At 44.0% G+C, this 71,644-nt stretch overlaps 3 protein-coding genes, 2 long non-coding RNA genes and 1 other non-coding gene across 10 annotated transcripts in view; 4 read left to right on the plus strand and 2 right to left on the minus strand.

Annotated features, from left to right (window-relative positions):
• The first annotated feature begins 26,649 nt into the window (after window positions 1-26,649).
• On the plus strand, window positions 26,650-28,965 carry c21h11orf65 (chromosome 21 C11orf65 homolog). Of its 2 annotated transcripts, XM_035619283.2 has the most exons (9): window positions 26,650-26,698; window positions 26,925-27,015; window positions 27,110-27,202; window positions 27,283-27,336; window positions 27,413-27,622; window positions 27,854-27,984; window positions 28,073-28,237; window positions 28,321-28,376; window positions 28,565-28,965. In XM_035619283.2, exons 1-9 carry the CDS (start codon window positions 26,694-26,696, stop codon window positions 28,675-28,677), a joined length of 918 nt encoding a protein of 305 aa, XP_035475176.2. In that variant the 5' UTR covers window positions 26,650-26,693; the 3' UTR covers window positions 28,678-28,965. The 2 variants fall into 2 exon arrangements, with proteins under 2 accessions (XP_035475176.2, XP_035475177.2); XM_035619284.2 differs by lacking the exon at window positions 28,321-28,376 and having other exon boundaries at window positions 28,565-28,719.
• A 239-nt stretch (window positions 28,966-29,204) lies between these two features.
• Window positions 29,205-29,276, minus strand: trnac-gca. Its single transcript has one exon. It is a non-coding gene; the product is annotated as a tRNA-Cys (tRNA).
• A 139-nt stretch (window positions 29,277-29,415) lies between these two features.
• Window positions 29,416-31,991, plus strand: LOC118291268 (proteasome maturation protein). The gene is made up of 6 exons (XM_035619392.2): window positions 29,416-29,545; window positions 29,850-29,947; window positions 30,504-30,564; window positions 30,989-31,090; window positions 31,184-31,277; window positions 31,373-31,991. The coding sequence occupies exons 1-6, from the start codon at window positions 29,477-29,479 to the stop codon at window positions 31,438-31,440; spliced, it is 492 nt and encodes a 163-aa protein (XP_035475285.1). The 5' UTR covers window positions 29,416-29,476; the 3' UTR covers window positions 31,441-31,991.
• A 154-nt stretch (window positions 31,992-32,145) lies between these two features.
• Window positions 32,146-33,214, minus strand: LOC118291270. The gene is made up of 3 exons (XR_004786591.2): window positions 32,974-33,214; window positions 32,846-32,897; window positions 32,146-32,709 (listed from the first exon to the last, which is right to left on the minus strand). It is a non-coding gene; the product is annotated as an uncharacterized LOC118291270 (long non-coding RNA).
• Window positions 33,215-33,307: 93 nt separating this feature from the next.
• On the plus strand, window positions 33,308-58,828 carry LOC118291269. Its single transcript, XR_004786590.2, has 6 exons — window positions 33,308-33,463; window positions 35,775-35,999; window positions 56,111-56,354; window positions 56,442-56,617; window positions 56,927-56,984; window positions 57,722-58,828. It is a non-coding gene; the product is annotated as an uncharacterized LOC118291269 (long non-coding RNA).
• Window positions 58,829-70,493: 11,665 nt separating this feature from the next.
• The window catches only part of LOC118291229 (matrix metalloproteinase-16-like), a 53,467-nt gene continuing 52,316 nt past the window's right edge, over window positions 70,494-71,644 (plus strand). For 2 of the 4 annotated variants that reach the window (XM_035619294.2, XM_035619295.2), the window contains exon 1: window positions 70,495-70,981. In XM_035619294.2, the coding sequence (XP_035475187.1) occupies window positions 70,868-70,981 (114 nt within the window). In that variant the 5' untranslated portion in view covers window positions 70,495-70,867. Of the gene's footprint in view, window positions 70,982-71,084; window positions 71,444-71,644 lie in introns of those variants that run through there. The other 2 variants (XM_047329867.1, XM_035619296.2) reach the window with 2 other exon arrangements.

Genomic DNA, 71,644 nt, shown 5'->3' on the forward strand with positions numbered 1-71,644 from the left:
CTGCTGCTTCTCAACAATCTCAGCCGGGGGTTTTGTCAGGCGTGTGTCATGGCAGCGCTGCGCGTCTCCATGTTTCCCCTTTCTGATGCCGCAAAGCCTTCCTTCACCCTGGTTCACTTTGCTAGCGCGCAGCAGCTTTTAGCCTCCTTTTAAGATTTCAATTTTGAAGATGCGCATTGACAATGACGAGCGCAGCAGCAGAGTCACCACACACACAGCCTCACATCACAAGAACACACTCACACCCTCATTGGCAACAGTACAGTACAATGCTCCTTGCGCAAATTATGGATTTACTCATTTGCAGCTGCAATGACAGCTGCTCTGTGCTGAGATGTTTTATATATAATTTACATTACACAATTGTATTGGCTGAATGCGACATCTTCGACGACCTCAGTCACTGCAGACATGATGATCAGCATGACATTCTCTTTATCTCGTTGTTGGGAACAGGAAGTAAGAGTGGAAAAATACAGCTGTGGTAAGATAAACAAAGCCATGTGGACCGGCTTCCTCCGTCCTACTGAGCAACGACGTACGAGGGCATGACGCAGATCCCTAAAACTGTCACTGACCTCGTGACGGTGACACAGTCGTGTTTATGTTTCATCTTCGTTTTAATGCTCATTTGTCATTTTTAAAAACTCCACAAGCCGGGCCTGGTAAACACTCTGGGTTCACACTACTGACGTGGAGAATAGTTTGTCTTCGCCGGCGGCATAAAATGTAGTGAATACGTCTCACGCTCCTATATAAAACACAATCTAACTGACTGAAGCAAGGCTGCCAGAGCAGTTAGTTTAATTAAGTTGGGTATTTCATCACGTATTTCATGGGTATTTTCATCATTTCAAGGCAGTTTTAGTATTTCATATGAATTCTGACAAAATCCAAAACCCCTTCCAAGTAAGCCAGTGATTCCAGTCCAGGATGTTCATTTGGGAGGGATCTGGATTTAGGATTTGCTCACTTCAAATTCCATTTAACTAGGACAAAAAGCTTAATCTCAGTAATGAATAAAATCTAAAGTTAATAAATATTCAGAGAAAACAGGATTTTTCTAGGTTCCTTCATCTAGGCTTCTCACGTCACTATTGGCTCTCAACCCTTCGGAGGTTTCCCTCCTTTAAAACTCAAAGGAAGAAAGAAACACTCTCTCTTTGTGCGTCTCCGGTGAGGGAGCTTCACCGACTGCCTACCCAGTTTACTAAGCAGGCTGGACTGGAGGCCGTGTGAGGGTTGAGCTGCTGAGCAAACGTTGCTAGTTGGCTAACAGCATCCTTGAAGAAACGGGTAATGATGCATCTTCCCGATCACTGTCGCCTGACCTAATTCAGGGGCCACATCCTTTGGGGCCTCGAGGCTGCCTTTGAAGACTTTTTGTGAAAGATTGGTGCGACTATAGGCTGTTCCATTTCGAAGACCTCTCCAACAAATGTGTCCTTCCATCCCCTAGCAATGAAGGATCCAACTGGTGGATCCCCAGGATTCATTGCACACCGGCGGCCTAATGACACCAGACCATCTCATTACGGTTATAGCCATTGTGGTTGACATTGTGGACTTGTGTGGAGGATGCGAGCCCTGAATTGGGACACAGCATATGTCAAACTATGTGAAAGCAGCTTTCAACAGGAAACATGTCACTGGTGTCTCCACATCTAAAACACAGGTGTCCTCCTCGCCTGTTGTAGCCTACGACAGATTCACCCTCGCACATCTCACACGCAACACTTTCATCCTTGTGTCGCTGCTCACATCCACACCCACACACACACACACACACACACACACACACACATCTCTCTCTGTGCGACAGTTCCTGCGGAGGATGTTTTCTTCATCTTGTGTTTGGGATAAAGGTCCTGTGGCGATCTGTTGTGTATACACACTGATAGTGCTGTTTGCTTTGACCACTGGCCTGCATCCTGCCTGTCGCTGACCAAGCTACAGGAGGACAATGGACCCCCATGGATGGTCCTCGTGGATTTCTCATGGAGCTGGTTGACTTGGAAAAATGAGGCCGGATCACACTTTTAATTAAAATTCCCATCAAAACTTTCGCTCATTCATACATTAATTAATTCAGTGACAATCTTTTCTTTTAAACAAGAAATATGTTACATCTCATTCTCTCTCAACATATGAAATGACCTTTGAAATTGCTAAAAGGATGTTATTACATTTTATATGGACACCTTTCATTTGGACTTGTCTTCTTTATGTGGATAAGAGGAACATTTCTCTCCCGTAGTGTGCCAAGAGTTTTGGTGTGATGTGTGGGCACAAACTCCATCAATATAATTTTGGCCTGTGTTTCTTTTTGGAACATTTACTTGCCGCTCCAGTGCAGTGTGAGGTCCAGCTTTTTTTCAGCACGCCTCATCAATTGTGTTTTACAGGCATCATGAACCAAACGTGTTTTCACATTTTCCACCGCACACCAAGAGTTGTTTTTTTTCGACTCCTTTCTCTCCAGTATTTTGATTCCTTCTTCCTGTGCTTGCCACATGCTTTGTCTATTAACCTTGCTGGAACAAGGTTCGAACGGGGGCTCAGTGGTGTGTGTGTGTGTGCGTGTGCGTGTGCGTGTGTGATTAATGAGACCTGTGTGTGCAGACGAGTTCTGCATGTATACAAACCACAGAGGGGATCACCAGGCGGAAATTGGTTTTGTGTTCGGTCACAAATGGAAACTTTAAAGAGCAACAAGCCACAATGAAAGTCACTCAGATTTGGGAGATCACAGTGAGAACTACTAAGTTGATTTGTAATGAGTGATTCAACAGCCATCATAGCTTCCTGCCATGGGAGACGTTTGGCTCTTGAATAGAAGGTAGAAATCCTTCGCTGATAGTTTGTACTCTTTGAGGAAATATTTTGTCATCAATATTCTCAGCTGCTGGAGGTCAGGGTCTGAAACTGCGATGGTGGTCTCATGCTAGAACCTTGGATCCTGGTATGTACACTAGGTGGTCCTCTTTTATTCTTGTCTAGTCTTGTGTTGGAGTAAGTGTGGGGCACTTGCTCGGTGTTCCACACTCACAATTTGGGCTGCTCCTCTTAACTCACCTTGCAGCCTCAGTTTAATGGCAAAACCTCCACCTCTCACCAATAAATCAACACCTTGTGCCAAAATGAATATGCTTTATTCGACAAAAAACCTGCAACATACTGTAAGCATAGTGCTCTCATGCTGCTGCAAATATGTTAATTTTCTTTTCCACACAGTGACATTATACTGTATAATTCAACACACGCTACATCCTCAATGCACAATAGAGGGTGGGTGACACATTCAGGGCGAGGACACGATTCAGCCTTAATAATAACCTCCATTTTCGAGGAAAAAAAAGACACCGCAGCGAAAAATACCGCAGTGGTTATCCTTTGTTTTGTCGGAGGGAAATATTATTGACTTAAAATCCCTGTGGCTTCCTATTGTACGGAAATATATTAAGTAACATGCCAGGGAACATACAAAAAAAGATGTTCCCCCAAAGATAAATAAATAACTAAACAGAGCGCACTCCCAGTGTGTCTTCAATCATTACACCATGTTTGTATGTCTACATGGTTCCCAGAGCTTTTAAAAAAAGCGTTCTTGGAAAGGTTGCCAGAGATGGAGCACTTATGTGGAGGAGACGGAGGCCTGAGGACACCCAAGGGACACGACGACAAGCGGCAGGCTGATGAAATGTTCAGAGAAGACATCAAACGCATTCAGAAGGACCTTCATTCTAGTGGTCGCAGGACATCAACAGAACAGAACCAACTGGCGTTTGTCTGTAGGGTGAGACTACAGTACAGTTACAGTAATTCTGCAGACACAAATACACACACACAGCAAAGCCCAAAATCCTGGATATTCCCCGTGTTTACGCAAGGACGAGCACCACTTAACCTTAAAAAACCACTTAACCTTATTCCATTTTCGGTCCACAGATGCCTCAGGCCTTCTTTATTTTTTGATGGCGCTGTGTTTGTGCGTGTGTGTTTATGTTCTCTTCATCTAAGCATCCATTTTCTGTATCCGCTTATGCTGCTCAGGGTCACGGGAAGCTGGATCCAATCCCAGCATGCAATGGGCCAGAGAGAGATTTACAGCCTGGGCGGGTCACCAGTCTATAACAGGGGTCTCTTCATCTCTCTGTGTTTGTGTGTTGTCATTGCTCAGTGTAGAGTAGTGATCCATGACTCATTCTGTATCATAAATGCGACCAGTTTACAGTAAATTACTGGCACAAGCTGCATTACGTAAATTATTGTAAAAAGAAATGTGACTCATTTTTCCCTGTGTAAAGTGTGTAATGTGTGAATTTCGCATTTAAAATGAAGAAGAGCGTATAAGAGCACTGAACCATGAGAAAAGATATTTGAATATGTACGTTTCTAGTGGTTTCTGTGTGGCTAGAAAGCACAGAGACTTTATTATGGGAGGGTTAAATGAGATTTTGTAATGTACACTTGACTGAAGAACTCCTGTGAACACTTAATCCAACGACACAGGAGGACCGTCGAGATTCTGAAGGTGTGCATTAGTTGTAGGTGCTCGATATTTAAAACGTTTAAGAGGTGGTGTCTCTTCCAAAACCTTAAAAAAAAATCCAACTTAAGGTGGAATCATCAGCATTTATTACTGCCTATAGTTGCTACTTGTGATGGGATGTTCAGGTATTACTCCTAGTTTCCCATAGTTTATCAGAGGCAACTCTGCATTCAGCAAACTCAGAGGGGGGTAAGCTGTAGTCGTTGTTGGACAAGAAGGATAAGGCTATTTCCTGAAGTCAAAACGCACCAGTGTGAACTCGTTTCACATCAAACTCACTCTTACATATCGGTGCAGAGGATAAGTTTGTTCAGTCCCGATACAGGTTGTAAAACAAGTCAGCTGGAAACATGAAAAAGTCGATTCTTGTCTCAACCTGCTGAATGTTAGTGTGGTTAGTTACTGTAGCTCCAGCTGTTCAAATTATGAGCTGCATTTGTCTATAGGAGCCATTGTTGTGGAAATGATGAAGAATGTGGAGGGGGTGAGCAGGCTCCTGTTATCACTGAGGACTGCATGTTGGGTGGGGGGTTGTTGATAAAGAGAGGGTGAAGGTTCAGAGCAGTGGGGGCGACTCTGGCCATGTTTGGTTTGAAGAGTAGCCGTTTGGTTGAAGTGGCTGTCACTGCCAGGTGTTCCTGACGCATCGGTGACGGGGGGAGATGCTCGATAACCCCCACATACGACCTCACGTGTCCTCTACTGTCAGTCGGAGCGTCCTTCATCATGGCGGTGATGGTACTGGGAACACACAAAAGCGACGGCTGACGGATGGTGAGCGAAATATTCGGCCCTTTAACTCTGGCAAATGTCCAGAAAATTGGGGCCGGATATTTTCACGAATTTGCTTTTCACATATGATGAACACAGCAGGAGATTTTCCAAGTCAGACGAAGTAACACTAACAGCAAAATATCCAGAACATTCGGTGGCGCACAGGCTGTGGTCTGATTTTTGTCGGCCCGTCACAGTTACTTACTACATTATGTGTGAGAAATAATAACTAGCACAATGAAACAATAATATTTTCTTATTTCCACTTCTGTGTGTGTGTGTGTGTGTTTGTGTGTGAGAGAATGAGCCCAGGTTGATAATTACACCAGCCTCACTCTCTTAGCTTCCAGAAACTTCCCTGCAGTGTCATCATTTTCTCTTGCCACATTAAATACAAACAACAAGAAAACAATGTTGGTGTCCAAGAAGCTGCTCTCTCTGTTTAGTTTCATTCCTCATTTGAATCTGTCCCTGAGGCTACTTATAAATACCCCCTCTCTGAATGCTTATTGTACTGCGGCCTGGCCTGCAGAGCTCCGAGTGGAAAACAAAAAACATTTTCACACATTGCTCAGGATGTTGGCGTCGCATTTTGGTTGATTTCCACCTTACGATATCAGAAATGCATTGAAAAGAACCCAGCGTCCCGTGGGTTCTGTTCATTCGCAGGATTTTCCTTACGCTCAGAAGGAAATAACTGTGGGGGACTGAAAGGAGGTGATAAGGCATTTCATACGCTGCTTTGAATTAAGGAAAACAAAAGCAAAAATGTTATCTTTCAGCTCAAAAGCCAGGCAGGGCCCAGGCATGCTCCTCTCCCTGCAGCTGCAGGCTGCACATGCTTGAATGACTGTATGCAGCATAATCGGGGCTAAAGTTACTAATGGTGCACTCTCCTTGTCTCGAGGCTGAAAAGAAGGGCTGACCTTTAAAGGGCTCAGCAGCTGCAGAAATCGGGGACAGACACTTTGAACGTGTGTCTGTAGCTCAGACCAGGTAAAGGGGGGGTGGGTGGGGGGATACAGCAGTGAAGCTCCAGAGTTAATCAGCAGCGGAAAGTCATGATCGCAGCCGAGTGCACATTCCGCGAGGAAAACGGCACAACGATTCAGACACCCGTCGTCGTGCCTGGTTACAAATCTGTGAGCAACACGTTTCACACTGTGATCTGCAACGGTTTGGGAGCGTTCCCAGTTTAAACTCTGTCTCCTGACGTTGTGCCTCTCCCCGCGCGAGGACGCGTTACCTGCAGGGAACAGACAACAGATGAAACACTCAGAAGTTAATTTAAATGAAGTGTGTAGCAGAAGTTCAGCCCAGCTCACCTTCACCTGGAGTTAGTTCAGTTTTAGTTTTTTGGATATAAATCACTGAGCCGCAGTGTTGGGTCGCGTCTCCACGAACTCTCTGCTGATGTATTCTACCGGTCTTAGTGATCTACTAACTCCGGGCTCTGAGACATTCTGCTGGTTGTAGAACACATTTTCTGGATGAGACTGTGTTCACCCTTGTGTGTTCTTGAACTAGTTTAATTTCCTGTGTGAATCCCTGCTGCTAGGTATGATGTGTGAAGGTTGTATAAAGGTTGGTGAATCCCGGTTGTTTTATCTTTACCGGCTGCGAGGAAGAGAAGTTGATTTTACAGGCCCATCCCCTCACTCAGTTTGACCTTTTTAACTGTTTCCACTATATGTATTAGCTTTGACACAGTTATTAGTGTGCATATGCGGCCTATGGGGGTTGTTCATGAAACTGAAGTATACACCTACATGCTGCTCCTGGGACAGCCCAAATTCATACCTGTCCTTGAAGCTGTTTGGACTTGTACTCCTTATTAAGACTTAACCTTATGTGTTGCATTTGTGTGTACACTTTTTTTAAAGCGTAGTAGTAGTAGTAGTTATAGTTTTGTTTGTTTTCTTATTATTGTGGTTGGAGACACTCTGGAGTTTGACCTACAGCTTGTTACGTGTTATTTCAACTTTAATATCGAGCTCTCATCTCTCTGTTTCATTCTGGTTACTCAACTTTTTGGCTGCTGTCAATCATAACATGTTTTCTGATCCTCAACGTCATCATTATTACTCGTCACACACAGTGCTGAGCAGCATCTCACACTGCTCACACCCAACGGATACACCTGTAACCACCACTCCTCTGTTCTCTGCGATCTTTGCGATAGATAAATATATAGACATAAAGTTATGAGAGAACCGCCTGAGGAGCAGAGAACCTCTGTGCTGTTTGTTCAGCTTGTTGTGGCTGAAGCTCTGCAGATGTTCCTGCTCCGAACAACACAGCCGGATCTCCATCTCAGCGGGAAAGACGGAAAACTGACTTCAGTGTGTGTCCGTGTGCTCGTGAATATGTTTCCACACTGACCTGACACTCTGAACTGTTTATTGATGTAGATGTCACATACACAATGTCCGTCAGAGGCACTGGTCTGAAATCTGGATTCACAAACAACATTCTAGAAAACAAGACGGACTTGAGCAAAGCTGTCAGCTCCAGTCTGGTGAATTCTTCCTCTGACTGGTTTCACCTCCTGGCAACCTGCTCTCTCCTCCAAACTTCTGCAGAGAAGCACAAACCCGGTGTAAAAGAAACAAAATCAAAACTCCATGCACCATCCGCCAGAGTGCAAAATGATCTTCAGCTTACCAAAAACAACACAACAATGAATATGGTGGGAAAACAACAACAGTGGCACCTCACACATCCGTGGTTGTTATTTAATTTGAGCTTTGATTGAGGACAAGCATGTTTTGGACAAACTTTGTGCCTGAGGAGTCCTATCAAATTAAAACTGTCGGTGAAAGCTGCTGTCTGTGGTGACCGCAGCATAACCCCGCGGAGACAAAGGGACCCCAGATCATCGTGTGGAATTATAGGGTGGCCTTTGTTCCGGCGAGTGGGAGACTACACTGAACCACTGTGGGATGTGAGGGGGACCCTTTCACCGGGGCCGATCTGTTGCCGTGCACTCCTTGTCGTTTTGATCGCAGAACCTTCTCACCCCTCCGGCGTGTGGCCATCAATGGGTGAGTATCTAAGAAAACATTTGCAGTCATTGTGGATGCAATTAACGACGGGGTCAGATGCAGGCCATGTGGACTCTCAAGAAATATCACATTACAGCACTGTGGCATCCTCCGTCGCGCGTGTTTATTCATGAGCAATTTGCCGTCATTCTTGTGGTTCAGCTCTTTAGTGCGAGTCACTGACAATGTCTCCGCCATCAGTCCGAGTGGTTCGAATTCAAACGGACAGAGGAATAAATCATTTAGTCAATGGATGTGTCGGACATGTTTTCATATGAAGTTATTCATGATCGTTCGTCCAGTGGGTGGCATGACGTGGACGTTCACAGACATGGGCAACACCCGCCATCCCTCCTTCAGTACGAGCTGTCGGAGCAAGACACACAGACTGAAAGAGACACGACATGAAAAGCCAATGTGTAGTGTGTGAATATATATTATTTCTTCAAGGACGTTTTCCATCTCTTTGAAGACGGGCTGTGTCTCTGTCTGATTGTCTTTCTGGTGCCTTCGCGTTTCCCCGTGATTGTTCTGTCTCTCTTTTTAATTAATTTGTATCTCTTTGTTGTAATTTTGTCTCTTTTTGGTGCTTTTGTGTTAATCTTTCAGCTTTCATTAAAATATGATGTGACAATCATTTGGTTGGTCGTTCATCATAACACTTTTGCTACAAACGACTTTTTCAGCATTTGGGTAAAAGTTGAACTAGCTTCAGTCTCACTGTGCCGACACAGCGGTCTAAGTGAAGTCAAAGAAAAGGGGCAGTATCTCTGACTGCAGCGCTAGTCAGTCCCCACCGCCCTGAGATTAATGAGAGATAAACATGACCAATGGGCCTGAGTTTACAGTATAGGGAGGTGTATGTGCAGTGGACTCTGATATGACAGGCAGCAGCTTGTCGTGTGATAATCTCATCAGGATTTTGCCACAATATTAAAGTGATGGTGACAAATACTAACACTAGTACAATGGTTATCTGTATGTTGTGTTCATGGACGCAGGGAGCTGCAGACTATATGAACTCATTACTATACCTCATTAATGAATGAGGATGATTTGTATGGGGAGTCAGTGGCTGCCACAGTTGACACATACATCATTTGAAGGCCATCGGAGAGCGCTGCCCTCTCTGTTCCCCCCTGAATTCTTTCTGCCTCAAATGCAAATAAGTATCCAAAATGATCTGAGGTGAATTTTTGGGACGAGGTTTAAAAAAAACTGAAGCTGATGATCTATGAGCAGCAGTAGAAGGATGATGTTTTCACAGTTCCTCCCCATAAGCCCCTTGACATTTACAATCCATGTACTGTCAGCTCCCTCTGCGCCGCCTGCTTGTTGTCCCAAGAAGCAAAGATGCATCAAAGGTCAAATATATGTTGACGTGAAAATCACGAAAGTTAACTGAACTCTCGCGAGATGATGTTTTCTCATCATGACATGATGGCGCCAGGACATGAGTGCTGCTTTAGTTCTGGACGTCTGCGTCATGCTGCTGCAATGAAGATGTTTTTGCAGAATGAATTTCCAAACTAGCTGTATGCCTAAATGTATCCACAGAATGCTAAGGTGTGATATTGATCAAATGTTTTGCAAATGTTGTTCTTCACAAAAGCACTTGGGAACGGATGTGTTATTCTGTGTGTGTGTGTGTGTGTGTGTGTGTGTGTGTTCATATGTCTTGTAGCCTGTGCTCAGTTTAAAGGTCAACTGTGTCTAATTGTGTTTGTGTGAGCGGGGGGTGGAGGTGGGGATGGGGGGGGGGGGTTCTGGTCCTCCGTGTTGTATGAAGGTCTGATGTTAAAGCGTCACGCTGCTCCTTTACTCCACACGGCATTAGTCTTTTACATCTGGTCACTGATGTATCTCAGATTGTCACAGTTATCTGTTTTTCATGGTCAGTATGTCGGACAGTGCTGACTCTACTCTGACTATTACCTAGTGTAAAAGACTGAGTGCTCATTTTTACCAACATTTCTAACTTATTACAGTTCATTAAACAGAAACATGCAGCTGCGGCTGTATTACCATCATGACATATTATTGAAACAGAGGCTTTATTCAATAAATGAAAAACTGAAGTGCTGAAGAGGAAAGAAAGATTTAGCTTCAGGGACGTGGCTGAATCACACTGACCATTTATTATTTATTACCATTTATTAGACAGTGGGCAAACTTCATGCTTCATGGTGAATGAACTGTCTAATAAATAATGGTTATATTGCAGAGAGATGGAACAAAGGTTTGTTTGATAATCAGGATTCATTCACTAATGAAAAAAACTAACACACGCACACACACACACGCACACGCACACACACACACACACACACACGGGGCGAGTTCAGATTTTAATTCAGTAGTTGGTAGGAGCAGAGCACTGTACAGAATTAAAATGCTACAGATCGAAAGGGCTTTTAATTATATTAAGTCAGTGATGGTAGATGGTTAGTCAGTCAAACCTTCCACACCCAACAAATACCACATTCATCTTTTGAAGAGCATATTCAAATTATTAAATGCAATGTTGTGTGATTTTTGTCATCATTTTTTCCATTACATATATTTATGATTATTTAGATATGTGGTGGCAGCAGATTTAAGTTGTAAACACATGACCACACACTGAAATGTTGAACTTGTGATCAGTTTATCGTAGCCCTGTGTTTGGATCTCCACCACCTCCTGAGGGAAACATCTGGCTCTTGAGCAGCTGACTGCTACGTTGTATTCACCAGCTGTTCTCTGACCGAGTCCCTCTGCTGTTTGCCGCTGAGCAGGTAGTGCACAGTGGCTTTTTACAGTTTACTCTCAGACTGAGACATCCAGGGGCAAGCCTTTGTTTCATCCCTCTTCTCTTCTTCCACATTATATGCAGTGACTGCTGATATCTCCAATCTCCTGAGGTTTTCCCACGAACCTGACTTTCTGATATCCTTGTAACTTAAGGCTCCAGTATTTCACCGCTGTCAGTTTAAAGTTCTTCATCACATTGTCGCTTCTGAAGAAATGTTGAGCTTTCGGTTCTTCACTTCCTGTGTTTGGAGAACTGTTCCTGCCAGCTCCAGCATGTCAGTGGGCAAACGGGGCAGATTTACAGGCTCCGATTAAATGGAAAGGGGAGACTGTGTCTCCCATCGAGCACTTGTAACCAACTGGACTGGACAGCAGAACAACATGTCTGCACAAAGACAGGAACCTACAGCAACTAATCACATTACACAATGTACACGAGTAGTTTTACAGTTTGTTAGCCTGCTCCGCCTCTTGGGAAAGGCTGCGGTTCCCATGCAGAAGTAGGGCCACTAACAGTTGTGTATTTGTTACATGAGGAACTTACACTACCACAAGTATGAGTGAAGGCCTGAGTAGTTGGATTTGCAGCATTTGCTTTATGTTTGCTGGAAAATGTGTGGTTGTGAACCGATACAGCTGAATTTGTCTAATCTGGTTGTGTCTCTCTCTCTGTCTCTCTCTCTCTCTCTCTCTCTCTCTCTCTCTCTCTCTCTCTCTCACACACACACACACACACACACACACACACGATAATATCAACATCTTGTGGTGTCACTAGTGAATTATGTGTCTAAACTCATTCTGCCTTCTATATAAATATGGGCATTAATACAGATTCAAAAGTAACTTACCTTATCAGTAGACTTTAAAAGTCCAGTATGTTTTTTATGGTTCCACCTATAAACAAAAAAATATATACAATGTACCGACATTTTCATGAAATGCAACATCTCAGACACCTGCATCTTTCTCGGCTGGGAAGTGAAGACTTTTTTTCTAATTGAATCTTCTCCCTCTGGACCGGTTGGTAGCTCCGGGCTCTGTGGGGAAAAATGAAACAAATGAGAACAATTGACTCGCTGCTCCCCGCTGAAGGAACAAACTCCCACTCAGCCACTGTGTCGGACTGTGGACTTAAATAAAGGTTTTTATTTTAGTTTTTGGATTGATGTGATGTTTCACTCCCCCCTGGCACTCATTGATTATTGTTTATTATCACAACGCAGCTTTAATGGAGGAGAAGGATTACAGATGTGTATGGTGGAGGAGTTGTAGATGCAGAGATTGCTGGCTGTAATATTTAGCATCATTGTGTTTCTTGTTATGAGAGACATCCATCTTCACGGTGTAAAATCTGTGCTCTGTTTATTTCTGGAAGAATAATGGATGCCTGGAGGAAACAGACAAGCCTCTGAGTTATGAATGCAAATCCTCACATTTACTCAGGGACTCGTATTACTGTGTTCAATCACAACACAGTCAGGCTGACGGGCCGACTGTGTCGACAGTGTGCACTACATCTGTGTATGCCCTTTTATGGCAGAAACCAGGAAACTCAGAGGACACAAATTGGAAAAGCACTGAGGTGCTGTGCCGATAAAAGCCTATTGAAACCTCTGTTTCCTGATGGTAAGTTGGATATAATGTCAGCAATGTTAGACACATACCTTCACACCTGCAGCTTCAGCCTTGACAGCGTGGGTGTGTCTAAGGTGAGATGATATGTCTATCTTTATATGTTTATATGTTTTTATATATATATATATATATATATGTACACTGTTCCTGGTTGAGTTTGTCTTTATGTTTTTGAAAACACGGTAGGTCTCGATCTTTACTGGAGCGTCACACAAACACACCAGAGCTCTTTTACACACCACAGTCCTGACCTGCTTCAGCAGCGTCTTCATCCCGTCACAGTTCCCATGTGCTGCTGCAGATGGACGAGGTCTCGATCCACTGACCTGTGCGTAACTGCCTTTTATTCATGGCCGCTCACGTATGTGCTGATGGGAAGGTACAGTAATGAGTCTTGGTTGTTGCTGGCGGAGGACCGCTGACCCTCACATCCTGCCACTGAGGCGTTGTGTGTGTGTGTGTGTGTGTGTGTGTGTGTGTGTGTGTGTGTGTGTGTGTGTGTGTGTGTGTGTGTGTGCGTGTGTGTGATAAAATAATGAGTTAAAGTTTATCTTTGCTCATGCACTTGCTGGGCTCAGCTGACCCTGCACTGCACATGGCTGAACACACGCACACAGGCACACACACACACACACACACACACACACACACACACACACTTGCGATGGAGGTGATTCACATGACTGGATGTGATGATGAGCAGCAGAGGGGTCAGTGTGAGAGCTGTGATTCATTCATGAATTCACTTATCACATTCATTTGTTAAGACATTCCAGCAGTTACACATTGCTCCGTTGAACGGCCCCATTCGTTCCCCTCATTACACTTGAGCTAATATGACCCTATCACTTTGAATAACGTCTTCTAATTCAAAGAATAATTCAGTAAGATATTCGTAATTAGAACTACTTGTGTTGCATGATTGGCTGGATGTTAGTGAGGGATCGTGTCTTGCGGCAATGTTAAAGTGATAACACTCTATCTGCTCAGTTTATCTTAGCAAAAGAACCTGGAAGGAGGGGAGGCAGCCATCTTGGCCCTGTTTCAACTATTTGGGCTGAAACAACTGATTCCATCGTTTTGGGACGACAGATCTCATAAACCTCACTGCGGTAAGAGATGAGAGCAGATAAGTGTCAAGATTCGAGGGGGTCAGCGGAGATCAGGGTCTAAGCTCCGAAGTCTTTGAATGAGTCTGTGGTCACACGTCAACACTTCATTAGGTCCACCTGTGAAATCGAAAAAAAACAGATGTGACACACTTGCTGCATTTTTTGGGAGATGATAATCTTCAGCATCTGTTGACCATCAGAGAGGCGTTCGTTCAACAACACGCTTATCACGGATACAGAAAGGTTCAACACCACTGCAACGCCAATGATAAACATACGGTTAAAATATACAGACACATACATAAAATAATAGAGAGAAATCCCCATGAATCTCATAAAAAAAAACGCAATAAAAAACAATAAATTTACATAACATAATATTGAGCATTTTAGCATTATAAAGTGTGGCCTTTAGGTGTTGTGCAGTGTGTGTGTGTGTGTGTGTGTGTGCGTGTGTGTGTGTGTGTGTGTGTGTGTGTGTTTTCGTGTGTTGTACAATTACATACAGGAATTTTAATGAACCGCCTGTAAAACCTGCGCTGCTCGCCTTGAGGAGCTGATCGCCCACTTTGACTAATTTCATTAGTCTGACTGACAAACCTCCCGTGGGGACTCGTTTCTGCTGTTTCACAGGCTTTCTCAGCTCACGACAACAAATGTGGATTAAAAATCCTAACGGCATACCTGCCAAGGAGAGATTTTTTCCCCTCAGCTAGGAAAATGCGAACCCTGCAAAGTAGACTATATGTCAAAAAGCTGACTTTTTAAATTAGAATCTTGAGATGAATTTTGACAAAAAGGTTAAAGATGTGAGTGAGTAGGCCAACTTCATTTTGAGCTACCTTGAGCATTTTTATTTTTTACTTTGAGTGAATTTTCATATTTTTTTTATTTTTTTCAAATGTGCCAGGATCACGAACTCCTGTTCATGAACTCGGAAAAGCCTTTTGTTTTTTCTTTATGGACTCTTTCCCTTCGTCTTATTTGGGGTTCATTTTGGTCTTCTGATTTCATTTTCTGTTTCATTCCGTCCAATGACTTATTTGTGATCCTCTGTTTGATACATCTTGAGTTTTCTAGTTGAGTTTCGTCTCCCGTGTCTTATTTGGTCACTTGTTGGTGATTGTCTGCACATGTTCCTAATGTGTCTCACCTGTGCCCTCCGGTCTATAAAGTCTCTGTGCTTCCCTTTGTCCTCCTCATTTTGTCTCCTATGTTTCTGCGCTGCGCTGCTTCGCTCCCGCTCTGTTCCGTAGTTTTTGCCGTTTGTTCTACTGCCTGAGTTTGCGTTTCTGATTACCTGAGTTGGATCTTGTTTATTCACCAGTGTAAGACTGTAAGGCCTTTCATTTGGGCCCTGCTCCATTAATCCTTGATAAGATGCATGGCAGTCTAAAAAGCCGTGATGGATGTATTAAGAAAAACACATCAGCAGCTATTCATGGCACGATGAATGGCAGCGTTTCTCTTCAGGGAAGCTGAACGACTGTTCTCTCTCTCTGTCTCACGGGCCACCACTGTCACAGTTCATTTCAGGCGGTCTCACATGGCCCTTGCTGCTGCTGCCCGGTTCCGTTTGGTTTATTTTCCAGTGACAGATCTTTGGTGCTGGCAACAAAGGACATGAGGATTATTAAAGAGATTTGTTCTTTGTTGCTGAATCCGCCGAGACTGCTGCTGTGTGCAAACAACAAGAACTTGTATGCAAGTACATATTTGAACTTGAATAAATGTTTTACACAAACATAGAGCATAAACTGTACATTACAGTTTCAGGCTCATGGATCTGATCAAATTTGCTTTTGAAAAGCTTCCTGTCCAGGTAAGTGTCTGAAAGTATTGATCACATTTTCAGTCATCTTCTACAGTCACCGATCTTGCTTTTCACATTTTTGAAAAAAGAAAAAGGTTAAAAACGCTGTGTCCTTCAACATAGATTTAATGGGCCAGTAACAGGACACAAAAACAGGACTTTAACAGGAGCATTTCAGTCTTTTCAAGGTCAATGTTAGTATAATTCATGCTCAGAACAAAAGCAGCAGGGGAAGAGAGAGCCTCTACTGTGTCCTCGGTTGTAGGCTGGTTTTCTGTTGAACAAGTGTAACTGAGTTTCCTGTCAGACTTGACTATGCTCCTCTGCTCCACTCTGACATTTTGTGTAAAATCAGATCATTTCTCCCGGAGACGGATGCTTTATCTTCCCCGTTCAGCCTCGCACGAGGGTTATTTCCCCATGGTCGACTCTAACAAGAATAAATGAAGGTATCTTGTTGATTCTTATTACGCCGCTCTGACCTCAAGACAGTATTTCAGGTTTATATTTGCATTCAAATTAAACTGCCGAGGACATGATGCAAGAAGAGAAAGCGGGAAATTGAAGATGCCGATTTAACCCCAGCATGAATCATTGTCCTCTTATAAAACAGCTGGATCAGCAGTTTAAGGTAAGCCGCTGCCTGTTCACCTCCCATTCATCACAATCACAAAGAAAAAAAAAATCCTAACGCACAAATGTAAAGGGCGACAGGTTGATTTATCGCGGCGCACAGTCGGAATAAAGATGCATTATATCAGATGATGGCAGCCACACATTTTTAATATAACTCCCCCACCATTAGTATAACGCTGATCATTGTTGGGGCGACTTTTCTCATGTATAGCTCAGGAAACAGATACAGTGGGAAGTGTTGTACAAATTCCAAAGTCTGTGTATTGTGTGAAGCCTGGCTCCGAATCATCACTGCCACCGGCCGCTGCTTCTCACTGGAACATGTGTTGTGTGTCTTGTAACCACAGATATCTATGAAAGATGTGTGGTTTAAAAAAAAGAGAAGGCTTTAGACGTGAGGACGTTTGTCATTTTCACAGTTTAACAGTGAAAACTTTATCGATCTCTGCAGGGAAATCCCTCCTTGTGCCTCGCAGCTCCTTCTTGGATAGAAGCTAATTTGACTAAAAGGAGCAGAGTAAAAATAATTTTTCCACGTGCATATGATTTTCAGTTAGTTTCTCTTTACCTGTGAAGAAGCCGTGTGTGATATTAGCTGTTTGTCTGTGAGGAGGAACAGGTCCTGTGTTTATTTCCAGCTGTAGTTATTCACCATGGACTTAGCATAACGATAGCTTCATATCCTATGAGCTGTGAGCGATATCAGTTATCTCCCTGCTGTTCGACCACACTCACACAGGAGACTTGGGGGGAAACAACAAATACAATAAAACAACAATAAAAATGCCGGACGTGTTTGACAGTTCTGTGCTTCCAAATCCAGCGTGTTGAACAATCAGCAGTGCACCTCTGCTCCGAGCCAGGTCTGAAAACCAGTAAGTGATTTGTGTAACAGGCTCCTGGTGGATCCCTGGTTTCAGTGCAGTTCCTCCGCTTTAATGGCTTTGGATTTCGATGCCATTTCCTCTCTGTGGATATGTCGATTCCTTCCTCCTCTAACAAATAATCAGTCATTTAAGAGTTTACCGATCTGACAGTCTGCAGAGATTCTGCACAGGCTAGAGCCTACACACACACACACACACACACACACACACACACACACACACACACACACACAGAAAGTTCTTTGTGTTTCAGTTCATTGCTCTCAACGTCCCAGAGTTGGATCTATTGGCTGCTTTTTAGTTCTTTTGTATGCACCTCCCATGCCAAAACGGGAACCTGAGGAGCTAATTAAAACATCAGAACTTCAAAAGATGTCGATGCTCGTTTCTTAACCTTACTTCTCAACTCACACATGCAAACATGACAAAACTGCTGGAGGCAGAATGTATCAGTGTAAACCCGCTTCGCATCAAACTCCCAGAAGAATTAATGGAAAAGATAAGTTTGTTCATAGTGAGTCAGTTATAACATGGATCCTCCAGATGGTTCACTCTGCTGAAACACTGTGCTAAGACCTACACGTCTCTGTGTCAGGTTTATTGAGGACCGTGCTTCGGTTTGTTTGCCGTGTGAAAACCCTGATAGTTCGGACTTTCGGACCAATTGCTGAGCCTGAAGTTGGTGATGGTGGTAGAAATACCATGAAGATAAGACAGTGGCAAAATGAAGTGGTTTATGAAATTCGTCCATTCAAACGGACAGACTTCCCCCCGCCGAATTGATAACACGCTGTCGTCAGACACACTCATCTACAAACCAATCAATGTCAAATATAGGTTGATCTGATCTGAACTGATTAAATCATATCATTTTTTTAAATCTTTTTTTTACAAATCAGCTATGCTCAGGCATGATAGGATCACATAATTATAATTATATTATTAATATTATCATGACATCTATCAGAAGGTATGATTATTGCAGATCAGCCCATGTAGAGTCTCTCAAACATGTTTTTGCATTTTATCTTCACCTCACCGAAGAGAGAGTTGAAGAGTTGAGAGCAGCTGGAGAAGAAGCTTGAGGGAGACATCTGTGCACATCTGTGCACATTCTCCAACCTACATTGCGGCAGCAAACTGAAGACTGATGTCAACACAAAGAGGAGGATGTCAGGCAAGCTGCTATAGGAAGAAATCTTAGGCATGGAAATAGATATGGATCCTTTCACTAGACTCACACAGCATGCAAATGCATTTCCCCCAGCCTTCAAAATACATTAAGTTCAGCACAGGGATGATTTGAAGACTTATTTAGATTGATTGTACTGTCTCAGTCTTTTTCCTGTCAAGTCTACATCCTGCGACGTCCACGTTGGCCTGTACTGATCTTAGAGCAGTGCAGTTGTGGCAGTAATTTTAGCCACGATCGAAACGGAATACTACTCAGATCATGTTTAATATGTAACATGATACCACGTGTCCAGAATATGAGATTTTGGTCATATCACACAGCCTCACTATATCATACTTAAATGTTCAGACCTTACTGTAGATGCCTAATGAGACATTGTGCCACAGTTGATTTACTGCATTTTCTGTATCTCTCATAATTGCATGTTATTGAAGTTGATTTGCACAGTAACATTCAGGTGAAACGTTCATTGCTGAAGTCACATTAGAGCGATGTCCCTGCAACGAATTGAAAAATTATCATTATTTGGTGGCTTTTCCAGAAATCAGATACTGATCGCGTATTAAAGTGTAAATGGAGTAACAATGTCTTGATGTGTTCTCATCTCCCAAATCCTATTCTATTATTGCATAACTGTCCATATATGCACCACTAGCTGGGCCACTGAATGTCTGTCTTCAATCAACTCCGCAGTGCAGAGAAGCTGCAACTACAGAACCACCTTCTGCTGATCGTTAGCAGGGAACACGTGGATCTTAACGGTCCCTCACTGCTTTGTCTCCAACACCTTTTCCAAGGTTAGCAGAAAAATCAATTAACCACTGATTAATCAACCACCGCAGTAAACATGTAGTTGGTAATGTTTTCACCCCAGTCCGTTCTCCAATTTCTACAGAACTTGGTGAAAGGTTAGGACGTGGGCCAAGAAAGACCCCATTACATTTTGCCATGGATCCGGACTAATATAGTTTTTGTTGGGCCTTGATGGAGGGCTCTGGGTGCTTTTCTAGTTCAACAAAGCAGCAGGCAGACAAAGGGTTGGGAGGAGAGACAGTAATTTGATTTTAGCAGTCACATGACACCAGCCCGATCAAATGAGAGGCTGGCGAGCTATAATGTGACAAAAAGTAGCCCTTCACTCAACACGTCTGATAATTCTTAATTGGAAATAGAAAGAACCTCATTGAGGACCAAGCCCTCCCTTCACTGATTCTCTCTTTCATCTGCAGCTACATCCGATATGGAGCGAAGAGCAGTTTGATTTCCTATCAGAAGGCAAACAGATGTAGACACACAGTGATCTATCAGCGGCTAATTAGCAGTTAGAAATGTTGTCCTTCCTTTCTATCCCCAACAGGATTCCATTAGATCAAACGAATGGAGACCAAGCCATGACTTAGAAATGTTTCTGTTCTGCGGTGCATCACTCCTGTCCAGATTCTAATGAGGGAACACATCGTCTTACAGCGTTTTGAGAGATGGTCTCTCTCTCTCTCAAGAGTACTTAAATAAATCCACCTGTTGTTCATTATCTGTTGAGGAAGAGATCTTACAAACCATCTACCCATCCCTCAATCCATTATCTGTATCAGGGTCGGGGGGGGGGGGGGGGGGTGCTGGAGCACGGTTCACGCTGAACCATGAACATATGTAAATCAATTGGTAACCATAGTAACGCAGCAGCACATGAGCGGAGGATAATGTCGTCCAGTGCACCAGCACTACATTTGACATGTGAACAGTTCTGCTGAGGATCACTCACACAGGAAGCAGCTGATCGGCGTCGACACCAACCTCTCAGACCCTGCTCATAAATGTCTCACTACCAGTTAAAAAGCTTCCTCTTCCTTCATATGGCGGACGTGGTTCAGTCTGTGAACTGTGCTCAGACTGAAGTTAGTCAGACTATAGAAGCATTAACATGCCGGCAGCACCTTTAGCCGCAGTAAGATGTTTTCCTGTTTGCTTTAATATCAGCCTCCTGTAGCTCGGAGCCGTCTTCTCTTCCTGTCGGCGCAGGACGGGGGAAGCTCTCTGGGAAGTGCTGGACAGACTCTAAACCTATTAGCAGACTTCACAAGTGGTGCTGCCCTGCACGGGCCTGCACTGAGTCATTGTCCTTTGGAAGCTCCTGCTGAGTCTTGTCAGCAGGGACAGCTGCATGTTGGTGTTGACAAAGATAACACAAAATCTATTAACAACGTCTTAAACTTACCAGCACCGTGCTCAAGAATCTATTTGCCCCACTCATGTCTTTCTTTGGCTGATTGCATTTGATGAAAAAATCATTCTTGTTCTCCTTGAGCACCCTGACAAGTCTGTTGGCACTGATTGGTCCTTTATCGCAGTGGGAGAATGATAGAATCAGTGTCTCCCTTCAAAACTTTACATGCAGCGCCCACAGAGGAAGAAAACATTGTTTATTGTCCCAGTTAATGTTAAAGTAATAATGTTAAAATAGCACCAGATGTGCGATGCAGGAATAACAACGGACATTTTCAGGCTTTATCAAAAACCTCATGGACAAATCTGAACAGGAGCGTTCACCTAAAACAATGGAGGAGTCCATGAGTCAGGCTGCTAAATATACTGAGAAAATATCACAATCTGTGTGTGTGTGTGCGTGTGTGTGTGTGTGTGTGTGTGTGTGTGTGTGTGTTAGTCTAAAGTAATTTTCTCTCAAGAGGAAAGGTCAGTGGACAAAAGCTGCACAAAGGGGAAACACCTGTTCTCTCTCTCAACACACAAACCCATATCCCATATTTCACTACAAACCATCACAAATGTCGACCTCATTGCAGCGCCAAAAGAAAACTCATCACCGAGGTCAGAAGGATCCATCCTCTGGGTCAGGAGATGATGATTTTCTTTACTTTGTGCCAATGCATCCTGAAGGTGCTGAGATACTTCAGTCTGGACCAAACAGGATGACAAACTGATTAAATGTAAACTCAGTATTCACCAGAAATTGAATGAATGAGCATAAAAGCACAAAACTCATCGAAGTCTTTGAAAAGTGATCCAAGCTTCCTCTTCCGTGTGTTCATTAGTGACACGCTCCTGGTGTTTCACACTGGGGACAAAGAGAAGCTGTCATGACAAAAGATTTCCAGTGGCATTGTGCTGATCCAGGGATATGGAGGCTCCTTCCTTCATCCACACACCATCCAGCTTCAGGTCAAGTATTTGCAGAACTCGAGTGCACTCAAACAAGTAAATCCCTTCCAGCCTCCAAAGTGTTGTTCTGCAGCTGACAACGCTCTGACCTCCCAGCTGAGAGGACAGACGATGAGCACACTGTTATCATTCTTCCTCAAAGTTCAAGGTTGGCAAGGGAAACCCTTTCTCCCCCATCTTAAAGAATCATCACAACTTCTCCTCACGGTGGATAAGATGCCCTGGCCTCATAAATAAATCCTCAGCCCATCACATTCATTCAAAGTGTCTCCAGCCTCAACCTGCTCTTTGCTCTGCTGACTGCTTGTTTGCCAGGTGTCGTGGAAAGGAGACAGGAAACAGTTTCCCTTGGGAGATCAAATAAGGTTTCAGATCAGTGAAAATAAATGTGTTCACGTCAACAATTAGCTGCATATTTTCACAGATTAAATTCATAAAGATTCAGTTTAAAAGGTGCAACACCAACCATCAGTGAGTCTTCCTAAAAGCATAAAGAAACATACATAATGACCTGTCAGTAATTATTGAATGAAGTGGTAATGAAGACCCTGAAGAGCGTACTTTGTTTACTAGAGGGGAATCGCTTACATTCAATTACACTGTGGTGGAAAACAGGAAGCTTTGTCTAATGAAGCCCCGAGTCCTGTCGGGCCTCTGCTAAATGAATTCTGATAAGGAGACAAACAGGCAGCAGCAGCTGCGGCATGTGTTGCAGTATTCATGTCTCAAATTTAAAACTAAGAACACCTCCCATCATCACCAAAAGCTCCTTAAAATAGTGTAGCTGTGATAACATCTCTGTACAGACTTCGTTTCCATTGACTTCGATGGAGACAGCAGTGGAAGCATCGCTCCCTCAGCAGGAACACGGCTCTGATGCAGTGCCTCACCTTCAGATTAGCTTCTCTTCCTAAAGCTTTTGTTCTCAGTGGGGCCTGTTAAGCAGCAGACGACATCTTTCATCAGTCCTCGTGAAAAACAGGGCCAGGACTCTTCTGTACAGCGGCCTCCTGAACAGGTGTGTGGGACAACGCAGACAGGCCGAAGAAGAGGATGAATTCTTGAAGGTGTCAGCACTTGGCAATGCACCGTCTGAAAAGAAACATACAACACCACAGACAATACGGCTGCAGTCGTAACAGGGAGGCAGTAAGTGTTGTACTAGTAGCCATGGTAAAAACCTGTTGTTGTAATCCAGAATTGAGGAAAAGATGAATCTAGGGTGACAGAGTCCATATCTCCCACTTGGTGAAGAACCGCAGACATATCAACAGACTGTTGGCAGAACGACTGCTAATATAACCCGTCATTAACACTAATACCATCTATTCAACTCTGTTTGTTTGAATCTGGTTTCACTTGGTGACAAACTCCAACAACAACAAAAGCTTCTATAGTCTGTTTCTCTGCTGTGAAGACAAGCTTATCATCCGGGCAAATTAACCAGATGGAATAATGTGTCAGAAAAAACAACAACATCTGTTATTCTCCTTCTCCACATTTTACTGACACAGTGTGAACACCACAAAATATCAACATTAATTAATGAGTCCATAATAAATACATTTTTTGAAAGTGCTCAAAGCACATGGGCCAGTTCAGGTAGACATTACTATTCAATTCATGTGGAAAGCAACGTTTAATCTTTTTAGTTTGGCGTGTAAATCAGATATATCAGCTCATGGACACACACACACACAGCTGGGATTAAAAAAATGACTGGGTCACCAGGCAGACGGACGGCAGGCTGGATCAAGGCAAAGAAGACAGATAAGAGCAGGGCAGAGAGCAAACAGACAGATGGAGGAGGTGGAGATACTGCAGGCGCGGAAAATGAAGAAGGTCATGGATGGACGATGGAGAGAGAAAAAGAGAGAAAAAACACTACACAAGCAGGAATGCACTCTGAGATTAGCTCCCCCTGCCCTGCATGCAATCTAACGCTGGGGTCAGACTGCACGATATTTTGTTAAGATGGTCACTGTGTCCGATTGAGGCGATAGTAAATATATAGATTCATACAAACATAAATTATTGCTGTGTTGTGGCCAAGAGACATGGAAGACTGCACGTTGCTGCCAGACCAATCACCGCTTGCCGTCTTTCACAGCGTGCGTTACGTCACGTTTTTTTCTTCTTCACTCTGTTCTGATATTTCCCTTTCATTTGTCCAGCCTGAGCTGAACAGCCCACAGTGCCACTTTTTGGGGGCTACTCTTGTTCCAGAAACTTTGCGTCTCCTTCAGAGCAGTCCACCTGCTCATGGTCTCAGTTCAGTCTCTTTGGGGCTGAGGCCAAGACTCCAACACTGACCTTGTTGTTATGTAATTCAAGCCTATGCCATTCTACAAAGTGGTTGTAAACCAGAGGTCCTTGAAGTAACCTGTTGCTCCCGGTGGTTGGTTAACATAGAACCATCTCGGAGGCTTCTTTGGAAACTGTTTGGAAAAATGTGGCTAATGATCAGATGAACCGTCTGTCTGTTATTGTTACTGAAGCCAGTCAAGAGAAGGGTGGAAAACATATTTCCCATGGACAAAAAGCCTTCAGTGCCATTCTTTGCTCTTCTCTAGGTGACGAAATACTCCAAGTCTGATGTATCTGCTTGTGAAGTCGACAGAACGACCATACTGAGCACTTATGACGAGGTCAAAAGTATAAGCACAGTCAACTCAAGCGTGAAGGGATGATATGACCTCAACAAAGAGGTCAGGAATGGAGTCTTGACCCAAATGCTGCGATGTGAATGTTCTAATATCTGTGAAAGGTTTAGTCCTTCCTTTTGATTTGTGTTTGGGTCGTTCCCGCGGGTGCGGAAAGACAAAGCCAGAGAGAACATCAATATGTCCGTCGTCTCCGCTGGGCCCACGATGACTCAAAGGAGGAAACCACACGGCTGCAGTATGAGGAGAGGGAGGAAGAAAAGTCATTCAGAGACACATTGACTCAGACTCAGGCACATCTAGTTAAAATGCACGGCAGATATGAAATTGGGAATACCTGTGGTCATGGTATGAAAATGTCATTTGTTTTATGTCGCTGACAGGTGAATCAATAAGTCTAGAGTTGTTATTGCGGGTATAAGGTTATTTTTATTCAGGTACGAATCACTCAGTGATGAACGGGGGATGTGTTGAGGCGACTCTCATCCTTCGACTCTGGATGTTTGTAATCTGGCTTTCTGTAGACTTGGCTACCAAATTCCTTAATAGTAAATCAACAAATTAAGAGAGCTGCATTTTCTATTTCCCCAAAATCATACAGTCATACATATCAAGCATGTCAGCAACCTATCCAACCTAATTTACACACTTTAAGAAATGTATTGTTTCATGGGTAAGATTACTAAGCTTTTCCTCTTCTGCCTGTGCATCAGCCTTTTCGGTATTAAACCAGGGGGCCATATTTAGGATTATGAGTCAATAAAATATTTTTCAGATGATGGAAACCAGGCTGATATAAATGCCTCTCCTTGTTAGGAGTCAAAAAGACAAAGCCTAGTCTAAAATAAGAGGAAGACCTCTGCTTTGAATAAACATGAATTGCATTCTGAAACATACCTATCCTCAGGCTTTGGGTGTGGAAATGCATTGTGTGTATTTGCATAATGGACATGCTGTTATTCATATCAGCAAGTTTCCCAGTTGTGAATCAAACACGTCTTGAGCCTGTGTTTTCTCTAAGCCACAGCAGTGTACACACAAATATATCCAGCAGCTAATGAACACATGCAGGGGAACTATTTTTTTTAGAGGATTTATGTCTTTGATATTCCCACTGTGAATTCACTTCAATTTGTTCCTGTAAGAAGAGCCAACCAATCTGATGTGTTCTCGCTCTCACGCCATCATCATCATCATCGTTATCATCATCATCATCAACGTCATCATCATCAATTTCCACTTGGTTTTAGCTGCACGACAACACACATGAAACACCAGAAACATACAGAATAAGATTCTTGTGCTGTGTGCTATAAATGTCTAGCTGTGACTTGACTGATTGGGTCCGGTTCAGTTTGGTTTGGGTTCATGAAAAACCCGACTTTGGCCATGGTGTAACCTTACCCCTATCGGTTAATCACGTTCCCTTCAATATATGACTCACTGGGGCAAACAACAAGCTTAAATGATTTCAAATGTAGTTTCACTGACATTTACAATAATAATTGCAATGGTCCATGTGTATGTTTGATTTAAGCCTCTCAGGCTCTGCTGCTTCACTGTCTGATGGATCAACAGAGAAGGGCGACTGAGGCTGCAGGGCTTCACAGTCAGACTGGCTGCTGGAGCCAGGAGGTCGTGAAGAGAGGTGATTACTTCCTGATGAGGTGTGTGTGTGTGTGTGTGTGTGTGTGTGTGTGTGTGTCCAATACACACATGCATGTACTCATGAATACCAAAGCCATCGAAAGATGACGCTTGGTGAACAGCTCCATCCAATGGCCAAAGGGCAGAAACGTTCTGTTCGGATGTTTTTTGTGTGTGTGAACTGTCTTGGATGAGATCTCGTGAAAATATGATGGTGAAAAAAGGCACAGCAGTGTTTGTACTGCAGACATGAACTCAGCTTCTCTAATGATTTATTCATCGCTGTTCCGTCCAAAGTGCCGGTTCACATTCCTTTTTCTGAACAACAGTGTTGTTAACCTCAGCTCTGAAATGATTGGCAAAACACAAGGATCCCTCAGAGCTTGATACTGACCACATCCTCAAAAAGGCAGACACGATTATGAACCACCAATAAACAATGTCCATTTGTGAATACTTTAAACTAAAGGCATCAGGGCGGGGGGGGTTATCCTATTCCAGTCTTATGAGGTCAGAGTGTCGCTGCCTTTATGAACAAGTTTGTACTCAAATATCACTTAACCTGTCGCCTGTGTAAAGGGTTTGTCTCTTAGTACTTTGAGAACATGCTGCTGTGTTTTTATGACCTTGACCTCCTCTGAACAATAATGGTTTTATTTTGAAAGCCATGAGCTTTATTGTGGTTATAGTTGCTTGGTAACCTATTCACTCTGCTGCTGTTAGTTGGTATCGATTCATTGACCGAGGAGAATCCAAAAAGCCATGAGGTAATGTGTTGTTTTCTTGTTATGTATTAACTCCGGTCTTGTCCACACTGTATTTATTTAAATACAGTACTCAAGTAAATGTAATCAGATTCCATGTCATAAAAAAAGGTTTCTCACAAGACACGCTGTACAGAATTCACTAAACCGTACAGTAAAATCAAAGGGAGGAAATCTTACTGTATCTGACTTCTCTCCTCCTCCGTCTCTCCTCCCAACACGCCTCCAGCTTACAGGATGGGGGCCCTGAGGAGCCCCAGCAGGAGTCACTGCTTCAGAGAGCAGCCACAGTGATTCAGAGAGCCTGGAGAAGACATGTGGTGTGTACTCTGCTGCTGCACTGGACGCACTCTTGTAAACTAAATACATCGACACAGGCACAAAGTAAAACTCTATTTCTCTCCCACACTGTAGCACAGAGAGATCTTTGGGTATTTCAAACAGCTGATCAGCCATTGCAACCAGCGGGATCCACAGTCAATCCTCAAAACTGTCAATCCTCGGGAGGTAACTGCAATGACGCTTTTCACAAAATAAAATAAGATGAAAATGAAATGAATGCTGAGGCAAGACTTGTCCCGTGGCAGGCGGAGCTGCTGGATGCTGCTGCTGGGGTGTTCATCAGATTTCGACTTGGAGGGGTAAGCGTTTTAAATCACTTACCAGCTACGAGAATGTGGCGACAAAGACCTACCTGCTATACTATGTTGTCTTCAGATCACTTTCCCTCCCGGCATCTACTACAAGATCTTCACCCACCGTCCCATCACAGATGTGTGTGCCAGCAGCCCAAAGGATTACACCCAGCCGGGCCTCAGGAAGCCTGTGGCCTGGCAGAACGTCAGGAACCGGCCTGTGTTGCAGGAGGACCGGTCAGGGTGGTACCAGCGTATAGAGAACAACAGCTGGAGGCTGTTCTGCAGCAAGGTGAGGAACATGTCAGAGACACCTGCCTGTTCGCCATCCATATAGTGATTTCTGAAATGAGTCTGACACGTTACAGCTACGACAGACATCAACAAGTCGCTGTTTACCCATGTCAAACCAAAGCAGTGTGATGATGATTTCATGAAGGAAAGGGGTCAGTTCTACTTCTAACCCGCAAAGAGCAGTTATTATAAAGTCGGTGTTCACGTGCCGTGGGCTTCTCTCTGATAGGTGGTTCCCATCGCTGAGCCCATTGAGTTCGGAGAAAACCAAAAAATGGACTTTCACCACTCCAGATTGCAGAGGCAGCAGGACGTGGAGAGGTGGAGGAGGAGGAGGAAAATGGAATGGCTGAGGCAGATGTGAGTGGTAGTAGCTACTAGTAGCTAGTGTTTTTGCTGCTTTACTGAAGTGTGTGAGAGTAAATGTGCTCCCCTCCCACACATACAGGTATACCCAAGGTCGTTTGCAGACTCATCCAGTACACGGACACGTGGCGACCCTGGTGAGGAACTCAGCCCAGGAAGTGATGGAGACCGTTGATGAGAAGGGGGAACATGAGGAGTGGGAGTTGGATGAGCTCCTGACCTGGACCACCACTCTCAGCTATGAGAAGTAAAGCTCAGTCCTTCTCTTGATACGTCTCACTCTGTATCGCCACAAAACTATTTTCATGTTGTTCTGTTTTGCCTGTGCAGCTACATTGAGGAGTGGAAACGTTTGGCCTGCAGTCACTACTCTGAGCCAAGCAGAGGTCAAACTATTTTACGCTAATCTTTATTAATTTGCTTTTTCAAAGCTGTTTTTAATGCAGCATGTATCTCATCTACTGTGAAAGAAAATCACCATGCTTCCATTTACATCTCATTGTGGGTTTTTTTTAAATTGTGTTTTAACTTCTCCCCCTTTGTCCTTTTCTCTTGTCTCCCTCTTCTTCTACAGATCTTCATTTATATCCAGCCTGGTTAAAGCCACATGAGTTTGCAGTTTTGGCTGTTGAAGACACTAAAGCAGAAAATAATTTAAAAACCCCAAAACAAATCAATGCAAAATAAGTGCCAATGTTCTAACTTTATTTATATTAACTTCCGCTTCATCTCCACAGCAAGTCTGAGCACAAAGCAGTGGAATAAATAAATCAGATTTTTCTGAAATATGTGAGTCAAGTCATTATTTGTGTTATGTTAGTCATTATGAGTCGCTACAGTAAGTGTCAAATGACAATGATTATAACCAGAGACATCAGGTCTACTTGGGGGGTCATTTGAATGCCTTGCCCAGCCGTAGCCAAATACATTAATTCCATCAAACATTCATCATGCATGTTAAACTCAGCCTTGTGTCTTTAAATATTGTAAGATGTGTATTTCTGCTGTGTTGGTCAGGACATAATAAAGATGACTAGGGTTTGACAGATCATCGAGTGGAGGTTTCTCACTTCTCATTCATGTACAGTATTTTAAACAGAATCTTGGTTGGAGGTGGACTGTGGATCCTTGATTGTTCTGCTGATAATGTAAAACATTGAAGTTTACATTATGTATTATTTACAGCTGGCTGGTGTGAAAAGCATAATCTAAAGAGGGGGCACCCGGATTTGAACCGGGGACCTCTTGATCTGCAGTCAAATGCTCTACCACTGAGCTATACCCCCGTTATAAGGTACTCCAAATCTTTAAATTATAAAGCCATTAATATACACCCATCACTGTGTTGATGTGATAAATAAACAAAATATAACTTCATAAAACAACAAAACAAACATGCACGTCTCTGTAAATGAACAGTTTTCTCTTCATCTCCCAGTAAAACGGTTCTAACCATGGACATATACAAGCCTCCGGCTGTTACCGGATGTGTCGCACTCAAAACGCGACTCTACCGGACATTGAAGCGGAACGAACAGAAAGTGGAATCACAATGGTACGGCGCTGCTTATATTTTACATACCACATTTTATGTGTTAACCTGAGCGTGTAGAAGACATGGCTGCTGTTTTTTTTGTGTGTGGATACGCTGGTGTTATTTCAGACCTCCCCTTCTTTGGTTCGGTGTTTGTGGAGGCCGCTAGTGCAGGATGTGATTAGTCACTGCAGCTAATGCTAGCTAGCTAGCTAGCGTCGGTGATGAGTGAGGGAGTTTCTGTCCGTGACTGATCCAACTTGGTTTAATGTGAGTAGATGTCAGTGGTGTCTAATGATCCCGTCTGTCCCCCTTTGCCCGACAGAACACCCGAGGTCTCCGCTCTCAGCTGAAGGACAGTGTACCTGTGGCAGGCCTCTGCCCTCAGGGACAGTATGGAATCCAGGACTCTCTGCGGAGCGGGTAAGACTTTAAAGTGGATATTGATTGAATAAATGAACAAGTAACCTAGTAAATAAATCAGCTATGTAACTCTGATAATGTGTGACTAATGTTAAGTCCAACAGTACACTACATGCCTTTTTAATTCTATTGCTGCTTGAATTAACATGGCTACTTGTCAAACCATGTTAATATTTCTTAGATTTGAATCATTTATCTCTTGATCACAGTTCCCCAATAATCAGATCTAAATAATCATCATGAAAAATGCTTATTTGTAATGTGTAAAAAATTATTTTCGACCGATCCATTGTTTTCAGATATCAATGTACTGTTCTTAGACTTTGCGATACAAACACATGTACATGTGCACTGCTGTGATACATAACATAATAATAAATATAATAAAGAAATGATCAAGTTCCAAATGTAATGGTTTGAGAATGCCCAGCTTTGAATGATGCAATGAAGTACCTGCTTATGCAAACACATCTCAAGTGTATCATCCCATAATATTTCTGAAGCACATTAAACAAACATGGTACCTGTTTGTTGTTGTTCTCTTGTTGCCGAGCAGATTTACCAGTGTGAAGAATGAGCTCATTCCCAGCCACCCACTGGAGGTGTCAGAGAAGAACGTGAGTACCTCTGAGCTGTGACAGATGAACGGACCATATGTTTTCACCTATTCCGATAAATCGATAATCAAAATAGCTGCCGATTAATTTTGTAGTCGATTAGAAATCGATAAATAGTTGTTGCAGCCCTACTTACTACGGCTTCATCCTAACTGCAACGCGACCATAATTAATTTCTGTGGAGATTCTCATTCGTCCAGGTCATGGTTATATAAGGGCAGTGAATCAGGAGCAGCTGGACTTCACCACCAGGAGGCTTCTTCAGTTCCAGAATCTACAACGGAGTCCAGTTGCTCCTGATTCAACGTCCTTGGATAAGCACAATTAATGTTTTCGTGTACTATGACATGTCAAAAAAACTTTTTCATGGATGAATGAGTTTGTTCCTGGGTTGCTGACGATTGTGTTCCTCTGTGTTGTGCAGTTCCAACTGAACCAGGACAAGATGAATTTCTCGACTCTGAGAAACATCCAGGGACTTCATGCTCCTCTCAAACTGCAGATGGAGTACAGGGCAGCCAGACAGGTACATGCACGTCTGATAGCCTCCCCCTTCTACTTTTCATGGTTATTCCTCAAACCAGTCCTAACTCCCCATGTCTGTCCTCCCTTCCTCCAGATCCAGCGCCTGCCGTTCTTACAGAGTTCAAACCTGGCTCTGGACACACTGCGAGGCAGCGACGAGTCAATCGGCTTTGATGACATCCTCAATGGTCAGAACCTCCTCCTGTCTGCACTGACTCTGACTGTCGTGACCCGTCTGTGTGAAATTTAACCATCTAACCTGTTTGTGTCTGTCACCTTTCAGATCCATCCCAGAGTGAAATGATGGGAGATCCTCACATGATGGTGGAATACAAACTGGGAATGTTGTGAAAGAAAATGGAAAAGACACACACAAAAACACCTGTAGTTCAATATTTGTTGTATTTGCTTATGAAAAGAACAACTCTGTTGCTGGGGAACTGATGTCCTCTTCTGGAAAGGACACGGGCTAGATGAGGGTATGGTATGGGGTGGGGGTGGGGGGGGCGGGGGCCCATGGATCTGCATTCAATGCTCCTTTTGGATGATTCCAATCTGGCTCGTATTTCTAATAAACTTCATAACTTTCCTCTAGCTGTGGGTTGATTTGATAAATAATGTAAGTGTTGTGGTTGAACTCGCTTTGTCTCAGATCAAAGGCTTTGTTTGATCCTCTGTTAATGTGTTATGGAAATGAATTATAATTGTGTGGCACTACTTAAAACAACAGCCGTGCATCTGTGGCATCAGATGGTTAGATAACTTTATGAAGTTGTTACATACAGTGAGAGACAATGTCAAAAATACACAAATGAAGAAAGTTACCCAGTTAAATGCAAAAGGTAAAGATGTTTTCTTATTTGAAACATACTACTGACTACATTAAATGTATTTAAGAGTAACTAAGGTAAATTATCTTGTTTATTTGTTTATAATCAATGACCACATGAAGTTTAATAACTTGTCGTTGAAATTGAGCATCAGATTATTTTCAACTTTAAATCTGTTGAAGTGAAGGCTACTGGTTATTGTCTAGTGAACTGGATAGGTGAATATTTTGTGCCTATTTTCACCTTTGACCTTTTGAGAAGGAGATGTCAGCTGGTGACTGCTCACCTGAACATTTACTTGCGAACTACAGACTTAAACCAAAACACTTCTTTCATAGAAGATATGAGGTTTCAACTTGCAGCCTTTCAGATTTGCAATTTTCAGTAAAACAAATTAATACACTAAGGCACATATTGCTAATATTGTTGGAATAACATTTTTACTTTGAAATGATTATGGGCATTGTACATGTACGAGAAACTGACGTAGCTCTGTTAAGAAATGGACCGTTTTTGTGGTGATTGTGCCCTGACCAGTGCACATGATGAGCCACAGAGAACTGTGAACCACACACAACAGATAGGATTTCCCCAGGATTTGGCTGTGAGAAAGGGCTGACTTCACAAACTAAGGCTATTCATTTCTAAATCATCCAAAGTGATGGTTAATTGACAATTGATTAAACGAATGTTCTTCCATCGAGTGTCTCGGTATCAGCAGAAGCAGACTTGGTCTATGCTTGTTGTGACGTCGCATCCAGACGTTGCTGTTGCTCCATCAACTCCATGCCTGTGAGAGTCACCACACAAGTAGGTGAGATGAAGTTACTGACAGACAGCTGATCACTTCATGATACTGCATAAGTGCATTTAAACCAAGTTGTGGCTGCATGTATCATGTGTGTCTGTACTGTAGCTGTGCTCACTTCTTTCCAGCGGTTTACACTGGATTTGTGTTGCTGTTTGCAAACTGTGGAGCTGAAATGAAGAAAAGGCTAGTCAAGGCCGGCGGTGAGGGAGGGGAGAGAAGAAACGTAGAGGTTCTGTAACTCACTGTAGCAATCAATTGAAATCTCACTGCCATCGGACCAACCGTGTGAAGCGAGGCCGTGTCCGGGTACTTATAGTTGGACTCTGCGTGCACCTTCTGACACACGGTGGTGGGTCTCACGAGAGACGCCGAGAAGCGTGTGCGTGTTATTTACACACTCTCAACCCACACGACACGCGGGCGCGTGAGTTGGAAACACGATAAAACACTGTTCATTTCTCTTCGCGCTGACTATTGCAAAGCATGCTGGGTAGAAAAAACACGATGACGGAACCACGTCGATGGGTGTTAGCCACGCCCCCACCAGTCCTGTGGGCGGAAGTGTTTCTCCGGGTAGGAAACATGTTAGGAACATGATAGAAACACGTCTGTGTGTGTTTGCAAGTCCTCATAGCAAACGGTTCTGAAAACGGCTTGAACCAAAGATTAAGTCCTAGCCAAGAGACAAGACCGCGTCCGTCCAAGCCCCGAGACACGGGAGAAGGTCTTACAGGTCAGTCTGCAGACAAGCAGCTTGTATATAGTCATGTGACGATGAAGCCTTTAGTGTTCAGCTGCTGAAAGAGAAAGAGTGAAGGACGTTTCAGGTTCACACTTTGAGCCACTAGATGGCAGTATCCGTCCACACTGAGCAGGTCATGATGGCGAGCCACCGGTAGATAGATAGATAGTTTATAATTACTTTATTTATCCCAAGCTGGGAAATTCCGGTGTAACAGCAGCAAGTTTCACACAGCACAGCAGACAAAATATATACAATATATACACAAACAAAAATATACGAATTGCAATTATATATATATATATATATTAATAGTGGACATAGTGCAGTAGTACAATCAGAATACATTACAATACAATACAGAGCTTAGCCGGAGGCTGTCAAAGATTTGTGATGCTGTCTTTACCAGCAGAAAACACTCCCCGTCGGTCAGCCTCAGGGCAGCTGCTGGACGTAATGCATCCTAACTCAAACACAACATCCCCCCATGTGACCTGTACACTAATATCACCTGCAGTGGAATGAAGTGTATCCAGTGCCTTAAAGTACAGAGCATGCTTAACGCTGGAGCACAAAGCATTGCATTGGCCTTGTGCTGAGAAGTCTTTTACAAGCAGGAAACAGAAAAAAAAAAGACTGAAACACAAGTCAGCTGATGTTTTTCTATAGAATCATCCATATGTGGTGATGTTTCTGACCAAATGTGTCAAGACAGTGAAGTGAGGAGTGTTTATTTTTCTCTACCCCTGCACGACGTGTCTAAAACATGCACAATCAATAGCCTGATTTGGAAGTGTCATTATTCCTTCTATCCTGTAAATATTACTTGTATCCATGAATAGAAGAAAACCCCTTCAGTCTTACTCTGAATTTGCTTGGAAAAACAAACTGTTGTGATGATCTGTGCAGCAGGAGTGTGTATACAGTAAATCCCCACCCCACCTCCCAGCACATCTGCTTCAGGCCAACACTGAATCCATCAAGTCTCTCCGCAGTCCTCGTCTGCAGTTCCACAGAGGCAGACACGCCCTTGTAGTGGACTCTGTTTCCACTTGTTCTCTGTGATCCAGGATCTGGATCATGCCCAAGAGCAATGTACCATTCAAAACTGTGACGAGACCGTGCTTCATGTCAGTGCCATGCTGCCACGGCACTGAGTTCAGTCACAGTGCAGTCAGGGTATAAAGCCTTGTAACGCTGGTGAGCCCCTGACCTTTTCTCATGCAGGAGGATCATCTAATATCACAGATAAGTCTGTCAAAGAGCCTTTTAGTTTGTGTTATGGCATTCAGCTCACTGTTCATCTGTTTCGTCACACGCACCAGTGTTGTTGTTGTGTTGTTTTGGGTGAGCTGATGTTCCGGGGACGTCGTTCACCGGACCACATCTCTCGCTCATCATCTCGAGATGGAGGATGTCATGCGTTAGACAGGACACCGACGTGTCTCGCTGAAGTGCTCCTTCTCCTCCAGCCAGTGTGGTAATTGCTCCACAAATCACAAATCCCAAGTACTGCCGGGGAGGGCGGGTCGGGGGGCAGCAGGCCTCACCGCCACTCACCATTTGAGAGTGGGTTGCCATGGTCACATTGTACTCCAGCTTGCCGAGAAGGAGATTAGTCCTAATTAATGCTAATGATGACCCGAGCATTTCACTTGATACAGACAGGTTCAGGCTCAGGTTCAGCTGACTTGATTTGTACCCGTAGGTAGATGTGGTTTGCACACATCACACTTGACATCAAACATGACAGACACTTGAATGTCCCGATTCCGACTGCTTATTTCCTCCATCGCAGCATATTAGCAGCAGCCTTCCCATATTTAACACTGAAGGATTTTGTAAATGTGCAATTTATATTTATTTCAACCTGTGTCTAAGAATCACTCCTCCTTTTAATTTGCCGTGACAGGCCCCCACCGTTTATTTTGACAGAGTTCCCACGTGGAGCGTCTCCTGGCCTTGAACCCACATTCTCTCTACGGCGCTACCTTTTTAATAGCTACTGATTGGAGCCGTTGCACTCAAATAGCTGCGTTCCTGCAGAGCGCCGGCGGGTGCTAGATTCTATTCATCACGCTGGTGATGTAAAAGCTGCTAGAGGGATTTTTTTCTAGAGAGTTTTTTTTACCATTTTGAAGCGCTTAAATCCAACAAGCAGAAAAAACACTGGGTCAGAGGGCAAATGCTTGGAAATGAGACGGTGTGAAAGATATAAGCAAAACAGACAATGTCTTCTCCTGCACAGATTGTTGTGGTTCTAAACTCTCCCTCCACCTCTCTCTTCATCTCTCCTTCTCAGTGGGCGGTGGATTTTCCTCATCAATCTTAGTGCAGTATCTAAGTCTGAGCCTGCGCCCACACCTGGTAGAGGACCGGCCCCCCTCCCACGCCATCATCTCATGCCAATCAGCCTCTCAGCCTTGCTTTGGTTTCCACACCGCTTCTGCCTACAACCGAAGAACTGGTCGGACCAATCACAGCCATTTTTGATGACAACCAGGATGGCTTCCACTGATGTGGAGAGGTCAGTTGAATTCGCTATTTGACATTATTAAATGTGAGATGTACAGGAGTGGCATTTATAAAACAGGTTAAAAAGGACAAGGAAACCACAGCAGCTCATTTGATTTGTAGACAACTACATTTTCTGCAAAAACTAAATTCTAAATTAAAGCATATATGGTTTATATGCTATTTGGGTAAAATAATAAGTTTTAATTCTTTATCACTTCACTGCTTCTGTAGTTATTGCTCTCCTTTATTGGGCAGAATAAACAAAAACAAACTTAACGTCTTAACATGTGACCGTTTGTTATATTGGTCACATGGCAGGCAAACCATTTTCAGTGGTGCTGTAAAGGCTGGTTCATTCGTCATGACAGATATTACTCTGCTGCACTCTGCTGAGTCTTGTCACCAGAAAAGCAGACACGTGGACGTGTCCTTTAAATAAAACATGTACAGAGAAATTCAAATTGGGGCAGCAGCAAGTGCCGTGACTCATGTGCTTTGGTTAAAAAACACAGTTCGGAGATGAATAACCCAACATAATTCCTCCCTGACTCTGGGGGAGGCTCCTATTCTCATCAAGTGTTGTCTTTTTAATGAGATGGAAAAGAGAGCTGCTTTGGCTAATGTGATGTGCTGATCCATCTTTATCAAGCACAACATCAAGAGCCACGGCGGCATCCTCCGCAACTTAACCACTGCCAAGAAAACCAATCAGAGCGTGGAGAGACCCCCCTCCGGCGACCGAGGGATGGTGGGAGGAGGAGGGAATACAGGAGGGGGAAAGAGGATCACACAGAGAGGCAGGGAGAGGAGGAAAAAACTCTTTAACTCACCCTCCATGATATCTCACAAGGACACAGGAAGAACTCCTCCGAGGCACAGAAACTTATCTTTACTGTCCGTCTCACATAAATGCAGCTCTGCCAAATTACAATGAGCCACGATATGTCATACATGGAGGGGGGGAAGTGCTCTTGAGTACATTAAAAACACCAGCTGATTTACTGTGTTTGGTTCTGAGGAGGTTTTAGGGCGGACTGGGGAGACTTTGTAGATCCCAATGTCTCCATATCCTAACATTCAAGGACACTTTATTGTGATACGTGTGGATTTTCTAACCTTGTCGCGTGTTGCCCAAACATCAGCCCAAATCTAGACAACTGCACCTCCCTCCCTGCCTAAACCATTTCGTCAAACTGTTTCCATTAAAAGTGGCTGAATCATCCGTGATCAGCTCCCGTTTGTGGTGTGGATTAGTGGCTCAGTGGAAAATTTAATGAACTTCCTGTGAATTGTGTGTGGTGTGTCTCACTGTGCAGATGCACAGTGAGGGTTTAATGATCTGCCCCTCCTGTGTGAATCAATTCTGCCTCTGCGTCCTGGCCCCATCCGCCATCATTGCTCTCCTTCCTCCTCACAGGTTTGGGCAAGGAGGCTGGGACACTTGAACTGAACAGAGCCATTGTTGACGTGATCAGTAACAGGCCTGAAAAAGGGCCAGTTCTGTCACTGATGTTTATGCTGCTTATCAATACATACAACAGGACATGTATTTTTATGTTACATCAACAGTGCTGGTTTCAATGCAGCTATGATGTGCTTGTCAACACGCGTCATTCATCCTTTCTCCTGCCATGTTGGACCCTCTCTGTATCTATTAATGGAACTGGCCTGATCTCTGATGACGTGACATGTAAAGATGCAAGCTGAGAAGGAGTGGTGTGCACATGGGAAGGAGGGGGGCAGATCCCCTACCGTACACTGTAGTGATTCACGCCCGCTGTCACCCTGCCCTTTATGCAAATGTGAGTGAACTCATCATGGACGTCAATTACGACATTTTGAGTCAATGTGTCAGTAACTCTAATCTGAGTCCAGATCACAGGGGGGGGGGGGGGGCTGCAGGAATGAGCTGGAAATAGCAGCATGTTCCTGTAAGTGCGGAGGCGAAAGGTTGAACTACATGACTGATTTGATGATACCAAGTCTTAGCTATCAATCAGCTGCAGCGCAGTCGGGACGGGTACTGCACCAGTAGATTTAAAACCATGGTCATTGTACTGCGGCTGATAATCCTGCTTTAATAGATTGATCTACCTTTTACAGATGCACGTCAAAGATTTGACGCAGTGGCAGAAGCAGAATTAGAAGTAGTGGCAGCTGAAGTGTTGTGCTAATGATTATTAGCAGTCGTTTTAGAAGAAGCAGTTGTCGTAGTCAGGGGCCAGAGGGGGCCCCAAGGTTAATAATCAGCTTGACTGAAGAAGACGACTGCACGCTGGGAAATGTGCAAGTACTGCAGGACTGAAAAATCTATCAAAATGAATATTTTATCAGACAGGAAATGTTCCTGAGGAACACTGAATGTGATCATTTGTGTCTGTAAAACAACACTCCACAGGTACCTTTAATTACAGCCCAGCAGTACATCAACTCACTATAACCACTGAGTACAGATTTAGTGGCAGCAGAGGTGGTTGGTGGACCATGTTCAGCATCTGACAGAGAAAAGGCACCAAATAGCAGCTGTAGCAGTGATGGGAGCAGTAGCAGAGGCAGCCGTCTGTGGAGATCATCATTCATCCAGGTCATAGTTAGGCTTAGGGAGCAACAGGAGCAACTGGTCTTTTCTTGAAGACGTTTAACCTCTCATCCATTTCCACTACAAACAAAGTCGAGTTGCTCCTGATTCAACACCCTTGTAGTATCGGATAAGTAGAAGGAAGAGTGTTGGTAGTAGTAGTAGAAGTAGCAGAGGTAGCAGAGGTAGCAGAAAGTCTTAGCTGTTATAGTAGTTTAAGCAGCGACTGGAAAATCCCCCAAATTTTCCGCAGTACCAACCCCCCCACCCAACCCCTCATGTGAAACAGAGACTGTCCCCTCCCAAGCTCCAGCGCTGGGCCATGTCAACAACTTAACCTTTCTCATAAATGTGATGTACAGGAGCTGGAACCGATGCTGGCAGGTAGTTTGTGTCTGTAGGACGTGTTTGTACTGTGTGTGTGCGTGTGTGTGTGTGTGTTTGTGTCCCTGTGTAGTGCTCTACTCCTCCGTCCCTGTCTCTCTAATGCAATGAGCTCAGTCATCAGTCTACAGCCAGAGAGGCTGCAAAGTTGCATCAGGCCTCCCATCATTCTCTGTGCTGTCCATCCTCAGTGTGTGTGTGTGTGTGTGTGTGTGTGTGTTTGTGTGTGTGTGTGTGTGTGTGTGTGTGTGTGAGTATGCGATCACGTTTGGAGATATTGTGTGTCTCCCGACACCTGAAGTGACATAGGCTACAACATGTTGATTTATTCATGCCATTAGTTCCTGTGCCAGTGTGGCTGGCAGGGGTGAAAGATGTTTTTTGGAAGGGAAAACAAAACACAAATGAACACGCTGGCAGGCCATTTTAATAAAACACAGCACACATGAAATAGAGGAATCATAGAAGCCCCTGTCCATCACTGAAATATTAATGTGTGTGACTTTTTAGTTTACCCCTTCTGGTTTTACTGCCTGTGCTTGCTGCTTAGTGCACAACAAAGCTCCTGCGCCTGCAGACGTAAACTATATCACTCCATTTTTTCTAGCTACTACAGACTGGCAACAAATAATTATACAAAAAGACCTGTTGCCTCCCCGCTCTTCCTTCTGCACTCAGGGCCAGAGCCCAACCTCTGGATGGTGCGGAGTTTGTAAATTGTGAAGGCTTCAAAAAGGCAAAGGCCGCGGGGGCTGCTTCCCTCTGCTCGTGTGGCGTGAATCACCGGGGAGGTTTGAAGATTCCATTGCGAGCAAACATCAAACACAGCTTTGAATAAAGACCTGCACCGTGGCAGAAGACGGATGGCTGGGGCCGGGACAGAAAGACGGCATTGTTGGTGTGCACACACACATGTGTGCATGACAGTGTCTTCCAACGCGTGGGCACGATTGTGTGGGCACATTCACGGGGCGTTATGAAAGTTTTGGAAGATGTGCGGAAGACGGCGTCCTGACAAGCTGACAGCCAGCGCGTTAAGCAAATCTGACAGGAATTCAATTACGCGACACATCACTTGTCTCTGTGGTGCAAAAGGATGTCAGTCTTTCCTCTCAGCGGTGGCAGTAAAACCCTATTTTGGGCCATTAGATGTCTTTTTTACCATTTTTGCACTTTCCATCTGCTGAGGAAAAGCTGTTTGCTCTTTGAGAAGATTAAAATTAGTCCTCTCCTCACTTAGCATTGGCACATCTAGACTCCTGCTCCTGTCTGATTCAAAACCAAACATGCGTGAGTGGTTGTGTGTCTGTGACTGTGTGTAGGAGTCAGCTGTGGGTTTAAAAGCCCTTTGTTTTCATCTGCTCACTGCTGCTGCTGCTGCTGTTGCGCCTCTGACATGCAAAGTGAGCCGGCTGCTGGTGTTTAAGTCATACGCGAATCTCGGCACACGACCGGAGGGTAAATCCTCAGAGACGCCTAACGCGTCAGAAACGACAACAAAAACATGCTCACTTCGAAGATAATCTGTGAGTGAGATGAGGGACTTTTAATCCCGGGTGGTCAGTGATGGAGACATGTGTCGGCCGGAATATTACAAATCAGGTTTATTGGACCTTAAAGATAAAAAAAAAAAAGGTAACAGTGCTCAAGGTCCATCTTTGCTTTCTTCCTTTTTTGTTAAAGCCAAATAAGGTTGAGCAACACACAGGGTTTGAGCAGTGGTTGACGTGTTTCTGAGGTGAAATCAGGTCAGGCACTTGATTGTGTTTGTCCTAATGACACAGACTGTGCGCCGGCATCCGCGCCGCAGGCTGTTCAGGGATCAGCCTTCCACCCCCAGAGAGTTACTCTTAATCTCCCCCCCGAAGTCCTGATGAGATTTAAGTCGTCACTCTTCAAAACACCGCCAAGAGCAGCTCTGAGGGAGAAGTCGGGCGGGAAAGTAAAAGTGTCTGCACATGAAGAGATTTCGAATCAGACAGGGATTAAATGTCCATGGAAACCTTCGACCATAATCCATCGGTGGCAGTGTTGTTGTTCTTCATCGTTCTTGTACTGGGAGGTCACTTGTCACCTCGCTCATCTACCAAGGCTGTGCTTTACCGTTTGTTACGGCGATTTTCAGGACACTGAGGGGGATTTGGAAGCTCAGATACTGTGGCGTGACCACGCTTCCATCCATTTTAAACGAGATTTTGAAGATGATGGAGAACGTGTTTTCTCCCTGTGTCGCAAGAGATGAGCTGCATTGTTCCTCTGGGGGTGTTTTAGTTTCTGCTACGTAATGTAAAACATGCGTCTCTCCTCTCCCTGAAGCATCCCTGCGCACACGCACAATCATTACCTGATCTCTTGTCACGTCATCCGGTAGACGAACCTGATTGGCTGTGTGTTTCCAGTAAAGCTACACTCAGTTGCCGAGATGTGACCGTCAGCGGCGAAAGGTATGAGGGAGAATTAAATTATAAGAGCACTTGAGGCTGCTGCTCATATAGTACCGACTGAGTGGGTCTAATGACACGTTTCAGTCACAGGGGACCGTCAAGATTCTGCCCCCACGAGCTCTTGAACTCTGTAGAGACTCCGGTGAACACTTTTGTTCCTTGTGGACTTTCAGATTTTTTTTAAATTATGTGATTACCATTCCCTGAGTATCCCTGTTCTTTTACCTTTGTTATCCCTTGTGTTTCTTGGATTTTGAGTTTGTTGCGTCCTGTTTTATTTTGACGACGCTTTCCTGGTGTCTCTTCACTTCCTTTTCCTCTGTGTCTTGTTTTTGTTCTCTTTAATCATCTTGTGGCCGCCCCTGTCCCCAATCTGTTTCACCTGTGCTCCACCCTGGTGTATTTAGGGTGAGGTCGAATTAATCAAATTTGCTTAAGAAGTTTACTAAATCTTGAAATGACCAGGAAGTATTTCATCGGCAGCCATGATAAAAGCTGTTTGATTTCTCTAAATGTTTTATGAAAGTTGCTTCAATGCTTCCTTGCCTATCCCCGTTAGAATAGGGTACACTGGATTTCCCTATGTGAAATGAAAGGATAAATAGACGCCCCACAATTCATTGCAGCTGCGTCATTTCACGTGATGCGCCATGCACGACCATAAACGATTCAATCCGAAGTAGAATACGAAGAAGAAGAGTATGAATATGATCCAGAAGGGATGCACGTCATCATGTAAGTTACCGTTGCCTATGACGCATTTCCATCTGATGTCACATGGTTGTATTTTGCACTGATAAATGCTGGAAGTAGCCGCTGCGCTTTTTGTAGTCCATTTTCGGAAATTTGTGGTTTCACCTTGGCAGACGCACGTCAAGTACATCTGCCGTCGCATAATATGACGTAGTTCAGTGAAAGTGGAGTTTGATTCTCTCAGCAGTGCTGTTGACTTTTCTCAAGTCCTATGGGTCCTCCTTTACACCTTTCCTTGACCTCATGACGTTTTCCACTGAGGTCAAGGAACAGTAGATAGGAAAAGACAATATGAATCCACCCAAAGTGTCCGTGCTCCCAGTCCTCTGTGTCAGTTAACTGTTATGACTCTTGTTCAGTGTTGTCTCTCGGCCGTGTTGGTTTTCCTGGATTGGATTGTTTTATGGTTGACTTCGTTATTTTTTCCTTATTACCTTCTTTTTGTTCCCCCTTCATTCAATACCTTTTTTCCCCCTGCACTTTGCATTTGGGTCCTGCTTTCATCGCAACACCTCACAGAGGACCATGTGATTAAATTCAAAAGTAATAAAATCGCTCAGATGTCAGATCACATCCAGAACACTTTGTGTACAGTGATAATTCACATGGACATTTTGTTATTTGCCAATAAAAAACAGTTTTAAACTTAACGTATAACCACATTTATGAGCAAAGAAGAGTAAAAAGATTTGATCATGTTTAGCAAACATTTTTTTGGAGGGCATTCAGAATTTATTGAGGAGTGGCCTGTTAATACAACATTCCGCACACATAATATCCTAAAGCGGCTTAATTTTAACGCGTTGTAGCTTTAATATCAAATGGATCAAACTCATTTGACACCAGTCTACTCTCAGCGATCAATGATGACAAAGTGAAAAGAAAAAATTTTCTACAAACTCATCAAAAATTCAAATCTCTCATTGACAAAATGATTCGGACTGTTAGTCTGTGGCTCCTCACTGTGCTCAGGTGCGTCGAGTTTGCGTCAGTTCTCCTCCATCTGCAGGAGACTGACCTGACACAGGTGTGGATACAAGGTCCCACAGTTCACACTGCGTGTCAGGACAGAAACCGCTGTTGTCTATGTCCATAAAACTCCCCAATGCTCTAATTTCTCTGTCTGAAGACATTCTGCCTTCATCACAGACGTGTCTGAAGTCGCCCGACTATCAAGCTGCGACCTTTACGCCATGAACATCTAGGCCTTGTGGGATTTAATAAGCAATAGATTGTTTTTTTTCTCTCTCCTAATGACCATATGAGTAAACCAGAGTACGTGCTGTGGACTTCTCAAGTTATTAAATGTCAGTGTGATCAGTGTGATCTTCTCTGTCTATATCTCCCTCCTCTATTGAAAAAGACCGTGGTGCAAGGCGATAACCGGTGTCCGTCACATGCAGCAGATCAGTCGGACCCAGATTAACTTGTCACTCACACACTGTGTCTCTGCCCAGCTGCCGCCAGCTGATAACAGCGGGGAACAATAACCCTAAAACGCATCTTACAAATAAAAGATTGCCTTTGCAAAAAACACTTTTCGCGTCCCACTTCATCATCTTAAAGTTCGCGGTTCAGTCGGGTGTGAACACATCCCGGGGAGAAACCGAGACTATAAAAACCAGAGAGATGTGCTGGTACAGATAAACACACAGACTGTGGGGAAGCAAAGCCGCTTTTTTTCGCACCCCGGGGGGATTTATAAAAAAGAGAGGGAGAGAAAAAGGGTTTTTCCCATACGGAGTGAAGTGGTGTTTGTTGTGAGCTGTCGGACGTCCACTTCACTGAGGTAAACGGCGTCGTAAAAAAAACCAACACATCCACTAAACAAACAATGCCATAAAGCAGTGCAGATAAGGAAGCTAATTGCTGTGTGTGCTAAATCATAAAGCGAAAGCCCCGGTGTTTGTGAAGTTTCACTGGTGCTCCACAGGAAGGTGACTGCCTCTGCCCGCTGGCTCCGTGCGTTCTTTATTAAAGCACCGTTGTTTGGATTTGGCCCCCGCAGCTGTTTATGCATTCTCCCACCCACAACATCCTCTGATGATGAGCGTGGATTATTGCCAGCTGATCGGATCAATATTAATTACAGCAGAATTACCAGGACGCTGCTCATCGTCGGCAGCTCTCGGCCTGTAGCTTCCTGTCTCCTTTTCTAAGCATCAGAAGGACGTGCCGCGACAAAACCCTCAGAGATTTTGACAGGGGCCGGCCGGCCGGCTTCTAAACTCCGTGTCCTGCACTGCAACTCCTCTCCGCTCCTGCCCTCCATCCAGAGCTCCATGTCCAGTGGAGCTGACCCTTTTCAGCTGATGACTCATGCTCTCTCTCTCTGTGCTCCTGTTGTGGTGAGTCAGCAGACAATCACCCCCCATCGCTCCAAATATCATGACCTGTCAGCTGAGAGGAAAAAACAGAAGCTCCACCTGTGTTCAGGGCGGAATCTGCCTTTATGATGGAGGGTATTTTGTTTTGGGCTGTCGTAAAGTATGCTGCTGTTTCCTGTCAGCGACTGACCTCTGACTGACCGATTATGTGTATTTTGCACATTACAGCAAGTAGTCCTGTTCTACTAGAGCCTGGATTAAGATGATAAACCTGTTAAAGGACAAAATATGGACACCTTAATATACAACAGCCTGTCTGCAGGTTTCTGCTACAGTAGGAAGATGTACTAAAAAAAGGCCTCGGGCTATTTCCTCAACAGTCTTCACAGTGAAACACCACAGGCCGAACAGTTGTTACTAACGGCTATTGTTAGGTTCCAGGTGTCCCGCTGAGACAACGTGAAAGAAGACCCAGCAGAACCAGAAACTGAACTGGCTGCAGGTTTTAATAGCAACATGAATATATTCAAAAGGTCACGCTTAAAATTCCTGTCCGACCTCTTTTTTCCCCATTTTGTCGCCACATGAGCGTCTGTGAGCATGTGCACCATCATTATTATAATGATCATTATAAGCAAATTTGTGTAAAACAATGTGCTTTAGACACAGCTCACGATAAGGGCAGAGATACCGGAATAAAATCGAATGTCAACGATAGAAACAAGGCGGAAAAGCTGAATCCAATGAGGTCACCTGCGCCACTGTCCTGCAGTGATGCAGTCATGCATCGAAACATGCAGGGCAGCAGGCCCTCTACGGTCCGTATACTGTATGTAGAGTTGGGCTTACGCATTTGTATGCACACACTGTCTACATATGAGTTTGTGTTTGCAGTGGATGTGTCTTGATTAAAGGCATTGTGGTCCTGGTGTCGACGTGGTTAACATAGTGACGTGCTGAAAGGTGAAAGTCACTGCAGCGCTGCTTTGATGTGTAGCTGAGTCGACCTTAACCTCGTCACCTACCTCCGTCTGTCCCCGACTCACAAACAGGAGGCCACGGCGTGTTCCTCGGCGTCCAGACACTGAACCGTCTGAGTCTTGCCTGTCTCCATGGGAACAAATATTAAGTTGTTGAGTTTCTGAACTGGGTAAATTACAGCCTTGTGTACAACGTGCTGTCACTGATTGGCTGATTGCTATATTTCAACTTTTCTTGCTGCCAGATTGTTTGGATTGTGTCTCTATGGGTTTTTTTTATCAGCCCGTGCACAGGTGGCGTTTGTCACAGCCCTCCTGGAACAGGGCCATTCTCCTCCTACACTTTCTGTTTTCATGTCTTCTGCTATTCTTCACTTGCCACTGATTTCACACCTGTCTCCGTGCAGCTCGCACTGACGTAAGAATAAATTCAGAGTCCTTCGGGGACATGAAATGCAGCTTGTAAGAGCGCTTCAAGTTCCCCTCCATCATCATTCTTTTGATCATTGACTTGAACATTTTCTTTGCGTCAAACAGGTTTTCTTTACTCGTGTCTCTTTCTTTCTGTGCTCTACAACTGTTTTCATTTGGTATCATGCTGCTTCCATTCTTTTTCAGTGAAACCTTTGATTAACAGCTTTTATTATTGATTTTATGTGTAAAGCAGCCATCATACAAAGTGGTAGAACAAGGCTAAGATTAACATAAAGGAAACCAATTTAAATGCAACCAAAACCTATAGTTACTACATGATTCTTAGCCCGATTTTCACATTTTTGAAGTCAGCACATGATCTGCAGTTGCCATTTGCTATGTGTGAACTATTCAAAGAAGCGATTCGCTCCACTGTGCACCATGAAGGAGAAAAACAACCGATAGAGGGCGTGACTCATGTGACATTTAAAGTTAATCTCATCACCCGCTGAGATACGTGCAGCTGCTGACTGCGATCTCATGTAACTGTGAGTCTGACCTGGATGCGTCTCCTCCTCAGAGAGGAAAAGTGATATCCTCTAGTCAAATTCTACACCTCTGACGGGCCTGGAAAAAGACCCTGAAAATGACTGTCCAATATGGATCACAGATCATGCTGTCCCCGTGACAGAAACAATCCCTATACTGACCAAACAACAAACATGTGGTGTGTAGATCTGAGCAAAGAGCAGACATTAGACTGATTTTATGAATAGTTTAAGCGGAAAAAGAGAACAATTTGGCGTAAACTTGTCATTATGATGTTAATACTGACTCCACAGTGTAATGGCAATTGGTCCCCAATAAGCCTTGCTTTCACCATCTTATTCTGTAGGCCTCTGGGGTGCGTTTTTTGTGGGGAAATGAAAACGTTGCCGTTTGCTTAACCAAAACATGGAATAGAATATTGTTCTCCCAGTATCCATACAGAAATGGCAGATGGCCAAATTGACAAAAACAACTCAACCGTAACCCAAAAAGGCTGTATATAAAGATGGACGACGTGTCTCCACATTCTTCCACTGTACAAAAGACACATAAAATATTAATAGGGTCTATAAATATTAGACTAACAACTATTATTGTACTGTGGCACTCAAAAAGTGCTGGTCTGAACTAATGAATTATATAAATCATTTTAAATGTTATGAGATCGATGGTGTAACTTTGTCAACATCGTGTGGATAAAACCTCTGTGGTTTGAGTCCCTCAGTCTGCAAATGTTGATGACAGCTTACATTGAGCCACAAGTCTTCACCTCCCTGAGGTTTAATATGGCAGCACATGGTTGTCATCAGAGGAGGTCAGCGCTTGAGGCAAAACCGCGGCGTGTCCTGTTGGCTGTACGTCTGCCCCCACCCTCCGTTAAAGGGGTGGAGGGGCGAGGGATTGCAAGAGGACTTTTAAAACTTTATCTAACTGTATTGTTGTGTTAAAGGGACACTCCACCCATTTTTAGGCCGGCACTCATTCTGTGAAAATGGTGCTGGAATGTTTACTGGATGTTGTGGCACAACATTTGATCATGTCAACTTTGTTTTTAAGGTTTTATTTTTGGCGGACTGGTCTAGATACTACAATACCTTTGAGCCTCAGCTGCTGTTACCAGGGAGAAGGAGCCAGTAGCACTTGTTACAGGGTTTTGGAACTTGACCAATGCCGAGTAAAAAAGAATCTGGATGTCCCGTCTCATCCACTTTGATTTGATTTCACTTCAGCTTCGATTGGATGTTTGCACACACACACACAAACACACGCTCATGGCCAGTTGTTGCAGCGTGGCAGAGGTGGTTGTGACTGATCTTCCTAATGCACCCTCCTCTGCAGAGGTCATAAATTAGTCTGAGATACGGAGCGAGCTGCCGCTGCCAACCTCATCTGCAAAGTGAGTGAAGTGGAGCAGAGAGGTGCGGCCTGAGATGCAGCGTCAGGCTGTTCTCAGCACCGACGTCTGGTTCGTCTGCAGCTCCGACTCAGAAATGAGATATTAAATTCTCGCTTTGCTCCACAGATACAACTGCATCCAGCTCCCTCTGCAGATAGTGTTGCCTGATTGGCCCTCTTTTAATATTAATTAGAATTTCAGTAAAACATTTATTGGATTGCCATTATTATGGAGGGAGAAAGATAAGGAGCTCTTTTGTCTGAGAGGATTTTCTTGGCTTTGCACGGGAGAAGGAAAAAGAGATACGACATGAAGCAGACATTTCTTTGTCTTATTTTCAATTGTAATTTCATTTCTCTTACCATTTGAGCCATTATGTCTTTCTATTATGTTGCCAAATGGACTCTTTGTTTGGTTTGATTGGTAGTTAATTGCACGCTGACTGATGTAAACTCGACAAATGAAGCTTTTCTGGTCCAAAACATCTGTTCAAGTCAATTTTCACCATCAACTCAAATAATTCACAGGGGGTAGATTAAATTATCAACTCACAAGAAAAGAGACCTTTCCATCACAACATGTGTCGGCTGTTTAGGCTCAGGATTAGGCCCTGCTCCCTTCTGTGTCTGAATTACGTTTCCATTTTCAGTTTTTTTGATGAAGCAGCAGCATTCAGTGTTTCCTCAGCAGAAGATGAAGGAAGTCAGTCAAGATTATGCCTGCTCCTCTTCCTGACTCATTACAGCTTCGGTCCTGATACGCATCAACAGGCGGACCTGATCAAGCTCGGAAAGATCTTTATCAACCCATCCGACCTTTCTCACTTCATCTAAAGTAGAAGCTTCAGGCTTCTAATGCTCATCCCTGGACACCAAACCTCTGCGTCCCAATGTGTGCATCCCAATGCACACATCATATTCTCTCATTAACTAACAGTGTCCTGGGAGATGTTTCCCTCTTCCAAAAGCTTGTTTCAGCATTCCTTCCCATCATGCATCTGAACGCTCCCCGCTCGCCGTCTGCTGCAGACACACTTAAGATAATGAATAGCTGGAGGAGGCTGGCTTTCTTTAGTGCAGCACAGCAAAAGGCTACTAAGTCTGAATCCACCAGACCAAAAAAAAGAAAATCTTCCCAGCAGCGTCTGATTGGACTGTGCTAATCATCACTCTGAATCGATGCTTATGCGGTCGCCAGTATTTCAAAAGGCCACCCGACGAATTGTCTTTATTCACGTCTTCTCCTGTGACTGAGACTCCGTAGGAAGGTCGCAGCTTTTACAGAACAGCCGCGGAGCCGTTTGCGCTCATTGCCAAAGAGTGAAATAGGTAAATGTCGACCGAGACAGACCGGGGCTGTGGAGGACCTTTGGAAAAAGGCTGATGAATCCATTGCGTTTTGGCTGTCATCGTATTAATCTGCCAAGGTTTTGTTGGCATCGTTTTGCTAATTTTGTTTGAACATTTACTAATGAATTCATCACAGCTCAGCCAAATGGTGGCTATTGGCATTTTAATAAGGGCTTTTTTGAGCTACAAGAAAAAACATTTGCTGCAGGCTGGGGGCTAATGTGTATATTAAGACCTTTTTTGGCCTTCTTGGTTTTCTCTGTTCACAAGTTATTACAGACTCGTGTTGAGTGGCGACGGATACGACCATTGAAAACCATTGAAAACCGATGTGCCAACAGTCTCTTTTATGAGTATTATTCATGGGTTAAATTCATTATTTCACATCCTTGAAGGTGGGTGATAAAGGTGTCCAGACTTTTTGTCCCTGTCATGGATCAAACATATTCAATCTGCAATTTCCCACAATGCAGCTGGATTGCATCTCTTCATCAGACCCTACCTCCCTCTAAAGCTGAAACACCACAAAGACATCTTTTCTCAAACTTTGGAACGTTCCCTTCAGAAACGCAGAAGTTGTTTGTCCAACATGACTGAAGCTCTCTGCCTTTATATCACACCAAACTATCTGTTATCTTATCATGGACGGATTTCAACCTCAAACACAAACTCTTAATCGTAGAAGGTGGCAGCTCATGATGTCGGGACTGTGTCACGTTTGTCTGTTTAACTGTTTGTAAAAAGCCTGTCAACGATATGAACCGAAGCTTCCGGTGGAAAAAAATGACACGCTGCCGTGCTGCTGTTGTTGTTGTGCATCTGGAGACACTGTTCACGTTCAGGGCTGTTTCAAGGGATTCTGTATTCTAGTTTTGTGAACAAACCAACACATTTTTTCTTTCAAGTAGAATCCGATAACTGGTTGTAAAATTGTTCTAGCTAGAGAAACACTACAGACTCACCTCTGTTACTGTCACAGTCTACTCAAAACTTGTTTGTATTCATTTCTGCATGGGGTCATTGCATATAATCAAATGCAACACAAAGGATTGACTGTGTGTCGCTGAACACAGTGCTCCCACATCCTGTCTGAATCCACCCTCGCGCAAGCAGATGTCGAAAAAAACCTCTGAGTTGAGGTGAATTGTTTTTCCCTGCCGCACAGCTACACTAGATCTCAGGGCTTCTCCCACCCAGAGTCTTTGTCCTGCACTCCGTGGCTTCAAAGGTGCTCAGCCCCGGAAACCTCTGCGTGTTTAAAATTCCAGATACACTAAGAGGCACAGACCCAACGAATACCGAGGGAAAATAACGCTGGAGAAATAAAATAACAGTCGGAAACTGAGGTGAACGTCCAGCCTGCGGGGAGGGGAACTTATCTAAATCTAAAACAGCCTTGAAGGTTTCAGCGACAGAGGCCAGTGGAAATCTGCACATTTAATTCATCACATTATAAGCCGTTTTGAAAATAATTTCTCATCTTCTCCCTTTTTTGGCAGATTTTGGGGGGGTGTTGTGGGTGTGTGACAGAGGTGAGGTCCTGAGGTGAACCACAAAGCACACACTTAAATCCTTCTCTTTTTTGTTGTTGTTGAACAGTTTCCTTCACATTTCTATAGACACAGCTGCGGCGGACCAGCCCATCAGGCTGTTGACACTATTACAGCAACTAACCCAGATTTGCACAACGTAAACTGTCTGCAGCGAACGCCTGAAATGGGTCAGGGGATATTTGGGGACAAGACAGAGCTCGCGGGGGGGACGGAGGGGGACGGAGGATTCAGAGGGATTTGAAGAAGCTGTGTGTTTCATCACCATTTGTTATTGAAGCTGGGGGGATTATTGGGCAAGGCTTGCATTTTTTATCACCCTTTCCAGCATTATGGAGCATGGATTTTTATAGTATCACAGGTCAAATTAGGCCAAAAGGGTGAAGCGCTGTAAAATGCACAGGGTTCTCTTAAGGTCGGAAACTTGCTGTGGGCGGATTTCATTATGAGTTCTCTGGTAAGTCGGTGTTCCCGGACTTGAAAACCAAAAAAGCGTCACATTTTAACAACAAAGTGATTTTACAAAGTCAGTCCAATCAAAATCATTAAGAAAAACAGAGACCTTTTTCATCATCATTCATCTTTGTCTGTGCAGTGTGAAGAAGTACTCCTATTAACTTAAGCCTTAATGTACAAATGTAAGTCCAGCTGCGGAATGTACTCTGAAAAGTACTTATGTTTCAGACTGACCCTTTCAGGTCAGGACACTATAAACATGTCCTCCCCCTGATTCCTGCGGAGGTTTAACAAGATGACAGCAAATAAAAAACATGCACACACAGAGTTTGTCGGCACTCAGAGGAAGACACAGTCGTCTGAGGAGAAAACACGTGTCTCTGACCTGACGTGACCCGAGACACCGTCACCAGGCAGCTCAGTTTACTCTCTAGTTGCCATGAGCGCATTCCTAATTACGAGCTCATCACAATCAACAGTTTCCTGTGACATTAGATGAACTCTGTTTATTCTGTCCGGAAATGAGACAAAAACATGTGAAATTCAGTAATGTGCATTATAATTACACAAACGGAAGAAAAAAAATAAGATACAGAAACAATCGAAATGCAGGGTCATTTCGATTGTTTCTGTATCTTATTTTTTTTACTGACTTTTCTTGGCTTTTATTTTATTTCCAGTTCGAGCATTGACTGTTTGTGTGCCTGAAACATGTATTCTCTCGAATGACTCTTTAGATTCAAGTCTTCTTCAATACAGCAGGATGTTCAACTACTAAATTATGGTCCCAGTTTGAGTAAAATAGACGATAAAGCACAGTATGCATTGGGGGCTTGGATACTGTGTGATTGACAGCTAGTACCATCCAATGGGTGCAGGTCTCAGTCAGGCCCAAACCCTGCTCCTCCAAATATGGTTACATCTGATTTAAAAAAAAACAAGATGGCGCTGGCCAAAATGCTAAACTAAAAGCATCAAAATGGCCAATCACAAACCAATGGATGACGCCATGTTGGGTTGCCACTTGAATTCGAGCCACACTTTGTTATAAATATTGCTGGGTGTGTACAATGTTCACAACAGTCTCTGTGAATGGAAGGAATTAGGCACATTAGAGTTTGTTCGTTGAATAAATTGTGGTTCAGGTCTGTAAAGGCCTCAGACTTCAGGACGCACAGCCGCTGGTCAGACTGTGACACTGTGTCCGTCTCCACAGCGCACTGCTGGACATGAACAAAACATCGCACAAACACACACACATTCACTAACATACAGAGACACATACACACGGTCGCTTCTCGCCCTGGTGCTTCCTCCACCACTGAAACACAAGTGAGTGCGAGGCCAGATGGAGGCTCAGCGTGGGCTGCTGGCCTTTCACACTCACTGCTTCTTCTCCTTCTCCAACCCTTCTCCCTCCCTCTCTCTTTCCTCGTCCCGCTCACCTCTTTCCTCTGCTCCTTCTCTCTCTCCTTTCTGTCACTGCATCCTCAGCCGCACCCTTTCTGTCTGACCTTTTTATTTGTTCTCTGCGATTACAGGCCTTTTCTTTGTGCAAACAATACGCCACAATGGCCGATTGTGTCGAGGAAAATGTTCGCCTCACAATGAGCTGAGATTTTTCTGAAGACTCTCTTTGACTCGTACATTGGAAGGTCAGGAGCGGGAGGGGGGATCACATCTATCTGGGGCCTGAGGGGATCAAACTGCTACAAGTACAATTCTGGGTATTATTATTATTATTATTATTATTACTATTCAGGACAGACAGAATAGATGGACGCACTCAACTCTGTTCAATTGACTTTTGAAGTCAAAACAATTCAGATAGTATTTATTCTTATGTTTGTTGTGTGAAAGATTTTTACTTTGTCCCTGAATGTTTCTGTAGCCTTTGGATAGATAGGGGCCCTGAGCAACAACCAGGAAGAGCACTTTCTCTCTGGCTCTCGTCTTCCTTAATCAAATCAGAGGCAAAAAAAGGGGGCGGGGGGGGGGGGGGGGGGGGGGGGGGGGGGGGGATGCTTAGTCCTCCACCTCTGGGTTGCTTGTGCTGTAAATATTGATTACAGGTTAAAACCAATTAGAATAATGGAGCAGAAACCATGCAGGCTCTGCCACAATATTCTTGGCTTTGGAGTTCGGCTTGTAGAGTAACGATGGTGGGGAAAGCTTCTGATTTTAAAGAGCACGCAGTGTCTGACCAAAATAAGCCCTTTAATACATCTACCAGAGGAAAATGCACGTAATACACCATCGATCAGCGTCCTGAGCAAGGGAAATCTCCCCTAGAGCGAAAACTACACGTGGAAGTGTTTCGGGAAACCAACTGCCCGAAAAACACCAGCGCTTTAATTAGTGGAGACAAGAAAAGGGGTTTAAAGTCGCAGTCGTCTCTAAGACACTGAGTAATAACGTATTAACATAAGTGGACCGGTTAGGTCACTGTGGTCTGTTTGTACTGGCAACACTTAAAGTCAATTTACAACCGTTTGTCCATGAATTGCCTTTAAACCATCTAATAACTACTCTGTTTATCCAGCTAACGTTTTCAACTGTTGCATTACTTCATCTGAATGGTCTCGTTTCAGCATGTGTCCTTTATTTTTAGCCATTTGTTGGTATGGTTGGATAATGTTGGCATGTCTGTGTTCAAATTAAACTGCACTCTTTGCGTTTCGGACGTGCCCTGGGTTTGCTCAGGTTTTTACACAACGCCAGTGAAGATGTAGGGAGAACAGTGGGGCTGTTCCATGTGAGTTGGTGGGACGGGGGCTGCGTTCCTGACAGCATATCAGGACATAATCTCTAATGGAGGCCAGGCTGCAGATGGCAGACGCTCCAGGGGATCTGATTCGAAGCGGAGCACGGCGAGCAGTCCAGTTCTGTCTTATAACGTGTCATACAGCTCAGGGGCAAAAGCCACACACACACACAAACGTTCGCTTGCTCTCTATACACAGGCTCTGTGTCTAAATGTCATATAAATATTTAAAGTCTGATCGGGGGGGGGACACTCGGAGGCTCCCAGAGGAGTCCCAATTCCATTTTATAGCTCTCAGTGAATCCACATTCCCTCAGATGAGAGTGTGATGGAGTCACTTTCTTTATCAATGCAACCATTCAATCAGCTGCACAGTGGGAGGGCTCTCTGCCACGGGCTTCACAGCCCGCACTGGGATGAAAAAAATAATCCACACTAGATAAATCTGAGCTCAGTCTGATTTTATTTTTTAAAATGGAAACTTGGAATGGAAACCGATCTCAACCAAGCACCCCCTGATTTTCTAGGTCGCAGCGACCTTGGGGTGTAAATAAATAACACAGGTCCTCCTCCAGTGAGAAGTGTGGGACTGTGAGCGATGCTAGTTTTCATACTGAGACCGTGTGATGATCCCCTCTCCGTGTGCGTGGAGGGCTCACAGCTCAGCTCTGGTTGTAAAAACAAATCTACACTGCTTGTCTATTCAGTCCCAGCGCCGGCAGGAATGTAAACTCTCACCTTAAATAAACACGGGGACCCCGTGGTGCCCCCAAGTGCCGCCGATAACCCCCACACCATGCATCATAGTCTGATACATGGCTGCTCTCAGACTCGCAACAGTGTTCGGCATGGGGTGTAGAAGTGCAGCCATGTGGGATTGTACATATTAGCTTACATTTTGTGTAAACATGTCCGTATACATGTGTCCTTCACTTGATTTACCTGTGTGTGTGTGTGTGTGTGTGTGTGTGTGTGTGTGTGTGTCCGCTCATCTTTACAACAACAGATCACACACCACTACTCACAGAAAGCCTGGACGTGCTCTGGATCAATCCTTTTTCAAGCTACAGTCACTTGTTCTTTGTCCTGTAGTTTAGATTCAGGTTTTAAAAGACAAATCTTGTCATGGATTCAGTTTTTGTATAACATAAAGAGTGGAACGATATGTTTCCGACTGGTTTTTGTCCTGGTCACAGACACAGGAACTGTGATCCGCTCGTGTAAAGTTGCTTCCAGCTGTGAAAGAGAAAGAGGAAGTGTCAGTTGTGGAGAGAGATTTATTCAGCACCGCAGTCAAACGTCCCAGCTGAAGCTGAAAGTGTTGCCCACGGCGACCGTGTGGAGTTTTGCTGTGCTCCTTTACTGAACTTCATAAATCCCCTTTGCAGACAGTTCTCATATCATGGCTGCTGGTAAATATGCCGCCGCCGTTAGCAGGTAGCAGAAGTGTTCCGCAGACTGGAGCAGCTTGTGTTGAACATGTGCTGCGGCCACAACGCCTTTTCAAGGCTGCCCTATAACAACTGTGCTGTTTGAACAGCTGGATGTGGAGAGGTGGACATTATCACACTTATATAATCCACAACTGCTGAGCCACTTCCTCGCCGCTGCTGCACACGAAAACGTCCACCCTCAGCTGGTTTCAACAGGCAGCCTCATCACGGCACGGGTCATTTCAGCTACAGACTATAGAAAGTAATGGATGCCAGCAGCCTGAACATTAACATTAACATTAACATTAACATAAACATAAACATAAACATACACATAAACATGCAGTACTTTGAGGAAGTGGACAGCAGGATTAGGTGTAAATGACATTATAATGTTTAGTATATATATATATATATATAAAGAGCAACCTCTTTATTTGCTTTTTAAAGCCCTTTATTCAGTATTGTAAATTATGCAACCATGAAAATGTCTCTATACATAATTGCTGTGGTTCTAGGTTGAGGAACTGTAACATGACCTCTCCTGACCTGTGTCGTTTCATCACCGTGTCTGTTGAATTCAGGCAAGACGGCTGTTATGAATTAGATATGTTCCTGTTTAAAATTGAAAGACCGTCTTTACGTCTTCCACCTTCCGCCGATGAGACATCAGCAAGCCTTTGCTGTCAATACGTGCTGCTCTATTGAGCACTAGCTGAAACTTGTGTTGCCCTTTATTCACAGCTGTTTAACTGGATATAAGTCCTGGCTGTGGCCCTGCACACATGGAATTCTAAAACATGGAACAACAGCGGAATGAAAGGATGCGTGGAAGCTCAGCGACCAGAATGTGCAGGCTGATCCAAGTACAAATGCATTTTTGTGGTAGAACATATAGAAAGCGGCTGACAGACGAATCCCATTTGATCACTCCACATACGCCAAGAAAGAAACAGTCAGAAGATATTTCCTGGAAGAGAAATAGGAGGTTTGTTGCTGATATAATCAGACACATGTGCTGTGTATACTGCACCATACATACCAAGTGCAGATGTATGATTGTCACTCTGAGCAGGAACCATCTGGGACCAATGTTCTGTTGTAACTGATCGCTGGACAGGCTGGGACGCCCTGTGACCAGAGTTCACCCTCCCACCTGGCCGTATGGATGATTCTCCTCCTTCTCCGCACTCTCTCAGCAGACTGCAGCAACAGATGGATAAGACGAGAACCGTTAAGACTGCGTTTGGGGTGAGAGGCAGATAACTACTTCTTACAAAATGTGCTCTTACACAACCAGCCCCACCGGTCATTTAAGATTCATTATTAGTCAAAGACAAGACTTTGAGCAGCGAGGTCAGTCTGAGTGTTTGTAAGGGCAAAGAGGATAATGATACGCTGCTGATGGATAAAATGATGAATTAATGGCTGTGAATGTGTGAAATGATCCTAAAATAATTTTAAGGAGTGATGATGCTGTCAGAAATGATGCAGGGGCTGGTGAGGGAGACTAAGAAAGATCAGTTCCTATAAACCCTCATGAAAATTTCCTTTTCACAGGAAACACTGATGTGAAGTCCTGCAGGGCAGACAAGGTTGGGCTTCATTGATGTGACGGGTAGGTCACACACAAAAAAAGTTGCTGATGACTAGAACAGTGACAATGTTATATTTTCACAGAAAGACCTGCATGCATCTGCATAGTGAAACATTATCCTTTAGATTAGAATATCCCTTTGCAAATATCACTCTCTTCTTTTCCACTTGTTATCCACAGCAGGTTGAATCCTCAAAATGTGTTTTCATTCATAGAAAGATAAAATGTTGGCTATGTTATGTTTAAATCCACACATAACTCACGTTCCAGCCAAAAAGGAGAAAAAAGACAGGAAGTAGACATTTGTGAGATCTGAAACCCTAAACCTAAAAGCAAACAGGTTAGAAACCCTTTGGCCTGGCGAGGGAACTACTCCACTTGGTGTGTTGCTCAGGTCACACTCACTCAAGGTGAAACTAGAACTTTGGTGACCACAACACAAATTAGGCAGAATTTTGAAAGTTTTATCCACTAAAACTAGGCCCAAACTAGCAATTATTGTGTGACTAAAATGTGACTAAACTGATTTTCGTGAAAAGACCGTAGGACTAAAAGTAAACCAGGTAAAATCAGTCGACGTTGAAGCCACAGATTCTTAGCCTTTAAATACACCATCTAACATTAACACCTTTGCTCGCTTGTGTGAGCTACTGTATCATCATGTTCTTGCTCTGTTGTGTGACCTTTAAAAGGCAAGTAATGTGTCCTCAGTGTGTCCTTTGAATAAATGACTCACTGAGCCAATCTCCTATATAAAGGATAGGCAGCGTGAAGGCAGCGGTATGCTTTGCGCGTCGCAGTTGACCTGGTGCTTCTGCAGTAATGAGCACCGACCTGCCGTCCGGCCGGATGGGACCGTGGCTCGGTGAACTGGCGACTGTCAGGAAGATGCACGGAGCTTTAACGGTGTGAGACTAGACAAGTGTTTGAACGTGAGTGAGAGTGTGATGAGGTGGCGATGAAGTCAGCGGAAACCTCATCAGGGACATGTCAAGAGGCAAAGGCAGGACATGGCTGATGCGCCGCCATTCACCAGCCCCGCCCCACTTAGATCTGCAGACCACTCGCCCTTGACAGACCGGCCTTGAGACGCCCAGAGTATTGTCAGGAGTTTGAGTTTACTCTGCAACATCGACGCGGCTACACGGAACAAGACAACTCTCGACTGAATAAATTCTGAACCCATACCTTCAGCCGAGGCACAGTTCAGTGCTCGGATTCGGCTGAACTGCCTCCATCGACCTCCCACTGAGACACACAGTAGCAGTTCCTACCTGGTGAATGCCATGTTTGTCGACTGAAATTCGTTTTCCTGTAAATTCACAATGAGCCTGGTAAAAATATACAGTATAGCAGGGCTCGTAGGAGTGGAGAAGATGGGACTCCTGACAACCTCCGGCAGAGTGTCTGGGGCTGATAACACCCACGAACCCCCCAGTGTGTCCAGTTGTTCAAGGTTTCCCAGGGTTTGGACATAAAAGTACAGTCCCTGAATGCAGCAGCTTGATTTTTATGCCACAGTGTACTCTGACTCTATAAAATCCTCCTGTCCTCCCATAACTGGCACTGCTACACATGCAGCAGTGTATTAGGGTTTTTTATTGATGATGATTAGGTGCTTTTCTTCTCCTCCTGCCTTCCTGCCTGCAGCCAGCGACACAAACTATAGGAGGTTAATGTCCTTTCATAATGGTGGCTCCATCACTCCTCTCTGCGTATTAAGATTAGGTTTATTATTATTGCTCTCATAGGTGCACTGTCATCGTAAAAGTTCCCCCAATTCAGTGATGCACGAGCAGCAGGTTTTCGGGGTGTGCTCAAACAGTTTGCCTGAAGGGGAAATAAAAAAAATAACTGAAGAGCAACCTGTTGTTTTATGATGCTTTTTTATATTTGTCCGAAAAGAAACTTTGGATGACTTTCAGCTCTCATGAAAAAACCTTTAAAAAAAATTCTACTGAACGCGACCTAACAAGTATCAGTGGCAGCTTTAAAAGGCACTTTACAAATTTAAACAATGTTGTTGAAAAGATGAGAAAAGAATAAAAGAAAGTTGAAATTTCCCTCTAATTTGTTAAAAGTCACCACTTCTCTAAAGATGCTTTCAGTGTTCGGACTCCATATTCTATTTGTCAGACAATCATCATGTATCAGTTTGTCAATCTTGGTCGGAGGATAATAGGAAAAATATGAAGAATACATAGTATCTAGAAAATTCTACTACATTACTGCCCGACAAGAAAATGAAGAACAGACTTTTCGAGCAAGGACCTCATCTTTATATCTACATTAAATTCAAATGTTGTCAGGTTTCATGAATTTGCATCAAATTTTAGCTTGTTGCCAGTGACTGTTCCAAGATATTTATACCCGTTCAACAAATTCTAAAGATGATTAAGTGAGGAAGGTCAGAGATGGAGGGTGGGAGGAATATCTTTGGTGTGTGTGTGTGTGTGTGTGTGTGTGTGTGTGTGTGTGTGTGTGTGTGTGTGTGTGTGTGTGTGTGTGTGTGTGTGTGTGTGTGTGTGTGTGTGTGTGTGTGTGTGTGTGTGTGTGTGTGTATGTGGCATTTGACTAATCAACGACTGGCCCATGTCCAGCTTCGTCTTCATGCAGCAGGCTGACCACTAATAGTTTTTGCAATTAGTCTTGTAGCAGGATTTTATGATGGCAACTAGCAGGTGAACATTTCAGACTCCTTACAGGATTATCACCCCAAAATTGTCAGCCTGAACATGAAGAAGTCAGATTTATTTTCAACCAACTCTGTGATTTGACCATAAACTCTGCTCACAATGTCGTTACATCAGCTGGCAGATTAGAAAATGTATAGGGCTTCTTTCTGGGTGTAACTCTTTGTGTTTCTTAACACCTAGTTATGTTTTCTATGGTTCTTGCCCTGCTGTCATTGAACACGTAATGAACACCTCTTCCAGTTTTCCAGTATTTCTCCAGATGAAACATGTGTTGCAGTGAAAATTTTCAGGGTGTCCCAAGGTACCTGTTCATCCACCCATGAACTGACGGTGCTGTGCTCCTCGGAGGACAGATGTCTGGCCTCGCTTTAATCCTGCATGTTGTTGTGTGCGGAGAAGCTGTAAGACTGTTTCCCATGAGAGTCTGAGAACAGCAACTGATGCCTGTGCACAGTGTGTGTGTGTGAGTATGTGTGGGGGATTTGACTTGAAAATGACCCGTGATCCAATCCAAGCACCCCACTTCCTTCCTGATGGGAATCCCTCACCAGGGTGTGTCGTTTTCACTCTGGACAACATGCTGAAGCACATTTCATCTCCGCAGTGAGCGGTTCCTCCACAGGATCGTCCAGCCCCGTGTAAGGTTTGTTGCTGAGCCAGGTGCTTTTCAGCAAGGCCGTCTCCTGCAGGGGGGCAAACCACAGGCATTTACCAAAACAAGCTGAGCCCACTGAGCAGCACGGGAGCTGGCTGCTCTGATACTGCAAACTGTGTCCACGGTGCTCAGTAAGTGCTCAGTAAGAATTGCACATATCACAGTCATGCACTTTACAAATTCACCTAGAAGCTTGTTTGTACATGCAGGGAGACATTAAGCTACCAGATACCACTGAATAAGGAAATACAGACAATGTTCATGCATATATGTACACCTGAACACTGACAGCATAAAAATATCCAGTTACAGTGTCAATTCATTGGAAATGATTGCAAGTGTCCTTTTCCTATCTGTGCATTTTCTGATTGACCAAGAAGGTAGCTCGGTGCAGACGTGTGTCAACTCCTATAATAAACAAATGATGCACATAGATTTCAGCCCTGGAGGTCGGGTTTGTGCTTGTCTGCTCACTCCACTGGGCCCACATCACAGCCGATGGTGTTAATTGATATTTTTTCCTCTCTCTGCCCTGCAGCTAATTCTTTTCTGCAAAAAAAAGTGGAGTGCACAGCTAAATCTGTGTCCGCCTGCGACGACTCCATCTGGGCACCATGTAACGCGTGAGAGGAAAGAGAGGGGGAGAGAGAGAGAAGGGTGGAAAGTGACCAGAGTACCTCCCCAATGTCAACTTTGCAGACAGATTGCAGTGGGAGGGACACGTCCTATTTCTGAGTGAGTAACTGAAAGCAGATAACAGCATGATCTCAATCAAAGAGGCTGCAGGGATGGACCGAGAAACACACACACACACACACTTTTATGTCACCAAACTATATGTCTGTGCTGTGTGACAAAGTTTAAAGTGTGAATGTATAAGAAATGTGGAGATGGTTAAAGAACAATAACCAGGTTCAATGGAAGGATATTGTCTCCACATCAGTCCGTGTTGGGATGTTTGTGAGCTTCCTTCCTTCCCTCCTTCCTTTCTGACCTCCCTGTAACCCACCACCCTGGCACCCATGCTCTTTGTTTCTTGCACCAGCAGAGGGATTAGGATTTTCTCACGCTGGAACAACTCCCCCGTTACTGGCAGCAACATTCACGACCAAACGAGTCCTAAAAGACGCAATCAGATAATCCAGTTACACGTGGCGCGCCAAAGCCTGTGTATGTTGTCAACCATTGATTACGGCCCCACAGGTTTCCTATTGCAGCCATAGCCAGGCTGCATATCCATTCTAAGACTAATGGATTAAAACGCAGGGGTTTAATATGCAGCATTAACAGAATGGTAGCAAAGTGATTCTAGCAGCTGTTTGGCTCAGTAACAGGTCACATTGGATTTATTACAACGGCCTGGGAGTAACTAAGCATTAGTACTGCCAAATACCACTGTTTGCTTTTGGAGTGGGCCCTAATGATGGTCACTCAGCAAAGTATTCACACTCACTAGCATACTAAATATTCTACTACTGATCATATCCATGTTAATGAAATAGAAAATAACCGTGTAGGTTTGGAAACTCTCCCGAGGGTCTTGGCAGCATCGTCTCCTCCACAAACAGACGTGAACCCCGATTATCTGCATGAGCCGACCTTCTCTATGTTGTCATCCCTCGTGCTTTTCTGTTCCAAGATATGAAAAAAAGAATAAACGATATTGGGAATGTTGAGCCTTCATTTGTATGCAGATCTGTCTGCATACTGTTGATTTTTGGTTCCCCCCACCTTCAAAAGGTTCAATACACAGATAATGTAATATTAGCAAATATCTCCAGCTGTCTGTTTCAGACGAGCTGACCTTTCAAATGAATGCATCTTCTTATCGTGGATACACTTTTGATGGATTTCTCACAAGCTAAGCTGCTGCCACGCTGAATACAAACAACAGCACTCCCTTTGGCTGTGGCATTTCGATGTGACCCGCTTCACGTCGTGAGCTGCTGATGAGAGACTGCTGACCTCCGCCACACACTCCAGAACTGAACTTTATTTACATAGTGGCTTCCATACCAACCTACAGCCCCGAGTGCTTCACTTAGCAGGATAGAACAATAAAACCAAATGAATAAAAGTCAATGCAATAAAACCAAATAACAGACGGGATGAAAATAATTATGAAAACCACTGATTAAAACATAAAGACCGAGGCTGTAACATTACCTCAGTGTAAAACACTGATTAAAAAATAACAGGCCTTTAGTTTGCTTTTAAAAAATACTGATCGAGCTTGACTTGCTAATATCCAGAGGCAGAGTGTTCCTCGGTTAAGAGGCATAAAAACAGGCCTCAACAGTTCTTTTATGGGACACAGATGGAACATCTTTAGTGATCTGGCTGCAACATGAATTGAAAGAAGATATCTGATGTAGGGAGGAGTGAGGTCATTTAAAGCTTTATAGACAAGTAAAATAACTTTAAAAAATCAACTCTGAAAGACACAGGTAGCCAGCGCAGAATCTCCAGCAGTGGGGTAATGCGATCCATTTCCTTTGTTTTAGTTTGGATTCTGGCTGCAGCATATTAGACTTTCAGGTTATCCAGTGAAAAGGGGAATTACAGTAGTCTAAAAAGCTGCAGGTGAAGGCATGAATGTCAGCATCTTTCTGTTTTCAGGAGGCAATTCTATATTTCTTGTGAGAATGAGAATTACAATTTGAGACAGGTAATCAGAGCAATCAGTGCACTGAGGTCATTTGGTGAATCACACTAAATGGATGTGAAATGGTCTGGATAGGACGGTGCCGACGTACAGTTAATACCAATATTCATGTTGGCTCTACTCTCTTTCAGTTCAAAACAATGAGCTGTCTGCAGATCCATTTAATTAAATCTAGGGGTTGTGATCTTACTGGTCTGGAGTCAGTGAAATGTTGAAGATGTTGCCTGAAGACAGATTTCAACATCACAGCAGGTGGGTACTTCTCAGACCTCGGCCGTGCTCTGTACAAGCTTCTGTGTGCGATCAGCTCCAAAAGTTATTGATCTGAAGATACACTCCTCCAACGTAATATCCCCACCAAGTTCGGGGAAAAACCGTCAATGTGTTTTTGAATTATTTTGTCCGCACACATTACTCACAGACAGGGGTGAAGACAATACCTTGCTCCTGGCTGTATTGGCGCGCAGTGTAATAAGGACGAAAGTCATCTAGTGTAGCGAAGCATTAATGCATATGCTAACTGGGGCTGGTTGAGGGGGGTCAGCCCTATGTTCCCACAGCCCAATGGTCCCACAGCACTGTGTTCCCACATTTCTAGGAAATTTTCCAAATTAGGGTTAGGGTTAGGGCTACTGGATAATAGGTTGGGTGTAATTGGCTACCAAATTGGGAGGTAGGGGGATCAAATGTGATACAAATTTATGAAAAAGGAAATGTGGGAACATAGGGCTGTGGGAACATAGGGCCTAATTTTCAGTGGAAAAAATTCTTAGAAATGTGGGAACATAGGGCTGTGGGTACATAGGCACGCTCCCGGTTGAGGCTAACCCACTTCTTCTGTTAAATGTTCCTGTGTGAGTTGGTTCTTTGCCCATGAGCCTTGAACCAATTTATTACCCAGAGGTGAACGGTGTGTGCGTAGAGCTTCAGGGTGCTGTAATAGGTGATAATTGCTCAAAGCAGGGTGGTCAGCGCATTGCTCATCCATCTGCCGAACAGGAACCGCTCAGCTTGTATTCAGTAGTGTGTTGGGGTGGAGCAGCCATGACGCTCGCGGCGGAGCTTTCCCACCTTAACATCTGTTCCATTAAAACCCATCACGGTACACTAACACAATCTGCAGGTTCCCTCTGAGTCTGAGGTCACGACCAACACGCATTTGACGAAGACGGCGCAGATACCATCAGACCCTGACTGATAAATTATACATCAGCTGGCAATCCCAGCGCTGCTCTCACCGCTTTCTTCACCACAACATTTACAGAGAAATGACATTAACAGTGAATAATGTATCAGTGGCAGTTATTTTCGATACACACTTTAGCTTAGCTTAGCATACAGACTGGAAACGGAGGGAAACCGCTATCATGGTTGTGTCCAAAAGCAACAAACAACAACTCTAAGGCTGAGGGATGAACTGCATATTATATGTTTGTTTAGTCATCCAACCACTCATTTTCTGCCTCTTATCCAGAGTCTGGTCACGCTGGCTGCAGGCGGTCCACACGTCCCCTCTCCCCAACAGAGTTTTCTAGCTCCTCGTGGAGGATCCTGAGCGGCTCTCTGGCCAGATGAGTAACTCTATATATATTCTCTCCATCCTGTTCTGGGTCTACCCAGAGGCTTCCTACCAGTTGGCCTCTGCTGGCTCCTCAAAGACTAAACCCAGACACCCTTTGGATAACTCAAATCCATCACTTGTACCTGTGATTTTAATCTTTCAGTCAGAACCTGAAGCTCGCAAGCACAGTTGACGGCTGGAGCATGGACTGGTGTCACCGCTGTCATACGGGTGCTCGTTGGTGCAGTGTGATGCCCACATTCCTGCTGTCTCTCTCACTCCATCATACCTTCACTTGTGAATACGACCCTGAGATACTTATTCTGTCACTTGAGGCAGCAACTCGCTCCCAAGACTTCTGCTGAGATACCATGATACCAACCGTAATATTTACTGTGCAGATATTGGAGTTGTATCAATCTTTTCTTTTGACTCTCAGCGAGAAAGTGACATTTTCCCAAATTATCAACAAAGAAACACTTTTCCTTCCAAGCTTGGAGTAATCTTCCATTTCTGAAAAAAACAAACAGACACTGTGTCTCCACACATCTTTTATATTTGTCATTAAGTGCAGGCGATGGGACGTGGCCAAGTGTCTCCCACTGAAGTTATTAACGGCATCATTCTGCTTTATTCCCACAAGCACAAGTTTGAAGAAGAAACTGTTGGCCATACTGAGCCACAGAGGGGGGGATGGGGGTGGGGATAGAGGGAGAGTTTGCCAACAGCGCCAATCGACATAACTTCCGATTTTGCGGCGAGTATCAGCTTCAGGTTTTTGGCCGGTGGGTGGCTGCATGGTACGAATGTTTACCCCGTACAGGAAGGGTGGAAACATTTCAGCGAGAGAGCCGCTGTAACCACAAGTAATCACGGGGGAAAATCTCCCCAAAGCCATCTGTGTGTGTGTGTGTGTGTGTGTGTGTGTGTGTGTGTGTGTGTGTGTGTGTGAGTGAGTGAGTGAGGGGAATAAGCTTCCTTTACTCTGACTTTGAAGCTTACAGTTTCTAGTCTTATCAGATCGATGGGGGGGGTGCCGCAGCAGTGGAGTCAGTATAATACTGTGTGTTGGTGGATCAGACACGACATTAAAACTGATAACTGATCAGTGTTTGTTGATAGAATTTGGTAGATGTCCTGTAGATGGACATACAGGTCATGGATACAATATAGAATAAAATACATTCTACTTCTGTTAGAGACCAGTTTCCTGTGTAACTTACATCATTATGATGTTACATTAACTACTATGATAAGATGATATCAGCTGGGATTGACTCCAGACCCCGCCAACACTTAAAGGACAACCGGCATAGATAATGGACGGATGGATTGAGTGAATCTGAATTATATTTTCAAGTGCAAACCACAAGAATTCTCTCCATATTGGACTATTTTGGTAATTTACGTCCAATGCCAACACCACTGCTGGAGGCAGGAGGCCTCATGCCCAACATTTTTCTACAGCAGCATGAAATTTGGATCCCCTTTTAGACAAATAGTTTAAGTTGTTGTTATTATCTTTATCTTTAAATCATTGAAGGTCATCCCATCTTCTTCTCTTCCGTAGATTTCTGTTCTCAATAGGCCAAGTCAAGCTACAGTTAGTTGTGGTTTGTTTTTGTTACCTGCAGGTTTCTCCCTCAGTCCAGGAAACAGGAAGCCTATAAATCTGGTTGTTGTTGATGCACCGCTAAGCTCATTATTTAAATATCTGGTCTGTTCTCAATAAAGGCAACGTTTGGGCTGTAATGTGTTCATTTTTTTTTTAAGCTGACCCATTTCTGCTGTTTTTCTGAATATATGCGTGCAGAGTTAGAACATGCCGATGCCCGACTCCCATCGTGCTCCATGGCAGGGACTCCGGCTCTGTGGCCGGGTTAAGAGAGATCAGCTTTCTGCTTTGTGTTAAAACTTCCTAGAAGGAGGAGCAGTCACATGACTGATGGAGCCTGAGACCCAGATGTGCTGGTTTCCTGCATCACTTATTCCTCAGAGCTGAGCCAAGTCATGACTCAAAATGGCAAAATGAAAGGGTTCTAGCTCAGTGCACATGCAGTGCCATGCTGTGTTTGGTGAAATTACTTCACATGTGAGAACTTCTTTTTAACTACTGGCAGCCAGAAAGGATATAATACAAGCCGAGGGAGACTGAGCCAACACGTTTTCATCCTTTATTGAACTGAATGAGTAAATGTCTTCTGGCAGACTCGAAATGCAAACTCCTATAAATCCACCGAAAAATGAAAAATTAGAGAATTAAAGAGAAAAATTAGAGAAGAGATTGTAACATAAAAATGCAACGTTTGCATGCTCTCAGCTTACACCCACAGTGCGACTCACATTGCTGAAGAACACAAATCACCAACCAAGAAAACTCAATCCATTCATTATCTGCTTATCCTCTGAGCGTCGGAGACTTGGGATTGGGCGCGAGGCGGGGCACACCCTGGACAGGCCCCAGGTGTACAATGTAGTGAGATGGAAAGCGAAAATAAAAATAATCAAAAAGTAAAGCTGACAAATGCAAATTGTTCGTGGTTTGGAAGAATTTCCATGTGAAAGAAAAAAGCGATCCAGAGTGGAAAAAACACAAGTGAAGTGGTCCAACTGTGAAATAGGCTCTTATTGGACTGGAGCATAGTGGATTTTCCTTTTAGTCGACTGTGGCAGGTCACCCAATAACACAACAATCAATCAGAGACCTTCAATCTTTCTGAGAGGGCGGCTTCTCGCTGTGCTTCCAACCCTTCCCCGGAGCTTCATCTCTCCAACCTCAGGAAGAGAATTAGCAGTTAAACATGCTGTGACATGAAGTTCTACTCCCAAAGAAGTGAAGCAAATGCCTGAGCAGATCATCCAGAAGAAACATCCTATATGTTTATAATGATACATAATATCTTATCTTTTCTTTAATCCTCTGCTCCGGCAGATGGATGGGAGGCTTGGGTTCACGCTGCCAGGAGGTCCTGGAGGTCTGACTGGGAGCAGATGCAGCAGTTATGAGACAAGCATGTTTGGAAAGGGGAGCTTTGAGGATCTGGCAAAGCTCTGCGCTGGTGGGAGGACCAGTTGCAAAGGGCCAGAACCCTTCAGATAGGCTATTCAGGATTGTTGAGCAAGAGAGGAAATCTTTAAGAGAAGGAGAGGAAGATGGAACTGGAAAAGGAGAGAGGAAGCCAGGATGAGAGAATGATCCAAGCTGCCAACACACTTCTAAATGAGCACGGGGAAAACAAAGAAAGGAAGGCAAGCTATCACACGTTCATCACACAGCAGTGAAATGATTCAGTCCAAAAGACAAAAAAAACAGGGACACGACTTCTGTGTCACCTGTTCTGCAACACTCTTCAGCTGTGGTCATGCAGCCTAGCGTCTAATGTGATTCACTAATGGTAAAGGTTTTGTTTTAGGAGATAAAATAAATCACTGTGAAATAAAGGATAGTGTAAACACAGATAAAACCCTCAAACATTACTTTCAGGACATTGCTTGATTCAATAAAAATCAAATGAATTACTAACCTCATCAATGGGCTAATGGTGCAGCTCACACACACACACACACACACACACACACACACACACACTTTATCCCTTGGTGTTAGGTTAAGTGGAAAATCATTGATCAGACTCTATAACATGAAGAGATTAGACACACTTTTTTCTTTGTGTCACAGTTCTTTATATTCTATATATTTCCTCTCTATATATGACACAGTTAACCGTTAGCTTCCTGGATGTAGAGAGGACTGAACCTCGATGACTGTTTTTTCTGTGGTTAAGTGGAAAATCATTGATCAGACTCTATAACATGAAGAGATTAGACACACTTTTTTCTTTGTGCCACAGTTCTTTATATTCTATATATGACACAGTTAACCGTCAGCTTCCTGGATGTACAGAGGACTGAACCTCGATGACTGTTTTTTCCTGTAAAACCAGGGCCAACATCAGCTTTCTTACAGTAAGTACAGTGACGGTCCCGATGGCCTCGTCATCACCTCTGTACTTGAGCCGATCATCGCCCTCTGGTGGAGCTGAACGGTTTATAAAATGAATACAGCAAGTAACACCCACACACAGACACACAACATGCACTTTGTAGCAGAAGAGACGAAACACAAATGTCTGAAACAACCACCGATATGAAGAATCGGTGTAAAAGCAAAGCTATTATCCTCCCATATACCTGACTTTGTTGTAACACTCACTGAAGGCTGATACTGAAGCAATGCTTTGTCCCGTTCATGCTTGATATAAGCAAACAACAACAACTTGCAGCCCACTGTTGAAACTGTGTTTGGAACATGTGACATGTTTAGCTTTTTCTGCCTTTGTTTGGAAACTCATGAGCAATAGTTACTTGTGCTTTTATTTTGGTAAAGTGACACTAAATTCCTATGCTGTTGTCATATGAAAAGCTCACAACTCCAACTTTGATTAGTCTGTTGATTTGGGTGTAATTACATTAACATGCATAATTGTCCCGACAGGAAAAGAGGAAGACATGTCAAACACAGACTGTCAGGACGAAGACTGTCTTTTAGAAGACATACTGGCTTTACAGGCAGACAGACTGGTCTGATATGAAGACGGACTGGTCTTATATGAAGACGGACTGGTCTTATATGAAGACGGACTGGTCTTATATGAAGACGGACTGGTCTTATATGAAGACGGACTGATCTTATATGAAGACGGACTGGTCTTATATGAAGATGGACTGATCTTATATGAAGACAGACTGATCTTATATGAAGACGGACTGATCTTATATGAAGACAGACTGATCTTATATAAAGACAGACTGATCTTATATGAAGACAGACTGGTCTTATATGAAGACGGACTGGTCTTATATGAAGACGGACTGATCTTATATGAAGACGGACTGGTCTTATATGAAGACGGACTGGTCTTATATGAAGACAGACTGGTCTTATATGAAGACAGACTGGTCTTATATAAAGACAGACTGATCTTATATGAAGACAGACTGATCTTATATGAAGACAGACTGATCTTATATAAAGACAGACTGATCTTATATGAAGACAGACTGATCTTATATAAAGACAGACTGATCTTATATGAAGACAGACTGATCTTATATAAAGACAGACTGATCTTATATGAAGACAGACTGGTCTTATATAAAGACAGACTGATCTTATATGAAGACAGACTGATCTTATATGAAGACAGACTGATCTTATATAAAGACGGACTGATCTTATATGAAGACGGACTGGTCTTATATGAAGACGGACTGGTCTTATATGAAGACGGACTGGTCTTATATGAAGACAGACTGGTCTTATATGAAGACAGACTGGTCTTATATAAAGACAGACTGATCTTATATGAAGACAGACTGATCTTATATGAAGACAGACTGATCTTATATAAAGACAGACTGATCTTATATGAAGACAGACTGATCTTATATAAAGACAGACTGATCTTATATGAAGACAGACTGATCTTATATAAAGACAGACTGATCTTATATGAAGACAGACTGGTCTTATATAAAGACAGACTGATCTTATATGAAGACAGACTGATCTTATATGAAGACAGACTGATCTTATATAAAGACAGACTGATCTTATATGAAGACAGACTGATCTTATATAAAGACAGACTGATCTTATATGAAGACAGACTGATCTTATATAAAGACAGACTGATCTTATATGAAGACAGACTGGTCTTATATAAAGACAGACTGATCTTATATGAAGACAGACTGGTCTTATATAAAGACAGACTGATCTTATATGAAGACAGACTGATCTTATATGAAGACAGACTGGTCTTATATAAAGACAGACTGATCTTATATGAAGACAGACTGATCTTATATGAAGACAGACTGGTCTTATATGAAGACAGACTTGTTTTACTGGCGAATTTGGAAAAGGAGTGGGATGGGGCGCTCGGTTCGCGCATGCGCACTCGGTGGGAAACTCGATAGAAAACGGGCAGCTATGCCGCGCGCTGCAGAAAACGGGCTGGACTCGTCCTCTTGGAGCAACGGCCGGTGTGACGGAGGACTGACCCGGGGACCGCGGGACCGGGAGGCAGCTGACAGACGTTGACGGGCTCATCTCTCCCCGGGGAACGACCTCCTCCCGGAAGCCCCCGCCCCGCCCCGCTCCGCCCGCCCCGCTCCGCTCGTCCGGCCGCGAGAGACGCCGACACTCCGGGCGATGTCGCCGCTCGACGCGTAGGACTGTACTGCTCGTGGTCCGCCCGCGAGAAGCGACTGGGAACGAGCGGCGAGAAACAGCGACGGCGAGCGGCCAGCGGCGGCTCCACCATGGTCCCACCGGCGCCCCGGCTCCACGGCCGCGGTGCGAGGACGCTGTGTTTGCAGCTGCTGCTGTGGATTTTATGTTCCGTGAACGGAGAGGAGCAGCCGTTCAGCGTGGAGGTAAGACCCGGGCACGGCGGCCTGTCGCCCCCCCCTCCCCCTCCATGTCATCCCGTGTCCCCCTCCTCCTCCTCCTTCCCTCTCTGTGTCCTGTCTCCTGCAGCTTCACTTCATCGCACCGTTTGACCGAAGTGAACTTGTTGTGCCAGCATCAGACAGAACCAGCTGCACCACGTGGTCCCGGCGGTGGAGCCGCAGAGGAGACCTGGACAAGAGTCGAGGGACAGTCCTTGTCTTCGGTTCGGGACTCTGCACAAGCTGCTCCCTCTGTAGAAAAAACACTGATGGGACCGTTTGGCATCCTCTTTTGTTTTCCACACTTTTGACACCACCACCACCACCACACGGGGACATCCATCCATGTCCACATGGGTTGTTTCAGCTTGGCGAGTGGCGAGGCTGCTTCCTCTGGAAGGAAGAGAGTGTGTAGGCAGAAGACTCGGTCCAGATGCTGCAGGTCAGGTCAGCTCACATGACAGCGAGAGGAAGGAAGTCAGAGAGAGAGAGTGTGTGTGTGTGTGTGTGTGTGTGTGTGAAGACATCTGCTCTGTGCAGTCTCCAGGTAGATCTCTGTCTGTCTTCTCTGAGACCCAGCCAGTGCCATTGAAGGTGTTTGTATCAGCATCATCATCATCATCATTTCTCAGTCCCTGAGTTTCTCTC

The sequence above is a fragment of the Scophthalmus maximus genome, chromosome 21 (genome assembly GCF_022379125.1).
Source record: "Scophthalmus maximus strain ysfricsl-2021 chromosome 21, ASM2237912v1, whole genome shotgun sequence".
NCBI lineage: Eukaryota > Metazoa > Chordata > Actinopteri > Pleuronectiformes > Scophthalmidae > Scophthalmus > Scophthalmus maximus.

What these genes read in the sequence shown, in the direction of transcription:
- LOC118291268 (XM_035619392.2), top strand. Translation starts at nt 29,477, where the DNA reads ATGTGTCGCACTCAAAACGCGACTCTACCGGACATTGAAGCGGAACGA. An exon ending in CAGGACTCTCTGCGGAGCGG is followed by an intron (nt 29,948 to 30,503) that starts GTAAGACTTTAA and finishes GTTGCCGAGCAG; the next exon opens with ATTTACCAGTGTGAAGAATG. An exon ending in CTTTGATGACATCCTCAATG is followed by an intron (nt 31,278 to 31,372) that starts GTCAGAACCTCC and finishes GTCACCTTTCAG; the next exon opens with ATCCATCCCAGAGTGAAATG.
- c21h11orf65 (XM_035619283.2), top strand. An exon ending in TCAGATTTCGACTTGGAGGG is followed by an intron (nt 27,337 to 27,412) that starts GTAAGCGTTTTA and finishes TGTTGTCTTCAG; the next exon opens with ATCACTTTCCCTCCCGGCAT. An exon ending in GGAGGCTGTTCTGCAGCAAG is followed by an intron (nt 27,623 to 27,853) that starts GTGAGGAACATG and finishes TCTCTCTGATAG; the next exon opens with GTGGTTCCCATCGCTGAGCC.